The sequence below is a fragment of the Diospyros lotus genome, chromosome 10 (genome assembly GCF_014633365.1).
Source record: "Diospyros lotus cultivar Yz01 chromosome 10, ASM1463336v1, whole genome shotgun sequence".
NCBI classification, from domain to species: Eukaryota; Viridiplantae; Streptophyta; class Magnoliopsida; order Ericales; family Ebenaceae; genus Diospyros; species Diospyros lotus.
The window spans coordinates 11,543,853-11,615,941 of NC_068347.1; the positions used below are offsets into that span (position 1 = coordinate 11,543,853).

Sequence of the window (72,089 nt, forward strand, 5' to 3'; positions counted from 1 at the left end):
CACCATTGCACTCTCTTCCACTAAGGCTGAATATATACTAGTAAGAAGTTGTTGTGCACAAATTCTTTCGATGAAACATCAATTGGAAGATTTTGGCATAAAACTTAACAATATTCCAATCAAATGTGAAAATACAATTGCAATAGGTTTAACAAAAAATCCCATATTCCAGGCAAGAACAAAACATATTGAAGTAAAACACCATTTTTTTTAGAGATCATATCCAAAAAGGAGATATCAAACTTGAATTTATAGACATAATTCACCAAATAGCGAATATTTTCACAAAACCGTTAGATAAAAACAAATTTGAATTTTTTAAAAGTGAACTAGGAATGATTGAATCTTAATGTGTTAACCATGAGATGAATGTGATTGAAGTTTATTTGTGTGAAAAATTTTATGTGTTATCTATGTGATAAATGTGGTTAAAATTTTAATTGTGCAATATGTTTTAATTTCTTAAAAAGCAAAGTGGAAAATGTCAACCGGTAAAGCCTATATTGTTGACCATTTCTACCCAAATTGTCGATCAGTTGAAATAGACTATCGACCGTTTGGACTTTCTTATATTCATTTTGTGAACTAAGTGAAAACGGTCGACCAGTTGTACCCATACTATCAACCATTTCTGTTGAATATTTAAAGGGTCGAACGACCGATGGTTTACTCATTTTTCCCATAAACCTCTCCCTCTTTCTCTCGGTTGATTCCTATTTGTTCTCCCTCACCCCCTTCGACTGATCTCTCACTTTTTCAACTATTTTTCCTGTTGTTTTAGCTTTTAATCCATCCAATGGTGTGAACCAAACACCCGTTGGTTTCAAGATACCCTAGTTCCAATGAACCGCTGGACATTCAATGTCTCGTGGACGACCCACGCCACATTTTGGGTCTCAAGATGTCCTCCTTAGTAAGTTCCTTAACATTCCCTTTATCGAGTCCATTCAATTTCATTACATAGAAAATTTTAGAAATTTTGGTTGGATGGAGTTTATTTCATTGCATAGAAACATTTACGTTGATGCCGTTAGGCTATGTTATTCCAATACCTCAAATCTTTTCAACTGTCATGCTTCGGAGATTTAAAACTAAAGTTTGTGGAAAATCTTTTAAAGTCAATACCTCCCTCATCCATAATATTTTGGCATTCCCAAGGATGGTCTAAGTTTTCAGTCACGGTCATTTAATTTTGTTGAAGCCACTTAGGTTGTATTTGAAGATGAAACACTCACTCATTACATTGATTTCGTGTCTCAATTGTCTATGTGTAACTGTCTTCTCCATTTGATTTATGTTCACATCCTTATCCATAAGAAGGGTAATTTTGCCCAAGTTACTAAAGAAGATCTATGGCTCATGTACAATATTATTACTCGCCAACGTGTCGATATTTGTTCCATTATTCTAAACCAAATGATAGGCGCCTTCACTAACAAAAACTAGATGTCTTCCATATGACATGGCTTTGAGTACCATCTTAGACACTAAGGTAGAAAATATCGATAACGTTAAGCAAGTATCGATAAACAACTCCCAATACCTAAACTAAGCCTCCGTAGTACGTATGGGATACAAAGAAGATAGTAAGGGTAGATGGGTTAAATAAAAAAAAAGTAAGGAAGTCCATGTTTTTTAGGACGGGGAAGAGCATCCTTCGCCCTCTCCTCCTCCTTCATCCGAGCTGCCTTACTTGCCACTGCCTATTCCTTCACATCGGCTCGTGGGAAATTCATCGCAGCATCAAGATGATATCTAGTTCCTCCTGCACGGTATGGATGACCTCAAGTCTGAGGTCAACAGTCTTAGAGGAGAGATTCGAGACATTCGCAGTCACCAAGAGAAGATGGCACAGCTCATGGAGATCATTCTCTACCATTTTCCACCACCTACATCATCATCTTCTCCACAGCTACCGCTTGAGTCTTAGATTATTTACTTGTTTCTATGTTCACAAATTCTATGATATTGTATATTTTTGCTCTTTGATTGATGTATTTCTTATATGTTGTTTCTATGGCTTATGTATTGAACACTTGTTTCACATAATATGTTGAATGAATGTCATGTTCTATGAATTACATTAGCCTATTTCTCTTATAACTAATGTTTTCTTGTTTGTATGTTTAAGGACAAGTCATCTTAAAGGTGAGTGTTTTTGATAAAATTCATTTTTTTTTAAAAAAAAAATCTTTTTAAATCATAACAAAAAGGGGGAGAAATTGATATATTTTGATAAGTTTTGTCATCATCAAAAGGAAAAAATTGTTGTTTTGCTCTTTGATGTTAAAAAATGTTTTCTTAATTTCATGTGTTCATCTCTTAATGGTTATTTATTTGGTGCAACTAAATCTATGACACCCTTAACTTGCGTAAACATAAACATAGGCAAGCGGTCAAATTTCTTCATATTCTTTTTTCTTTTGATATATATATATATACATATACATATATATGGGTTAAATATAACTCTTATACTTTTTGAAGAATAAAAGGTATAGGTACATACATAGCTTTCTGATATCAGGAATACAAGAAGTTTAAAATTTTGTTAGAGAATCTTAGATGAAAATTCCAAAAACACCCTCATAATCTCATGACTTCAATTGATTACAAAATTAGGATTTAGTGTCAAACGAAGCAAGGTTTTTCATCCATAAATGGACGATAAGGATATCCGAATTTGTCAAGACAAAAAACGTAACATAAACCACAAAAAAATGTCTTTTAAACAAGCTTTCTCATAATATTTAAATTTTAACCTTGAAAACTTGTTTCGATAAAGGAAAGAAAGACTAATTTTAGATTTATGAAAATCCCTTTTTAAAGAAGCCACCACATTCCACGTCCGTCCTCCAATCTCCTCATTCGCTATCACCTGGGGGGAAAAATATGGAATGAGATTCATGCGAGTTTTAGTAAGTACAATAGAACCATCATATATATTTAAACAAGTCATGACAAAACATAACATATCATATGGAGACACGAGAGGTTCCACCAACTACGGGGGCATGAACCCTCGTGCATAGCGCTACCGAGCTCCGGTCTCGAAACTTACGTGAACATAAACATAACATGAGGGACCACATAACATAAATTCATGGGCATGCTTAAACTTCATAAATAGTTCATAATGTACTTACCTTAACTTGGTTGGTCAAGATTTTTCTAAGGTTTAAGGCATTCACACCTTAACGGGTTTGTTTCTCTGCAGAAAACATGGGTTTTCATAAGCTAAACATAAATTGTTCTTGTAACACCCCCACAGCTCATATATCACAAGAAGGCATACACATAACTGCCTAAGGGGTGTTAGGAAACCCTAAACAACGAAAGCTATGTATCGAACCTGCCAAGAAAATTGGAAGGGTTTCCCCAGACTAATATAAACACATCCAAGCCTTTCTTAGGGTGGTATTCAAGTTTGACATTAAGTAGTACAATTGCCAACTGATACAATGCTTTGTTTACAACTCAAACAAGACAATACATTAAGCCACAAGATAAAAGGGAAAAAACATTAAGCGTCAATAATTTCCTTTCCATTTTCCTCGCTTACCTCCTTAGATCTTGACACGTCGAACATACCTGAAATGTTCCAGGGGCATCAACCCAAGTTAGATACAAATATCTAAGTGAAGTTGTTTCATGAAAGAAGTAAAGCATGTATGTAATGCACATATGCAAAGTGTAATCCCCTTTTGTGGAAGCCATGCTAAGGTGTTGCAATCACCCCCACGCATGCTATGCTCACATTAAACACATATGTGACTCCACAGAGCCACCCATGACGGCCACTAGCTTGCCACAACACCTAATGCTATGTAGTGAAGTAATTAAGCAAAAAAACATGCTAAGCAAGGAAATCAAGTGAGTGGGTTCACATCCAACACAAATGATTAAATAGATGATCAACATGTAGCAAGAAAAATGCAAGAAACCATTCACCTCAGTTGCTGGCCTTGTCGGGTTACTGTTCACAGGAATTTCGGCCCGATTTGGCTGCAGTTTCACACAGTTTGAGTCACCAATCTAAGATATTTTTACATAGGATACTAGGAAATAATTTAAGGAATAAAGTTGGAAAATTTCAGAGGAAGAGGCCCTGTCATGTGCCATCACGCGCCACCAGGAGGGTGGCCATGCGCGGCAGCAGCTGGCGCGTGCGATGCACGTGTTGTCTCCTTCCTCGCGATGAAACCTGCAACTGAAAATTAAAAATGCTATAACTTGCTCATTTTAGCTCCGTTTCACCCTCCGTTTGAACCTAGGAACTCCCCTTTTCGTGCTCTATGATCCTATGGAAAGAAAATCAACTTGCCTCTTTGGTTTCCCCACTATTTTTGGCTGATTCCGGTGAGATGTCTCCACCCTTCTTCTTCCTTGCTTCCTTTGATTCTTTTCTTCTTTGTTTTACTTGATGTAATCACTACACTTGCCACATTTTACACTAACGCAAGCCTTCCCCCCTTTATATAACCTCCCAAGACATCTTTATCTCAAAATATCCCTTTCCTCTTAAGTTACATCCTTTTCTTCCCAAATCATCATTATTAAATCTTTCATTATCCCTTTGAATTATCTTTTAACTCTAATTTCCATTTTCTTCCAATCTCAAGCCTCCAAGTTGTGTCCCCATGTGTCCTTTAAGATAAGGACTCATCATTACAATCATTTCCTTTAGTTGGAAACAAACTAACCCTTTTACAAGTTGTGACATTTGCACTTAGGCCTGGTTTCCTCCTTTTTCTTATTACGTTAATGCCCTAAAACTACTTCTGTTTACATTTTAACCCTCAACCTTTATTGAAAACTCTTTTTCCCCTCTTAAACATAAAATCCTACCTTGTTAACTCTTTCCCTAGGTACTTCTGACCCCTTTTTACATTCGTAATTCAATAGAATTATAGATTTCTCTCATTTCCCCTGAATCAAAATACCATTCATTTTGCTACTACCATTTTTATTACAACATCTAAGCTTCATATCAAGCTTCGGGGTATTACAGTTCTTACATAAAGTTGTAGGGCATTTAAATAGGAGAAAAATTGGAAAATTTCGTGGGAAGAGAGGCATCCACACGCCCCAAGAAGAGGTGGCACCTATTTTCACGCGCTGGAGGCATATTTGACAGCCTTTTGTATTTTTGCCATATCTTCCTCATTTTAACTCTGAATCGACTTCCGTTTGAACCTACGGACTCCTATTTCAGTCGTATATATGATTATGGAAATAAATCAAACTTACCTCTCCAATTTTGTGACTGTCACAGCAGTTCTTTGGCGGTTGTCCGCTTTCCGTCAAGCCTTTGCCTTTTCTTCGCTTTCTCCCTTGTTTTTCACCAACTTTCTCTCCTTCTTTTTACAAAACTTCCCTCTCACAACCAAGATCTTATTTCTCTTTAAAAGTTCTCTCAAAGTGGCATGGATTTGGCTCACAAAATTTTGAAATGGATTGGGAACTTAGATTTCAAGCTTATTTATAGAATTACCCGACAAATCATAACATGCCATGTGTCACCATAATTATTTGGGACTCAACCATTACTTCCATGTGTTCCCATCCAAATGGTGTCATGTGTCCCAAACTTGGAGATTAAGTAAAGACTTGGAGAAGACTTTTCTATTCACGTGTTTCCATTCAAATGGTGTCATGTGTCCCATATAATCATGAGGCCTCATTATTCTCTTCCATGTGTAGCCAATAAAAGCTTGCCACATGTCCCAACCTTGGAGGTTAAGTAATCTTGGAGACTAAGCAATGATTCCAAAATTAGATTTGAAAATCCATTTTAAATCCAAAACTAGATTTGATTATATTTTGAAATCCAAAGCTTTTCAAAACTATATTGGACTATATTGGAATATAAGCTCACATTCATAACCTTTGTGTTATTATTCTTTGACTCGAGCCTTTCAAATATGGCATTCTTGCCCCAAAATTTTGATAATTGCACATTTATTGGAACTTAGTAATTACGATTTTGCCACTAGTTCAAAAACTAAGTTTTTGTCTTAGGATTTTCGTAACCCCTTGATAGTGTCTCATTCTGTCATATATCTAAACTTAAAGATCCCTGGTATATATCACAATTTAAAATTTTTGGATATTACATATTTGAACTGAGAAAGAAAATAAGTAAAAATCTCAGTGTTACAAAATCATTTTATTAAGCACCATAATAAAAATTGTTCAATGCCAAAATCTCATTCTCAAAATTCTTGATGGCATTAGAAAAAATAAGTTTTTATTGTCAAAAAGAGTCATTTTATTTTTGTTGTATCAAATTTGGTCGAAGCAATTGAAAAACAAAACCATGCTTTGAAAATGCAAGGCCGAGCTGTCGATCACCTATGTTATCTGGTCGATCATTTACGCTTGTGCTTATGCTGTCGATTGGTTTGTTGCATGCTCTAGTCAACCTTGGTCGACCACTACTACATCAAATTTGGTCAATCGTCTTCTAACCAGTCGACTATTTTTGCACTCCATGTCTGATAGATCTTAATTTTATACATATTTTTATCTAATTTTGAGCTTAACTTTATGTTATTTTTTCTACTTAAAGTGTGCGTGTTTATAAATTTTACATAATTTAAATATCTTTTTGTAGGAATCCAACAAAGGATATTAATTCGAAGATTTGGGAGTAAAAAAAAAAAAAGAAGAAGATTAAGATAATTTATAATGTTAATTTTAAATTTAATATTATAATATAATTAAAGAATTAATAATTAATAAAAGAGGCTGCGGCAATTGGAGGCCATTGATTTAGAGGAGAATTGCAATTGAAGGACAAGTTCAATTGGAAAATGATTGACTATGCTTTATATATAATAATAATAATAATAATAATAATAATATAAGACGAATTGGAGGAAAATGGGAGGCAGAGGGGAAGAACAGATTCTAGGAGAAAGAAGCCAAGGCACACGACAAAGCTGTAAGGCTAGGCCGGTGCTGCACAACAAGCAGCCAAGGCCTCACGCAACATCAGCAGAAGCACAAGCGAGCAACACCAAGGCGGGGACACGAACCAGATTTGTCTGACCTAGATCTATTCTAGATTTGGGCAGGGAGCTCCTCTTCTCCATTCAATTTTTAGTTTTTATTTTTTTTATTTTAATTATGTCTAGAAAATTGTTTTACCTAGGGTTTGGCTGAATTTTAATTTTGAGATTATGTTATTATTTGTTTAGTTCAATTCAAAATCCGGTTACTATTTATATGAGAAATTTATATTGTTGTGTTTAATGGTTTAAAAATTTGATTACCTTTTAATAATTTAATAATTTATACATGATTGACTAGATCCATAAGCAATATAAATCACATGTTAGACTATGACATTAAAAGATGATTAGTTCATGTGTAGAAATTGAAAAAACTTAGTGAGTCAAATTTCTTTCCGAGATTAGATGTTTACAAAGAACTTAATGCTTATTTGTTTTTTAGACATCCACTTAGAAATTTGATGGTAGAATTGAATTAATAAAGAATTAATATGACTTGAGAAAATTTATTAATTAATTGAAATAAATCCATTATCACATGCAAATAATTTTAAAATACTGCAAGGCTATTTTTTAGTTTTGAATTCAGGTGAATAGATAATTATATAACTTAAATGAAATCTAAACCCTATTTACATTCATTTATTAATTTTTCTCATAAAAGAATTTAGTTTTGCTTTAATTTCATCTTGTTAGTTTTTATTTTTATTTTTATTCATTCAATTAATTAATTAATTCGACTTAAGTTAATTTAAAATCAATTTATTATTGTGATCTAGTTTTTGTGAGATTGACATTTTTTTTATCACTGTATGTATATTTGACTAGGGTAAATTTTACTAAATTAATTGTGCATAAATTACACATCAATGTTGACCATTTCCTTAGGGTTTGCTCTATCCGGTCAACCTTTTTTAAGCATGCCAATTGTTTTTATTATAGATGGCTTTAACAGCTAATTTATAAATCATTTATTGTGATCAACGACTGCATCAACAATTAATAAATTTGAAGGCCATAAAAAACCTATAAATACCGAGTTGATGGTGCATTTAGAAGGTTAAAAAACCCATTACAAGCTTCAAGTTTACCATTTTATTAAAGTGCTCAAATGATTTTAAATTTTCTCTCAAAAACCTATATCATTTATATCATTTGCTCAAACCTCTAGTATTAATACTAGAGGGTTACTAACAGGCCTACTTTGTTAAGTAAAAGATTATAATCCTAGTCGTAATACTAGAGGATCTATTTAGGATCAAATAGGAAGTTTTAGTGATTAATTAAAATTTTCAGTGAGGAATTCAGATAATGGATTAGATTGTTTGAACTAAACCATTATAAATTTCTTGTGTCATTTTTGTATTTATCTTTCATTTCATTGATCTTTTAAGCATCACTCACAATCACCATGGTTTTGCACTAAAACCTCGTCAATAGACTAAAATTATTTAAGTTTAATTAAATTTTTTAAAAACACCCAATACATATGCATACATACATGAGGTAGAAGTAACAGTTAGTTGGCATTACGCAGTAGCTACAAACCCACCAGTATAAAGCAGACAGAGTTGATGGAATAGAGGAAGGTGATTAGAATCCCCTCCAATGTTTCGAGCTGGTGCCACTTGGCTGGCAATGAGGATTCTGAACAGGGGAGCAGCAAATGTCAGGCACAAAGACTTCTGTGCCAGCCAGTACTCTTTGATCAGTTTTTGGCCCGTAAAGCGCCAAAGCAGTAGGCGGGGAGGGAAACTGCGGTACCACCCATGATGCATCTGGGACCTGACCCAAGAACTCATCGTCGTCCAGCTCTTCTCCAGTTCCTAGAATTGGGGAGTGGTCAGAGTCTCCAAGCTTACCGCTGTTCAGCCTGGGAAGGATTCCTCGCAAAGAAGACAATATCAGAGGGTGCAGTTGCCATGGCTATATACCTGGAGAAAATAACAGTTACCTAAGCTCATTAACACCCAAAAACATTTTAAAGCTAAAGCTATGATGTCCCTTGATATCTCAATGTGTCAAACCTGAGTGTAAAGAAAACCGACGGTATAATCAAAAGTGTTAAGATATGCAAACTAGTAATTTACCAAAAAGACTCCATGGTTAATTAATGTCATGAATGGCTGAGCTTCCTGTTGCTGCTGGACTAGTAGCCATGGCTTCACACACCATTTTTGTCAGGCAAATAATCATCCCGTGGCTGCTTTTGATTTTTCATTAACAAGAAGCAGTTAACATGTTAACAATTAATCATTCCACACTCCTGAAAGGAAACTTAAAACGCAAGATACAAAGCATTTCTTTTTCCTAAAAGGTAGATAAATCTCTACATACATGTTTCCAAAGAACGGAAGCACTAGAATGGTGAGGCCTTGCTCCTGAGTTTTGCAATTCTTAGGCTTCTGGCTAATTTCGTCGCACAAGAAACTTTCAGAAGCAGGTTAAGCTCAACTCAAATGCCCCCTAGATGCTCCCCAATGATATACAATTGCAGCCTTAGGCAAGTTCATTAGCCAAGCCAAGAATGCCAAACTTGCAAATAGTTAATTCTAGTAATGCTTTGGAACAGATGCCAAACTCTTTGATTCCAAGGTCCTATTTTATTAAGTTTTCAATTCAGAAGTCTAAGCTCAAACAAGACAATCAACGTTACTCCAGCTCCAAATGGCTAAGAAGTAAAAGGCCTAGAACATGGTCAGTCAAAGTACACTAACAAATCTCATCATCTGTTCAAAGCATGACCCTCCATTTTGTTGCAATGCCAACTGAACATTGAAGCTAAAAGATAGCCTGTGTCAGAATGAAATAGAAGTATGGCAAGTTTTCTTGCCATAATTACTATGCTACCTAGATGAAAATATTCTCAGAGCCCTGGCAGCTTTCAGAACTTTATGTATATATAACATGCATTACTTGAAGCACAGATGACCCATCAACATAGCACACACAGTGTTCTAAGATGGAAGTACAACAGGGAAGCTTTGCACACATTCTATTTCAGAATCTTCAAGGCAAGCGGCATGGAAACAAAGAGGTGGCATGTCATGTTTGACATCAACACTCCTCGAACACTTCCAAGTGCAGAATAGACACTCATTCAAACATGTCCTAGTATTTCCTAATTTTCTTTTTAAATTGCATATTTAACAAACACTTGGAGGATACTTGTGTCTTATCATATGATCCTGTGTGTCCCTCACTTAACAAATTAAATGTGATTTATAAATTTAAAAAACTAAAAAATCAACTATAGAAGAATGACAATGTAGATATACACGTTAATCCTTTCTCCTCTAAACTTTTAATTTCAATAACTTTGAAGCCAGAACATCTAGCTAATTCGCTAAAAAATTTATTAAGACCTTTTAAGTTGCACTTATTTCCTACTATATAGAATACGAATAATTTTTTGCATGCATATGAAACATATAGTTTAATACTTGAGGTCTCCTTCACTGTCAATTTCTAGTACTTTCAAAAAGTACCATGACATGGTGTTTATATCATGTCATGTCCATATTATTCATTCTTCTTTTCTTCAAAATCAATTCCTCTCGTACTCTTACATTTAATGCATAAAAGATAGTACTTTATTTCAATTATAAGTCAAAAGAAATGGGGCAATGATTACTGATATTATCTCAAATCAACTTGACCAAGTGAATCCCTCACAAAATAGCTTCTTAATGTAGGACCACGATTCTTTGGTCTCTACTAGGCCTCTGACCCAGTCTAGATAAGAGTCCGTATTGTAACATGTAAATGTGACAATTTCTCTTTCATTGTCTCATACCTAACTCCACTTGTATTTCAATTCATAACAAAACTTAAAACAAAATAGATACCTGAAAACTTGAAGACTACTTTAGAATGCAAAGCTCTATACTCCAGAAAGAAAGGACACCATGCTTGAAAGGTGAGTATCAATGCATCCTAGTATCACACAACATCTAATTATCATGTTCTTAGATGTAAGGTTCCTCCCCCTTCAGGGTTGGGCAATTAATGTCTGTGTGGCATGCACATGGGTAGTAGAGGAGCAATCCCATGTGTGCGTCTATTTGTGGTTTAAGCTCTTCAGTTTTTCTCTCTACTACCATTAGTGAATGGAAAAGGGAAATATTATCTGATGGTATTTTGGTGGAAAAACTTACGCATTCTAAAGGGAACAAACTGACAAAATAAAGAAAACCACATGTCAAGGCAATGCATGCATATGGAATGAAATTGAAAACAAGAAGTTTACCTTGGAAGAGGGGTTATCCATGCAACCAAAAGTTTGACTGAATTCAGGTAGTCCAAGATATTCATCTAACTGCCATTCTGGAATGCTCACAGCTGCAGATCCTCCAGACATTGGCAACTTGGTTGGCGGAAAATCCCCCACTCCATCAAAATGGACAGGAGATACCTTGTTAGGCTGACCAGCCAAAAATATGGAGTTGCCATTTCTAGACACAGCATGAGATTCTCTTTCTGATATTTTCTCAGCTGTGTGTGATTTCACTGTGGATAAGGATGCACCTGGTTCAGTGGGTTCTAAACCTACTTTTGCTCCAGTAAGTAGAAATCTCTGATGTGACGATACATAGGCATTTGCTGTGTGTACGACAACATCACATTTCCGACAAAGTAATGCTCGATCCTCAAGACAAAAGAAATAGCCAACAGCCTCCTGTCAGAGATTGGTAATTATTCTGTCAAAACTTCAAAAGATTAAATAGAACTTCCTTACCTATAATTTTGAGAATAAGAAAGCAAACAAGTCCATGGTTCAAAATATATCCTCCAGGTGTGCACAGAAGAATTAAGCAATAACCATGAACCCGAGTCATTTGATTTCACGGTGCAAGATATTAGACAAGGATATGAATGTACTTATTTTCATTTCAAGAATTTGCATTCATTCTTTTATCTACAGAACCAACTAATGCAGTCTTATAGGTTATAATTGTTCTGCAAGCTTCATGCAATCAGGCAGTGGCTCCTTCACTTCTTTCTTTATCATTGTTCTCCATTTGCAATCTGCGAGTTCGGCAGACTGTATACATCTCTTGTCATGGCATCAACAAATTCACACCTTTATAAAATCCTGATGCTTGCTTCCAACTCAAATGTTGATAATAATGAGAGGGAGAGAGAGAGAGAGAGAGAGCACAATAAATACATATTTCCAGGTCAGAGGCAGCAAACATTCTTTTCTTTAAGAACTTACTCAAACACAAATTATTCAACCCCAGTAACCAGAGAAAGGGGAGAGTTTTAGAAAATACGGTATCTCCATAACTAAACAATGCTGTGACCATCATAGGATTACATGAATAGTCATGAATCCAATGCAAAGCCTAGAAAGTAACAATTACCACTAGCCAGTGAACAAAACAAACCTAAAACCCAGATGTTGCATAAAACAAAAGCATATAGTTTTAATTTTCAGCACAACAATTTTTAAATTAAGTCAACAGGGCCATTTTCATATCTCATTAATTAGGTTCTGAATCTTGGTTAATGAGGCTCCTAAAAGAGTTTTTACTTGCTCAAGAAGTTGAGACAAGTGGATCTCCCTTCCTTTCTATTGATCCTTGCAACCAAAAGCTCTAACTCTACGCTACAAAAGTAGGGGGTGAGTTTTCAACTTCCCAGTTGGCACAACAGTAGAGAGAGAGGTGGATTTCTTGTTTTCCAGTAGGTAAGGAAGAGGGTGAGGCTTTGTTTGTCCTGCATCTCCTTTTTGCAAATCACACCCATCTGTTTTGCAATGCTAGCATGAAAGAATTTAGATCTTGAGGTCTGTCCTCTTATGCTTCGAGGCTGTTTCAAGCCTTTATATTTATTTGGTCAACAGATTATTCTAGTGGGTTTGAGGTCAATGTGAAATTGTTGGCAACCTGTTTTTGTGGTAAAGTTGGGTCTTTACCCTCATCCTAACTGCAGTTTCCCATTAGTTAGTTATTCACAGCCAAGTCAGTGCCACCATTGTAGGAACAAGTGAGATGGGACCTGTCATCTGGAAGAGACAAATATTGCCCAAAGATGAGGCTCATTCCCACTAAGAGTACCTTCTCTTATCTGCCGCCTTAGTTTCATTGTTGTGAAAGAAGGCTTCCACTGGGGTGGCCTCAAGAATGAATCAAGTACCATCTTTTGAGTTGGGAGAAGGCTTGCTCCTTCATTAGATAACAAGTTGGTCATCAAGCATCTTAGGTTTCCTTGACACTCCCCCTCAAGCTGGAGCATATATATTAGGCATATCCAGCTTGGTACAAATATAATTTACATGAGAACCTCTAAGCAATTTGGTGAGTAAATCAGCAATTGATCAATGGAACCCACATATGATGTAACTATATCCCCAAAAAGCACATTTTCTCTAACAAAGTGGCAATCAATTTCAATATGCTTGGTTCTCTCATGAAACACAAGATTAAAAGCAATATGAATTGTAGCCTAGTTGTCACAAATCAATTGCATTGACTTAACCTGTAACTCCTAACTCCTCAATTCATTGTTTTAACCACACTAGCTCACATGTTACAGTCATTGCCCTATATTCAACTTCTACATGTTAGGTTTGTATAGCAACGACACCAATATCCAAGAGAGGGGTGAATTGAGTTATTTAAAAAATTTGATTGAACTTTGAAAATCTTTTCGATGAAAAAATGAGATTTTAGTGCAAGTGATGATTAATGAAATGTTTGGAACAATAAATGGAATAAAAAGTACAAGCAAAAGAAGGAACACAACGATATATAGTGGTAACCAAACCTAATCCACTACTTTAGCTCCTCACTAAGAATTTTTCAACCAATCCACTAAAAACCTCCAATCTCTCCGGATAGGCCCTCTAGCAACAAGTTAGAAATTTACAACCTCTAGCTTAACCAAGCAAGCCCTCTAACTACAAGTTAGGTAATACAACCTCCTACAATTAATGTAAGCCCTCTGGCAATCTTGCTAGGAATATCAAGAATAATAAAAGAGAGGATCTAAGAGTAGGCACTCTTAGTTACAAGTTCTCTCAATATAAATACAAGGCTTGAATAAGATAATACAAATGATAATCAAAGCCTTTAGAGAGAAAAATGAAGAACGAATGATATAATTAAGCTCTTGAAAGAATGAACACTTGAAAGCTTGAAATCAATCCTCTTGGTTATCTTGTTTCATCCTTTTGTCCTCTATTTATACTGCTTCATGAGCTCTTTGAAGAATATAGCCGTTGGCAACTTGAATAGTGGAGAAACTAGTCGTTGGAAGCTGTTTGTGACAGAAACAGTCGACAGATTAGCTTAAAATTCAAACTATTGACATGTTAGCCAAAACTGTCGATAGTTTTTAGGAACTATCGACATCCTTAATGCAGGGGCTGTCGACATCTTACAAGGAATTGTCGACAGTTTTTCTTAAAATAACAAAATTGTTGACAAATTGAAGAAAATTGTCGACATTTTACTAAAAATAATAGAAACTGTCGACAGTTTGCTAAGAAAATGTTTCGAAAATTTTACTATAGCAATTTATTGTAGCGACGATCAAGGTACTGTAGCGATGGTCAAAGTTACTGTAGCGACGATCAAGGTCACTGTAGTAACAGTCAACTGTCACTGTAGCAATTTATTGTAGCAACCGTAAAAAAATCAATTTGAAACTTTTGCTCCTCTACAAAATTGTTTTCAAAAGAATTTGATGTTTTTAATAAAAACATAATACTCCAAATGTCATCAAGAGATTTATCACACAATTTTTGACATTGGATTGCACGATGAAGTTAATTTTTATTTAGTGCTTAATAAAACATATAAAAGTAATTTAGAGCACTAAGTTAATAAAATAATTTCACTATCAAAATACAATTGATTATCATCATCAAAACCATATCAAAGACAAAACATCAATCTATCAAGAACATAAAGATGGTCCTTTTGCCTTTGAAAAATATTGCTTCATTTTAACCAACAGTTTCAAAACTAATTTTTGAAGATCATTTAGGGGATTTCATCATACTACATGTTTGAGCAAATCTCTATGTATGTATAAGAATATAATTCGTTTGGTTTTCATTTTAACAAAGTATTTGAAATTAATTTTTGTTGAAAACCATAAACTTGACTCATGACTTAGGGATCAAAACCAATTGTTGTTTTTCATCATCAAAACTAATCACAAGAGTAAAACATCACTACACTGGATCTGGCAATAATAGTTTGCTTCTTACTTTTCTAAAAGACTAGGTTTCCACCCACAAATACACAGTATCCAGATGTGGATCGCATGTCACTAGGTGATCCTGCTCAATCAGCATCCGTATATCCCACAATTTGACTGTGCCCATGATTTTGATATAATACACCCCGACTGGGGCAGCCTTAATATACCGAAGAATACGAATCACTGCGTCCCAGTGACTACCACAAGGTGAATTCAAGAACTGACTTACCACACATAGCAAATGAAATATCAGGATTGTGAGATAATTAAGTTTCCCAACTCACATCATTAATACGAGTGATGTCACTCGTATACAACTCACGAGCTCGACTCCACAGAGCACTACACTCAGGAAGAGATCGAAATATAGGCATCAAAGTTAGTGCAATAGTTTTCCATAGCAAACTGAGTAACTATACATCCACCCCACCTGTTGCCAAAGAGATTGATTTCCCGCAGAAATAGATGAGATGGTCATTGATAAATGAGCCTCAAGGCCATGTCCAAGAAATCAAATTTCAACCACAGATGACCAAGCCAAATAATTTTGGCCATTCAATTTCTCCGTAGTAATAACTGGTGTGTCTGAAAAATGGAGAATAGTCACAGTTGTGGACGTGGTGGAAAGGCTTGTGGATGTAGATGAAGACATGATACAGAGAGAACAACCTGTTGTTCAAGCTAACTAGGTCTGGATCTGGAGTGGTGGGTCAGATTTGAACTAAATAGATCTAAAACAGATTGGAACCATATCTATTGTCTAATCTGAAGCAGATTTGAACCAAAAAGAATACCAGAGGTAGCTCACAAAGCTGAGTCACCGGAATTGGAACAACGGCGGATCTAGGCACGCAAAGCTGGGAGTCGTCGGATCTGGAACAATGGCGGATAGCACGGCCAGATCTAGGTGCAAACAGTGGCCGGATCTGGGGTCAGCTAAGAAGAAGCAGCGATGATGGATCTGGGCGGCTGCAATCTGAGAGATGGCCGCAATCTAGGCGGGTGGATCTGGATGACCGCAATCTAGGTGGGCGAATCTGGACGGCAACAACAGCGGTGGTAGTGGCGTCAATCGGTGGCGGCGGCGGCCGCAGGGGGGTGTCTAGGGTTGGGTTAGGGTTTATGGCTCTAAAACCATGTTATATGAATAAAAATAATGTGTATATTCCACTAAAAATGTACAATACAAGAGTATATATATACATAGAAGTATTTAAAATTAACTATGCTAATATCCCTTATTTATCTTATTTAACAGTAAGTATAAGAGGTTGTAGTGACTGAACATCGAATGCCATCTCATCTCTCTAGGATGAAGTTGCAAGAAGGGTGTTCTATGAGTTTGGGGAGAGTTTTAGGAATATTCTCCTTGGAGTTGTAAGCAATTATAAATCTGGGGGTTGGTAAGACAGTTGATGCGGCCTAAACTTCCAAATGATGTCTATCCCAACATTTTTCTTGTAGCTGTTTCAACTAAATTGGCTTATCCTACATACTTCTAGAAGACTCTCCCTCTTTCGTGCATAGGTTGGAGTTCTCTAGAAGTGATTAGCTTAGGATAATCAAGCTTGATTAACCTAAGGGTAAATTAACAATACACCCCCCAAACTTTGGCCATTTGGCTTGGGCACCCTTGAACTTTAAAATTTGTGCAATCAATCTCTAAACTTTTCAAATTTAGTCACAACACCCTCTCTATTATTGATTGTACACCTCCTAAGCCTTGGATCTTTGACTCAAACAGCCCCTGAACTTTTATTTTTTACCAAATAGATCCTAAACTTTCCTGAAAAGGCCACCCCATAATCCCTAAACCCTATGTAAGAAACAATTTTAGTAAAACTAATTTAAGTTAAAATTATCCTTAATATCTGTGTAATTAAGTTAAATTAAGCCAAATTTGATACAAAATAAAAAATAAAAAACGAACCAATCATCATCTCCAACTGAGGGTTCCAACGAACCTAGAGAGAGAGAGAGAGAGAGACCAAAAATTGGTTGTGGATTCCAACAAACCATAGCTGATAATTTTGAATTTTATCTTTTATTTTTATTAAATTTGACTTAATTTCACTTAATTAAATAGATATTATGAATAATTTTAACTTAATTTAGTTTAATTAACATTGTTTCATTTGTAAGAGGTGTCCTGGCCATTTCAAGAGTGTTCAAGGACGAATTTGGCAAAAAATAAAGGACCAAAGTTCAAAAAATGTACAATCAATTTACTTAAACACTCTTAGTAATAGAGGGGGTGTTGTGGCTAATTTTGAAAAGTTTAGGGACTAATTGGGAAAATTCTAAAGTTTTGAGAGTGTTCGAGCCAAATGGCCAAATATTAGGGGATGTATGGTTAGTTTACCCCTCACCTAATCCCCAACAATCCAGCAGCATCAGGGCACTTCCTTGGTCCATTTATATCATTGGATGTTCAAGAACTCCATCTCAAAAGAATGTTTGGTCAAGCTTTGTGTAATAAATCATAACCTATTTGATTTTTTCTAGTCTTTCTCAAGTAGCCCAAAATCAAAGTGTGGCTATCAAGGCCACAACCAAACTTTCACACTATAGACCAAGATTACTCTTGATCCTAACTTTCACTGAGTAAAAGCCCTAGAATGTAGCCTATAGTTCTATTCATCACAAGGCTAGAAGCCTCGTGAGAGGTAGAACCATAGAAAAAGTGCAAGATAAAGGAATCCTCTCCCTTCTCAATCTCATCTTATGGTCTTTGCCTTGCTAGTCTTTTTTTGCATTTTTGCAGATGACCTAGCAATCCTCCAATGTCCTTCCTCTGAAGAAAAAAGTCTCATCAACATCCTATAGTTTCCTTATTCCAAGGATATGAACAAGAACACATGCCCTCGACATAATTGAAAGGCCACGATGATACTACCTATAGAAAAGAGTTGGACAAGCCAGTTTTCAATCGAAGTTGATAAGCTAACTGTAAAGACAATTGTTGATTTTGGGTGCTAATAGATTACTAAAGTTAAGAAATCCCACCAAGATGAAAAACTCATTTGAATAGTTTGGATCACCAACCAATCAACACCAAGTATGAATCAAGAACTCCTTAAAAGAGCCCTGAAAACTTAAATAAAATAAAAGTGCCAACAAAACACAGCAGATTGTATGCAGGTCAATAACTCCTGTAACACCCCATTTTTCTTATAGGACATAAACAGAGCCAAATGCTAAAGTGAATACGGGTGTTAAATGAATCCTGAGATGCGAAAGCGAGGATCAAAACCTGAGGTGGTTAGGATTCCTTAAGATATGGTGAAACACATACCTGGCGCCAAACGTCCAATACTCGAACCAAACATCCTTCGGCACCTCAAAGCATTACTTACACATGATTTGGAAAATAGGTGCAAGATGACGACTTGGTTTATAGTAAAGTACAAGAACTACAGCTATTTTAAATACACGAGCAGTTTACAACGGCAACAACTGAAAAACAAACTAAACTAAGCGTCTACCTCTTTGCTTTTGCTAACACCGAGTCTCGGGGCACCTGGCACGTTTGCATATGCCATTAGTTAGATATGAACGTCTAAGTGAGGCGGTTTGTGGAGTGAAAGAAATAAGTGCACGAAAATACAGAAAATGAGATGTTATGCCGTCCCCCCCCGGTGGAAGCCCATGCCAGGGTGTTGCTATCACCCTCGCACCGACATGTCCATCACACCAATTCCATTTCACGATCTACAACCATACATGTTGGTCCCCCGAGCTTGCCACAACCAAAGTGAAGTGAAGCAAGATGAAACATAAGAAAAGTATGCATTTTATGAAGGAAAAGTGAGATGCAATCACAAGCCTCGCACAAATGTAAGCAAACATGATCAATATGTACCAAAGACATGCATAAACTACACATCGTAGCTCCTCACCTCTCAGTTACACTGTTTAAGGGCCAAACGCCGCTCCAAGTGAACTGTTTCTGTAAAAACGAGACTTTTTGGTGAACAAATCTAGAATATTTTTTGATAGGTAGGTAGCCAATAAAAAGAGAAGGGGCCATGCAAAATTTCAGGCCTAGAGGGGCCCTCACGCGCAGCCACAAGAGGCGGCCACGCGCCTGGACTCACGACCCTTCTGGGCGCTGTGGTGCACGCGCCAACCACCGGATTTGCTACAAAAAATTAAAAACGGCATAACTCATTCATTTTAACTCCGATTCGACCTGCGTTTGAACCTACGGACTCCTCTTTCGACCCTCTACGCAACTATGAAAAGAAATCGAACTTACCTCGAGTTTACAGTGATTGTTATGCATGAACTTCAAAGCAGGCTTGCAACTTCCGGCGGACTGATTTCCCCTCATTCCAAGATTTCATACGATCCAATGTATCGAGGGTTTAGCTTTCCTCGTTTCATGCCTCGGTGCAGGACTTGGTAGGGAAAAATTTTCAGGTATACCTTGTCTTCGGGTTGAAATTCCAAATTTCTCCTTTGATTATCCGCATACAATTTTTGTCGATTTTGGGCTGTTTTTATTCATTTCTTGAATTATCTTGATTTTCTCATTTGTCTTTTGCACTAATTCCGGGCCCAAGAGTTGCCTTTCGCCTAGCTTTGTCCAGCACAAGAGCGTCCTACATCTTCGGCCATAGAGAACCTCGTAGGGTGCCATACCAATACTACTATGATGGTTGTTGTTGTATGTGAATTCAACTAGAGGTAGGTGTTCCTCCCATCCTTTGGAGAAATCGATTACGCAGGCCCGTAGCATATCTTCCAAAGTTTGGATCGTTTGCTCTGATTGTCCATTTGTTTGAGGGTGATATACTGTGCTCAGGCATAACTGTGTTCCCAGACATTTCTGTAGGCTTTCCCAAAATCGAGAGGTGAACCTTGGGTCCCTATCGGACACAATACTTACAGGAGCTCCATGCAATTTGATTATTTCTCTCACATACAATTGGGCCAACTTGCTGACTGGTTGTCCTAACCTCATGGGTAAAAAGTGAGCAGACTTCGTCAATCGGTCCACTAGCACCCATATTGCGTCGTTCCCCGTAGGTCCTCTTAGTAGTCCTGTAACGAAATCTATAGTAATATGCTCTCATTTCCACTTGGGAATCTCTAGAGGTTGGAGTCTCCCGGCATGTCTTTGATGCTTGATCTTTATCCTCTGACAGACATCGCATCGGGCTATATGCCAGGCTATGTCTTTCTTCATTCTTGGCCACCAATACAAATCCCTCAAATCACAGTACATCTTAGTGGCACCAGGGTGGATAGTGTATTTAGCCCGGTGTGCCTCATTCAGTATAGTTTGCCTTAATTCCCTGACTTTGGGTACGTAGATTCAATTTTCGAATCGCAGGATTCTGTCTACAAGACTGAAGTCTGGGCTTTTGACCTGCCCCTGGCCGTCAACCCACAACTTTACCCTTCGGTCTTCCATGGTGGCTTGCCAGATCTGTTCTACTAGACAAGACAAAACTGCCAAGCTAGCAACGTAAACAAATGTTTCTACAAGAATTGCATCCACTATCAATCGACTAAAAGCCTCCATCAGTTCTCATTCCCAAGCCATCACATTGGCTACCAACGCAAGCCCTTTCTTGCTTAGTGCATCAGCCACCACATTGGCTTTCCCGGGATGGTATTGAATCGAACAATCATAGTCCTTTAAAAACTCCATCCACCGTCGCTGCCTCATGTTCAAATCCTTCTGGGAAAACAGGTACCTCAAGCTCTTGTGATCCGTGAAGACCTCGAATCTTTCCCCATATAAGTAGTGCCGCCAAAGCTTCAAGGCAAACACAATCGCTGCCAGTTCTAAGTCGTGGGTAGGATAATGTAACTCGTGTCTTTTCAATTGCCGAGACCCATAAGCTATTACCCTGTCGTTTTGCATGAGAACACAGTCTAACCCGATTTTCGAAGCATCAGTACAAATAGAGAATCCCCCTGATCCTTGAGGCATTGCTAGAATAGGAGCAGATGTTAATTTGTCCTTTAGCTCATTAAAGCTACGTTTCCACGCCTCACTCCATTCAAACTTCTTTTCTTTTCTTGTCAATTGTGTAAGTGGTAAGGCAATTCTAGAAAATCCTTCCAGATACTTCCTGTAATATCCGGCTAATCCCAAAAAGCTACGTACCTCAGTTACTGTCTTTGGTTGCTTCCAGCTTCTTATCGCCTCGACCTTTGAGGGATCTATAGCTATTCTTCCTTCTTCAGATATAACGTGGCCTAAGAAAGCCACACTAGTCCACCAAAACTCACATTTTGAAAACTTGGCATATAGTTGATGTTCCCGTAATATCCCCAAAATAATCCGTAAATGCTCCTCATGCTCCTCTTTACTAACTGAATAAATTAGGATGTATCTATGAACACAATAACAAATTGATCCAAATATGGTTTGAACACCTTATTCATCAGGTCCATAAAAGCTGCTTGGGCATTAGTTAATCCAAACGGCATCACCAAATATTCATAATGTCCGTACCGAGATCTAAAGGCAGTTTTCAGTATATCCTCCTCCTTAATCCTCAGTTGATAATATCCTGACCTCAGGTCGATTTTTGAAAATACCTTTGCACCTTGCAATTGATCAAACAGTTCGTCAATCTTGGGGAGCGGGTACTTGTTTTTAATAGTCACTTTATTCAACTGGCGGTAATCTATGCACATTCTTAAGCTCCCATCATTTGTCTTTACAAACAAGACAGGTGCTCCCCATGACAACATACTAGGTTGAATGAACCCCTTATCCAAAAGATCTTGCAATTGGCCTTTCAACTCCTTTAATTCCGCAGAGGCCATTCTATAGGGAGGTATAGATATAGGGTCTGTCCCGGGCACTACGTTTATTGCAAACTCAATTTCCCGGTGAGGGGGTAATCCAAGTAAATCCTCAAGAAACACATCAGGAAATTCATTTACCACTGGTACTTCACCGAGTTCAATCTTTTTATTTTCTAGTTGTACACATGCCAGGTATCCATAGGCTCCCTTCTCTAACATTTTAACGGCCTTAAGGGCCAATACCCATTTAATCCCACTTCCCATGTTTTGTCCTCGAAATCTTTCCCGTTCCCCGTTGTCACCTCGTAAGTCCACTATTTTTGTTTGACAATCAATTCTAGCATCATATTTGGATAAAAAGTTCATCCCTAAAATCAGGTCAAAATCTTGAAATTCTAGGGATGTGAGTTCAACCCAAAATTCATTATCTCCCAACACAATTCATCCCTTCTCATACCTGGTGTAAGTTTCTATTTATTTCCCCAAAGGGGTAGCAACTATCATTGGGTAACCCCATTCCTTTAATTCCAACCCCAAGTGTCGTGCCAATGCAGGTGAGATGAATGAATGAGTGGACCCTGGGTCAGCTAACACGTGCACTGGAGTGTTCAGGAAAATCATCGTACCTTGTATAATTGTCGGGTTAGTGTTGGCGTCCTCCCGGGTCAGATTTTATACTTGTCCCCGGCGTGGCTCCATGCCTCCATTGGGTGCTCTAACTTGGTTGGCCTCCCTCTGCTGAGGGCAGTCACGCGAAAGATGGTCAGGTTTTTGGCATTTGAAACATATGAGTCCCCTTGGACAATCCCGAGCCACGTGATCGCTGCCTCCACACGAATGGCATCCTTAGGTCCCGACCTTACAAGGCTTGCCAGGATGAGATTTCCGGCATCTGGGACAAGCATGTTTGGGTTTGAAATTCTTTCCTCGGACGCCCGGGCCTTGCCTGTTCTCAAATTTCAGGTCTCCAGACTCTTGCGATTCTGCCTTCAGGGTATTTAGGCGGTGAAAGTTGCTTTCCACCGTGAGGGCTTGAAGAACCACTTCAGCATAGGTTCGCGCTCCTTGCGAACTTAATGCCAGCTGGATGTCCAATTTTAGCCCCCCAAGAAATTTTTGGGCTTTAGCTTCCTCATCAATATTATAAAAAGGCATATATTTGATCAACCAGGAAAAGTGATCCTCATATTGTGCAACGGTCATATTCCCTGTTTGCTTCAAGTTCATAAATTCCGTCCCTTCTCCATTTTCTTGCACAAAGGAAAGTACTTGGCATTAAAAAGCTCCTTAAATTGTTCCCATGAAACAGTGGGCATACCTTGCCCCCCCGGATCTTGTAGGGTCCTCTGCATCGTTTTCCATCACTAGTCCACCTCGTCTCGAAGCTGGAAAGTGGCGCAACTGACCTTGTCCCCTTCGTCACAGCCGATGAAGTCGAAGATCTTTTCGATCTATTCCACCCAATACTCGCTTTCACAAGGATCAGCTCCTGCCTTTCCTGGGAAAACAGGTGGGTTCAGACGTTCAAACCGATCACTAATATCTGGGCTTTGGGGAACAATCTGTCCCTCTAGCTGTGTGGGTCGCGTCCCTTGCATAATGGTAACCATATTTTCCAAAATTCGCTCAACTCAGCCCATCCGATCCCCATCTTCTTGATTCCTTTCTAGGGGCGGGTTCCCTTGAGGTATCTCCGTCCTTTCCTCTGGGGCCTCATTTCTTTGTTCGCGATTCCGAGTCCGTCGAGTGTTCACCATCTGAAAGCATTCACAGCAAGAAATCATAAGATTAGCATATCCATTTGGGTTTTGAGGATCCATCTGCAACTAACAAGTAAGTTAACCTACAACCGTATGCCTTGAAGGTTTCTAACATTAATTTTCTTAACTCAACTAGGTTCGATGTTCCTTCAAAATACTACACAACGGTCGCCTCACTTCCAAGATCATTTAGAATCTCGGATGCTATCTTGCACCCTCTTGCACACTCTTAATGATCTTGCTAACCCAAAATGTTCAAAGTCTCAATTCCTCAAAAGTCTCACAAACCCAAGGTTCCTTACTAACAAAAAACTTCACCAATACATCTGATAGTCAATTATTCAAGCTGACCAAAAACCACCAAGCGACAAACACACTTCCACATTCCCATCTCACTGGTACTATTTATCAAACTAATTACCAACCTTATGGGATCTTAGGATCGTTACACATCCATCCAACCATCACAAGACTCCCAAGACTAGTATTCTCATCACAACGACTTCACGCATCCTACCATAGCCTTTATTTAGGCGTGTACAATAGTCCTCGCTACCTTGACCTACTAATCTGCATACTTAGATCCATTCCGTTACTATCTTACATATTCATAACTTATACAACAAAGCTACCCTTCACGTCTCCTAGGAATTATTCCCTCGCTTGAGATCCAGAAGGGGGTGTCAGGATACGTTCCTCTAGCTCTTGTTCAGGTTCATCCTCATAACTCAGGTCCGTTACATCCTCAACGTCTGAGTGTGCCTCAATCTCTCATAGGTCGTTAGTGAAGGTCACCAAATTGACATAGGGTCCCATGACACGAAGCTCGTTTCCTGCATCCTGCCACTCCGGGGTCAACAGAGAGATTAGGTACAATATTTGAAGATCCACTAGATAAGGAACCATCATGTGGGTGGACACTACTATAGGATAGGGGTAGCTATGTCCAAAAAGTCTCCCAACGCATCCCATGGATGCATGTATCGCCCTTCTAGTTGTGTCGTCCACCAGCCCATGATAGCACGTTGGCGTTGGTTTTCTCTTACGTTTGGGTCCATTCTTGTCACCAAGAAGACTCCGCGATTAGTCACATTATAACTTTTAATACAATATCAACGTATCTCAGAAGTAGACCTTTCCGCCATGTCTTATTTATTTCCTTAAACCTATGCTCCTATTTTACACCTTAGTTTATATCTTTACAAGCCTTTTCGTTTCACTACTTAATTTCCTTTATACATGACAAAATTTCCTACAACTACGGATCTAGTATACTATTTACATAACCATTCCGCTATTTCCTTTGTACATATTTACAATACCAAAATTGTGTTTCCCTTTTGACCCTCAAGACCTACTCATCCTCAGAATCTGACACCAAGGGTGGGGTTAAGACTCATTCCTCTAGTTCTTGAACAAACCCTACAAGTCCTTGGGCAGGCTCTAGCTCCGATTTTGTCTCCCCCAGGGGCATGCCTTGCACATCCATGTGGGCCTCCACTTCTTGTAACAGGGTTGTATAGGCTATCAGGTCGTTATAGGATCCTTGGTTCATGAGGTTGTTGGCAGCTTCCCACCATTCGGGGGTCAGCAAAGAGACCAAGTAGACAATTTGAAGGGTAACAACGTAAGGCATTTCTATGTCAAGTTGTAGTTTCAGGATAACAGGGGTCACTATATCCAGGAAAACTCCTAGGGTGTCCCATGAAAGCATGTACCGGCCACCTAAAAGCGCGGTCCACCAACCCATGACTGCCCGTTGGTTCTAGTATTCCACTACGTTGGCATCCATACCTGTCACAACACCTCACGTCAGTCAAACTCTAACTAAGACCATAAATCAAGCTTTGATACCACCTGTAACATCACGCATCGAGCGATAGGAAGATCCGGATCAACTTATCCTGATGGGCCTACGCGAACTTCCCAGGGGTCACCCATCCTTGAACTATCATACCTCAAGCACGCTTAATCCGGGAGTTCTTTATCCACATTCAATCCAAAATGTATCCAACTGGTGTTGTTTCCTTTCTAACTATCCTCGATATATATACTAGCTTCTCTAGAGTCCCTTCTTGGGCTTGACCTTGGACTCTCGGGGTATTACAATAACATCCAGCATCAAGTGATAGGAAAGACCGAAACAACATACCCTGATGGGCCTACACGAACTTCCCAATGGGTCACCCATCCTTGAACTTTCCCAACTCAAGCACGCTTAACCCGGGAGTTCTTTGCCTACATTTAGCCCAAAAAATATCCAGCTGGTGTTATTTCCTTCCTTACTTATCCTCAATATATACTACCTTTCTTTGGCCTCTTGGAGATTACATCCCCCCCCCCCCCCCCTTAAGCACATAACGTCCTCGTCATGCGACCTTACAACTGGTCCCAAATCTTTTCCCCTTAGGAGGTTGTCATCCTAGAAGCCTGCCAGAAGCCGCTCCTTGTACAGGCCATTGAGCCCCGGCGCCACTCCCCGCCCTCATCGAACTGCCTTCACCAAGGGTCGGCTCTGATACCACCTGTAACATCCCGTATCGAGCGATAGGAACTGGAACAACTTACCCTGATGGGCCTACGCAAATTTTCCAGGGGGTCACCCATCCTTGAGCTTCCCCAGCTCAAGCACACTTAACCCGGGAGTTCTTTGCCTACATTCAGCCCAAAAGGTATCTAACTAGTGTTGTTTCCTTCCTTACTTATCCTCGATATATGCTACTTTTCTTTGGGTTCTTAGGGTATTGTCGTGACCCTAGGATTTAGCTAGGGTCTTAGGAGGAATTGGAAGGAATTTGGGGAAGAACAGAGAAGAAATGAAGGGGGAGATTGAACAGAATTAGGGAGAAAGTTAAGAGAAATAAGAGGGAGAATGGAGAGAAATTTAGAGAGAGAATAAGAGATTCAATTATCAATTTCAGCATATTCTTCTCCTCTTACATTGGCCTTTTTATAGGCATAGCTAGATGTTTAACTAATTTCTAACAATATCCTACCAGCACCCATGTACTTCTAACAACTTGTAAAATATCTCTAACTAACTATTATACCCTATTACAATAATGCCCATTTAGTCCTAAGGTCATGACAGGTATTACATCTTTTCCCCATATAAGTAGTGTCGCCAAAGCTTCAAGGCAAACACAACCGTTGCCAGCTCTAAGTCGTGGGTAGGATAATGTAACTTGTGTCTTTTCAATTGCCGACTCCAGAAGTGCGAAATCAATCCCTCACAAAGGATTCTCGAAGAAGCTTTGGAGCTACAAGAAGATCTAACGTACTTAGAAGAACTAGTAGAAATCTTGGATCGAAAGGAGCAAATTTTGAGGAATAAGACAATACCCTTGGTTAAGGTCCTGTGGAGACATCACAACCTGGAAGAAGTAACTTGGGAAAGAGAATAAGAAATGCGCCTGAAGTATCCATACCTCTTTGGAAACATCATGATGCAGGATTGAATTTCGGGGACGAAATTTTCTTTTAAGGAGGGGTGGATGTAATACCCGAAGATTTTGTAAGCTATTGTCGTTAAATAAATAAAATATCTTCTGGAATTTAAGAGTTTAGGAAAGTACGTGTAATTCTCGAGGAAAGTTCTGGAGAACAAAAACGAATTTTTCAAGTTTTTGGAAATGAATATGAGAGACTATGATCCAAGGGATGTTGAAAGAATACAAAATAAATTCAAGAGGGCCTAAGTGTTAAAGAACCAAAGTACCCCCAGGCCAAAACATAATTTTGGGAAAGCTTATAAACGAATTGTAACTATGGACTTAAAGTGACGAGATGGGACCAACGACAGTTACAAAAGTAATCATTGGGCCCAAATCTCTAGGGCCACTTGTCACAAGGGGGAGAATATCATGATTGGGGTGCAAATCTCAAGAATAAGTGGCACAATTCCATTGGGTCAAGTGACAAAACCTTACTTGTTTAAGAGTCCTATATATTAAAGCATTTGGGCTAAGCTTTGCACATGATCTCCGCGCGGGGGGGGGGGGGGGGGGGGGGGGAAGTAGCACACCAAAGAGGGGAAATTCTGCTCTAAAGAAGGGAAGAAAATCTGCCCAAATTGAAGGGGAAATCAGGCCGCCGAAAGTTGCAAGCCCGCCTCGAAGTTCGTGCATAACAGTCACTGTAAACCCGAGGTAAGTTCGATTTCTTTTCATAGTTGCATAGAGGGTCGAAAAATGAGTCTGTAGGTTCAAACGGGGGTCGAATTGGAGTTAAAATGAATGAGTTATGCCATTTTTAATTTTCTATAGCGAATCCGATGGCAGGCACGTGCGCCACACGCGCCCAGAAGGGCCACACGTGAGGGCCCCTCTAGGCCTAAAATTTTGCATGGCCCTTCCTCTTTTTATTGGCTACCTACCTATCAAAAAATATTCTAGGTTTGTTCACCAAAAAGTCTCGTTTTTACATAAACAACTCACTTGGGGCGGCGTTCGGCCCTTAAACAGCATAACTGAGAGGTGAGGAGCTACGATTAGTGGTTTATGCATGTCTTTGGTACATATTGATCATGTTTGCTTATATTTGTGCGAGACTTGTGGTTGCATCTCACTTTTCCTTCATGAAATGCATATTTTTCTTATGTTTCATCTTGTTTCACTTCACTTTGGTTGTGGCAAGCTTGGGGGACCGGCATGTACGGTCGTAGATCGTGAAATAGAATTGGTGTGATGGACATGTCAGTGCGGGGGTGATTGCAACACCCTGGCATGGGCTTCCACAGAGGGGGGGAGAGAGAACGACATAACATCTCATTTTCTGTATTTTCATGCACTTATTTCTTTCACTCCACAAACCACCTCACTTAGATGTTCATATCTAACTAACAGCATATTCAAATGTGTCAGGTGCCCCGAGACCCGGTGTTAGCAGAAGCAAGGAGGTAGAAGCTTAGTTTAGTTTGTTTTTCAGTTGTTGCCATTGTAAACCGCTCATGTATTTAAAATAGCAGTAGTTCTTGTACTTTACTATAAACCAAGTCGTCATGTTGCACTTATTTCCCAAATCATGTGTAAGTAATTCTTTGAGGCGCCGAAGGATGTTTGGTTCGAGTATTGGACGTTTGGCACCAGGTATGTGTTTCACCATACCCTAAGGAATCCTAACCACCTCAGGTTTCAATCCTCGCTTTTGCGTCTCAAGATTCCTTTAACACCCGTATTCACTTTAGCATTTGGCTATGTTTACGTTCTATTGCCTATAAGAAAAATGGGGTGTTACAAGTTGGTATCAGAGCTGACCCTTGGAGAAGGCGATCCAATGAGGGCGGGGAGTGGCGTCGAGACGCGAGGGCCTAAACAAGAAGCGGCTCCTGGCAGACTTCTAGGATGACAGCCCCCAAAGGGAAGAAGATCTGGGACTAGTTGTAAGGTCACATGACGAGAACGTTATGTGCTCAAGGGGGGGAGAATGTAATACCCCGAGAGCCCAAGATCAAGTCCAAGAAGAAACTCTAAAGAAGCTAGTATATATATCGAAGATAGTAAGGAATGAAACAACACCAGCTGGATACCTTTTGGACTGAATGTGGATAAAGAACTCCCAGATTAAGCGTGCTTGAGCTAGGATAGCTCAAGGATGGGTGACCCCTGAGAAGTTCGCGTAGGCCTATCAGGATAAGTTGATCCGAACCTTCCTATCGCTCGATGCGGGATGTTACAACTCCAACCAGCATATCCTAAGAAAATCATCTTGACATCACATTTCTTTAGAGATAAACAAATTCTTCATACACACAATCACTTTCTCTTTTGCTAATAACAGTGTCATTTTTCTACATCAAGTTGACAAAGCCAAATGTTGTAAGCCTCCTTGACCATCCTGCTACCAAATACCATCAAGAAGATGGGTGTAAAACTTCGACCTTTGGGGATCTAACCACAACCTTATATGATAAATCACAAAGTAACTGGACTTAATTTGCTTCTCGACTAATTTTCCCCCCTTTTTATTAACTTTATTATCTACTTATGTGCGGAATTCCCCCAGAAATTAATAGACCCATTAAGATGGACTCACTCGATTAGGTCACATCACACAACTAATCTTAAGTCAATTCATTTTGCCAATTTTCTTATTCATATCTTGAAACATTATTGTTGTGGCTAAATACTCATTTTCTTTAATCATCTCCTAGGTTTATCCAATTCAAATTTTAACCTCAATTGAACTCAAAATCCTTTCCTCTAGATTCTTGACCCAAACTGTTGACAGATTCCATCAATAGTCTCCATCTGTCAACAGTTTTATTTCATTGCAATTCTGTCTAGTAGATCATCAGATTGCATAATCCTAAGTCTGAGAGTAACTCCTGGATATTGTTTTTGTGGCATACCTTAGAACACTGGGGGTAACAGACCTCAGACTTTTAGTGATAAGACAGGAGAAAATTTCTAAACATCCACAGAACAATCAGCACATATAATTTCATATGCATTCCCAGGAAGATCTCATAATCCTCCCTTACAGTCATGATTTAGGGCATCTAGACTTCAGAGTCTTACAACATTTCTATAGTACAATAGAAAAACCATCACATGAAAAGCACCTCTCATACAAATTATCACTTGAATATTATGGATAATATTAACTATGACATGGGAGCATCACCAAATCAGAGTTTAAATCAGTTTCCAACAGTATCCCCATAAAGCATTTACAGACACTTCCACAGCAGAATAAGAAGGGTAGCACATCACTAGCTGGGTTATATATATTACATCTCAAACTCGCCCACCAGCATGCACTAGTCTGTGTGAAGGTAAGATTCACATGAACTATGAAAATACCTCATTACTCGTATGTTTTGTATCCTTTGTAATGTGTTAAATTCTCACAGATGAAATATTCAAGTTCTCAAGGGAAATCTGATGTTTTGGGTTAATTGTCTATATCCTAGAGACTTGTGAAATTGTGAATAATTGTTTTGAATGAGGTTTCAGATCAAGAAGAACATGTAAATTCAAGTCTGGAAGCACTCAGCCAACTGAGAAGATCAAACCATAGTTACACGGATCATGTTTCAATTCATGGTACATATTCGGGGATGAGGTACACTACCTAGCTAGGTATGCATTGGTGGGGAGTAGGATTAGTTGGTACATCAGTTTAGATCGTGGTCTGCGTTGAATAATGTAAATTCAATATTGGTAGGCTTATTAAAATTCAAAGGAAAATTTTGTTATATTCATAAGATATTGCAATGAAATAAAGTTCAATTTAACTAAGAGAAGTTTGTAATAACATAAAACCATAACAGTAGGACCAGAAACAGGGGAAAAAACTGAATTTAACATAACAATTTTAAAGCTAACAGTCATCTTGAAAGCTTAATGATAAGGTGCACTTATTTCATCTCCTAACAATTTCTGAGTTTAGACTTTTGAATTTGGGCTATCAAGTCATTTTAACATTTCATTTTTGGGATCGCCATTTTTGGCGAATGGCGATCCAAATCTCATCCCTCCCATTCCAATACACATTTGTACCATGATCAAGTACATGCAATTGGTAATGCAGTTTTTTTTTTTTTTTTTTTGTGGGGAGGGGGGGGGGTGGTCATGAATTGTGTAACTGTGGATCAAACCGGTCAACTGAGACGAAAAGACCTGAAGTGACATTGCTCACTGGACAGATTTGGGAACTGAATGGCTCAACCCAACTGACCAAGAAGTAGGGTTTTAAATGATGTTGAACCCAGGCAATTTGATCAGATGAGAGTCTCAATCCAGTCAATTGAGTTGATTGCATCGTGCAATAAAAGGGACGATTTTGTGGAAAATTGTGTAGATGGCTGATGCGCCAGGTCAGATAGACATGGGGAATGTTTTCTGTGGAAATTGGAGCATGGGCAGGTGCCTTCTGGGCTTCCATGCAAAAACCAAAAAGAAGATATTATATTGGCAAACTTAAATAAATCATAAGTTTGGTATCCGAAGTTTTAAGGAAGTACAAACTTAAACACGCTTGGTATAGTAAATCTTGAATGAAATATAGCTGAAGATTAACTATAAAATGACTATTTTACCCATTTAATAGAGAGAGAGAGAGTAGAGATGAGGGGTAATTTTGTCCCACGGGTTAAGAACTTTAATCCCACAGAAATGGATAAAATTATACCTGGGAGACTTGGGATTAATTGATCCCATCTCTTTTGAGATTCCAAACATTGTTATACCCCTATTAGAAGGCATAGCAACCCTCTTATCTGTGTACCAAACGTGTCTTATGGAGATTATCTAAACCTAAGGGGAATTGTAATTGTAAATAACCGACAGTAGAGATGGTTGTGAGTAAATTCAATAGAGGAAGTTCCATTTCATGATTCAATCTTTAAACTCTAGGCAGGGACTAATTATTTATTCATATATGTCAATAAAAATGCAAAAGTTTTTGTACATCTATTACATTCAAGTGTCAAACAATCATCCTAGCTCAGTTCTACCACACACAAACGCTACAATCCATCGCTAAGAAGGTTACACCCCAGCAATTTACTCTTCATTTCTGATTCACGAGATAAGATCCAACTATTTTTATGCTAATTGCCCACTACTTAACGCAACTCTCCTCTTTTTTCGGAGCTCGGGTCTAATTGTGGAAATAAAGAATACCTTCAACACTAGAATTAAGGAGATTATTCAACCCAAAGGGGAGTTGTACTTGTATATAAAAACCAAAGATAAAAACAATAAACAATAAATAAATTAAAAGCTAGAACCCAATGTTCAGTGGCACTCCTACTAACATACCATGACAATCACAAGGCACAACTAAGCTTAAAAAAAAAAATTCGTTTCCCGATTTTGTTTTTCTTTTCAGCTTAGATATTAGTCAAAGAAACCATTTTCTTAACTTGAAGAGTTATGAAAAATGAATTTCGCTTGACAATTCCAGTGCTAACTTCCAACACAGCAGCAGTCATTGGAATGGGGAAATAAGCAAACATCATAAGCCCAGGACTTGATAGGCCATAAAATACATCAAAATTCGAAAGGAAACCTAATTAAGAATCACCTCACCTGGCAGATGTCGCATTTGGGCATGGGAGAAGAAGAGGTAGCGAAAGGAAGACGCTGGTGCTTGCTGGCGAGCTTGTTGGCAGCATGAACCTTCTCGTCGCAGGCCCAGCACAACGCCGCCTCGTCGGCGCAGCAAAGTACGTTCGCTTCCGCAACCTCGCAAACGTTGCACTGAATCTTCATCACCTCTCTCTCAATGTCTCAAAGTCAAGTGCAACAACCAGTCAAAGGAAGACGGCGGCACTGATTCTTGCGTGTTTCTGGACGCACTTTCTTTTTATTATATCTTTAGCTACCCCCTCACCGTCTACATAAAAATATCTTAAATCAAGCACGCATGGGCAGCCTAGTTAATTAAGAAAGGGGACAAAGTGCCTTCTATGGTGAATTTTGGATCAAGATCGAGAATTGAATCTCACAAGCAGTAGTGTAGGGTACCTCTCTCTAAAGTGAGGGGGGCTCCTTGTGTGCGGTGAGTTCGGGTCTAGCCACTACGTCCAGCTAGGTCACTATGATTAACCTCCTCCCACGTCCTGTTGGGTCAGGTGTGGGGGCGCCCGAGGTGAGCGATTTCACCTTTTGGACCAAAAATATCTTAAATCAATATCTTAAACACGTGTCATAAACTTATTTATATATATATATATTCGTATCACCTACGTATATAATATTATATAATTAGTTCGAGATATGTACTGCTGACATTATATTATGAGCACAAAATACATTCTACATTCTAGATGGGGATAGATAAATGGTCCAACTTTTTACTATTTTATTTATCTTTTAAATATATATATATATAATTTATTATTTATTATTATCAAAATATAATAATAAATTTATTTGACTAGAAATATCATCATCAAGCCGCTTGAACTTGTAATAGAAGAAATGCGTAGAGAAGTTCTTCCCCAAACACTTAATACTTAACTCAAACACTGAAAATGTTAAAAACTTGAAAATTATATTCACACTAGTATCAGATATGTATTTTTTCTTAAATGAAAGCTTACTTATTTATAGAAGGATATGAACTAATTCTAAGTCTTCTAAAATTATGATTATTTCAAATGATGTTATCCCTCACAAATGATATTTATAATTTTAGATGAATTTTTAAATGTCAAAATTATCTAATTTACACATTGCGTGGGACCCCCCATCCTCGAGGAAAACATTCTTACGTCAAGCTCACCTCTGGGGGGCGAGCTGGCTTGTGGTAGCCCTGAATTGCAGCTAGGTGCAGCGCCCATTTTGGTGGCCAGAGACTGCCCTTTACAGGAGCCGTCTCCCATGATAGTCTCCCATGGTCGGCTTGCAGGGGTTCATTTTCGACTAGAAACCCCTGTGGCTACTGTTGCCAGCCCTCGAGGGACAACTTTTGTTGGAGACCCTTTGGTTGTTGTGGTTGACCCACTAGGGTCGATTTTCTTGGGAGACCCCCGCGATTGTTATCCACTGTGGGAGACTTGATCTCTTGCGACCTTTTAATGATGGGTTGACATGGTTAATCCAAGTTGATCGTTTATTATTATTTTCTAAATTAATTATTTTTGGCCTTTTTATCATGACATATCAATTGCTCTTACTTTTTTATTCAAGTTTCTCGAATGGAAGAATAGACTATGTTATGACTTACCTTTATTTCTTTTTCATTTCTCCTCAGTGTCATTCCATTCTTGTGTTGGGGTTTGCTCCTCAATTATTTTGTGATGTCTTTGCTTTTGTCAAAGGGTTCTTTGTAATTTGTGTGTTTGGAGTTTATTCATTGTCGCTTTAAGTCTTTGAACCTTTCGAAAGGTATTTTTCTCAAGTTTTCTTCAAGTAGCCTTTCTTCTTTAATGGACAATCTGGAGAATATGACGGGTCCTTGGGAGCCATATGAAGGAGGGTTGGGAGCTTCGAAGCAAATTACTGCCCGTTTGGGTTTAGATATTGATATGACTGGTGACCTAACTCCTTTTTTTTTTTATAGCTCTGGCTCTTTCTCCTCTCCTAGTTGCAAATTCTTATGTTGTTATGATTGACCCTTGAGCCATCCTTATTCTTTTTTGGTTTTGTATTGTGTTGTACGAACACTTTTTCTTTTGGTGTATTGATCTCTTCTTTGTAAACTTTCTTTTGTACTTTGTTTGATAACATTGCTATCTTTTTGTCTTGCTCACTTCATTTTTCTTATGATGTTGACGTTGTATGTACGTTTATGTAAATTGTTCCCCAATTCTTTGGGAGAACTAGTTTTGTCAAAGGATTTTATTAATGTTGTTAATACGTTTAGAAGGATTCCTTCATTGGTTCCCAGTCCTTCAAATAGATTGGTTTTGTCATGAGACTTTATTGATGTTGTTCATTCATTTAGGAAAATTCCTTTGTCGCTCCCCAGTCCTTCGGGTGGACTAGTTTATGGTAGGACTTGTCATTGAGGAAGATTGTGTTGGCGTTCCCCAGTCCTTTGGTGTTGGCGAGGTGATCTTTCTGCATATGAGTGTTACCAAATTTTTTAATCATTCATATTTGGGCGAGTCATCTAATGAATATGACGCAAGTAATAGATCACATGACTGAGAGGATTAATGATCTGTTATTGTCTTCGATCATGTTACTAGTACTCATATTGGAGGCGACACAATTGTTTTGTATGTTGGTGTCAAAGATTTGCCGTAGCGCAGAACCACCTGAGTATAAGGTGGGAATGTTCTCTATGTGGTCTCTGTTCAATGGCGTATGGAGGTAAGTGATTGCTAATAGGATCCATTAACCTCTAGCGTAACGCAAACATCCAGTGTGATCAATTTTGATTTGTGATTGCTTAAACCCCTAGCTAGGGTGCACGTGATTGAAAATAAGTTTTTGATGTTGGAAAAAGTTCTAGTCAATCATCTCAATCTTTCCCAATTGACTCCCCCTGCAACTCCATAGCTGAATGGGGTTTTTGAGAGAAGAAACCACACACTGTTAGACATGGTACAATTAATAATAGCTTACACTAATCTATCCATTTCTTTGTGGGGTTATGTTCTTTCCACACCAATTTATCTCCTTAATAAGGTATCAAACAAATCTGTTGATATGACGCTATATGAGATGTTACTTAGCAGACAACCCAATCTTAAACATCTTAGGGCCTGTTCTCTTTAGTGTTTTCAACCCGTTTTTAGTTTTTAGTTTTTTAAAACATTGAAAACATGTTCTATTTTCTATTTTCAAAAACGCATTTTCCAAAATAAGGAAAAAATTTGTAAAGAAAACCCAAAACAACATTTTGTTGTTTTGGGTGTTTTCTGTGAAAACACACACAAAAGTTGAAAATACGGAAAAAAACACAGAGGCTCCCCCCACCCCCCCCCCCCCCCCCAAATTCTCACAGATCTCTCTTTTCTCTCTCTCTCAAGCATCGACCGTCGACTGCACCTTCTATCTCTGTTGCTGCCATGAGCCATTGTCGACGTTGCTTGCCATTGCCGAAAGCCATCGTCGACCGCCCCCTTGGCCATTCAATCTTGCTGGTTCGTCCTCTAGCCATGACTAATGTTCATCCTCAGCCACCGCTGTCATTTGTCTTCCAGCCACTGCCACTGATTCGCCTCCTCCAGTCGGATCCACCTTCTCCTCCAACAACTCAGATCGAGAAAAAAATAATTTCAAAATGTATTTAATAGTATATATTAAATATACTATATTAGTATAATAGTACATATTAAATACTATATTTGTATTCAATAGTATATATTAAATATACTATACTTGGATCGAGGAAAGCCAGGCAACTTGTTTGTATTTTTTTTGTAATGGGAAAAAAATATTGCAACATTCCACTAATTTCAAAATGTATTTAATACTATATTAGCATTAAACTATTCCAATTTAAATAATAATCAAATTTTTTAAATAAAATATCATAAAATATTTTTTTTCAAAATTCCAAAGTAAACAGGTTTCCAATTTTCAGTTTTGAAAAACAGTTTCTTAGAATAACAAAAAGAATGCGTTTTTAGAAATCTCAAAACACAAAACTCAAAATGAATTCAAAACTCAAAACTCAAAATGAATTCAAAACTCAAAACTCAAAAATAAAACACAAAAAGAACATCACCTTAGGTATAACGCCCCTCTTTTCCAAGGCGTTAGATAACGAAAGATTTCGGAAATATATTTTTTTCCAACATAAACTCAACACATAAATCGTTCCCCGACAATCTTGTTATACCTTCTCAGTATATCAAACTTAATAATGAATAAACTAAGACATGTAACTCATCATAAATGTGGAAGTTAGATCGAAACCTCAAATGATACATAATCCTGATTCATTTATTCATAATATTGAAATCATATCATCACTTAACACGACATCATCAAAATGTAATACATAGGTACACATCTCTTAACCATAACAACGAAAATATGCTAAAGATCACCTACGTAAATAATAGCTACATCTTGATAACCTCTTTCCCCTTGGCACCGCTGCTTTCACCTGGAACGTTCAAATATTCCAGGGACATAGTCCAAATTAGATGTTAAATCATCTAAGTGAGAGTTCAAAACATGCGTTTCATGAATGTATGCAAGACATGAAGCAAAATGATATAACCCGACAAGTCCCACCTTAAGAGAATCTCACACATCGCTTAACCCAACCACGAGGAAAGAACAATCTCTCTAAAGGCAACATCACCACATCGACACATTGGCACAACACAGTTCTAGCTTAAGAGGGGCAAAGTCAATGCATCTCCTCGACATCTCGGGAACAATCGTTACCACTCCCGACTCAGAAGGGTCAACATCAACGCAGGAACCTGACTCACCACAATCACGTCAAGGATTACGTTCCCACTCAAAAGCATTTTGAAAACATTACCCATTCCCAGCCCATATCTCACATGGACAACCAGTCGCCTTAGTGTAACTTTCCTGGCCACCTAGCTTGGCACGGAACCCTAGGTGGCCATCCCGACAAGCACACCCGACATGGGATATTCCTGTACGGTATTCTGACAACACCCTTGGGGAATTACGACTACACTATCCGGACAACATCCTAGACTGACATCCCATATGAACAATACAAACACATGCCAATGTTACATATCACAACTCGATGCATCATTTAAAATAACATTTCATGCACATAATTTAATTCACAAAATTCAATGCATATGTATAAACATTTTGGGACGAACTCCCACATGAAAACAAGCTTCACAGGTCAAATTGTTTGTATGCAACAAATTCAAGTATAGGGTCAAACCACCCACAAAAAAGTGCTGTTGAAATAAAAGTGCTCACAATAAACCATATTTTGGGGGCAAACACTCACCTTGAACGAAACTCAGAACACCTCAAATCTTGTGTCCAACCTCAATTTTTGTGTAACTCCTCAAGTTTTTTGACCAAACCACTTCCTTACGTGCCCTCACGCGCTGCCAAAGTGTTTTGTGCATGTGATGCCTCGTGTTTGCTTTAAAATCCCTCTATCCACTAAACCCGAAGTAGTCTTATCTAGCACAAATTTATCACAACTTTGAATGAGAAAACCCTTGGCCATGAACACATTATTTATAGGCTTTGAAAACTTGGCCACCAAGTAAGTCACATTATATTACAATATTTCTTAATCATTTCAAATCTTCTAAAATCTTCTCCAATCATTTCAAATCTTCTAAGATTCTCTATAACATTCTTATCCGAATAAAATCTTATTCAAATCTAATCTTATCAAACCTTATCCAAATCAAATCATATCCAATCAAATCTTATCCTTAAAGTCATCATAAGGCTTCATCCTTATCTCTAAAATCATCATGAGGGTTTACCCTTATCTCTAAAGTACTCATGTAGCATTATCTTTATCTCTAAAGTCATCATCCAACTTTATCCTTATCTCTAAAGTCATCATGCAGCTTCATCCTTATCTCTAAAATCATCATGAGGCTTTATCCTTATCTCTAAAGTCATCATGAGGCTTCATCTTATCTCTAACGTCATCATGAATCTTTATCTTATCTCCAAAGTCATCATTGTTGTTTTACTTTTGTATACTTAGTTTTGATGATGAAAAATAATATTTTATTTAATCCCTAAGTCATGAATCAAGGTTGTGGTTTTCAACATAAATCAATTTCAATATCAAGTATTACTTTGTGAGAATGAAAACCAAATGAATTTCAAGTATCAAGATTTCAAAGTCATATTTTTCTAAGTCTGGAATGTTATCACCTTATAAGGAGACATGTATGAAAATGTTTTCTTTTTAGAAAACTAACTCCCGATATTTCAATAGCTAACATTTATTAGTGATAAAATAATTTTTAACGAATTTTTCAAGAAATAGAAAGTGTATATTTTGGAGGTGGTAAAATTGCAAAATCTTAAGTTTGTACTAAAACCCAAATTCTACTTTCTTATTCTTATGGATTTTGATTTTTTAGATATTTTTATTGAATCCAAATGAGGGATACTTTCTTAATTACATTTATGTATTAAAGTAACTGTACATTTACTTAAACTAAAGAAATGTAAATATCTTGTGATGTTTGGTATCAATCAAGTGTGCTTCTTCATGATTATCAGTTAAGTGTTCAGATTTTCCAAATAAATAGTCAACTATATGCCTAAGTGCTGTCGATTATGCCTAAGGATAGTCAACTATGTGCCTAAAGATAGTCGACTATGCTTGTATAATCTGTCGACTATATATGGCTTCTGTCAACTATCATGTAAGGATAGTCGACTATGCTTGTATAATCTGTTGACTATATATGGTTTCTGTCGACTATCATGTAAGGATAGTCGACTATGATTTTTCTTTTGTCGACTATGTTTGTATATGATTTTCAAAATCTTTTTCATATTTTTGCATCTGTCTACTATGTGAATGTGTTTGTCGACTATGGATAATTTGTGTTAGAAGATAGTTGACTATGCTTTCTTGTTTGTCGACTATGCCTAGTTTTATTTGAAGAAATAGTCGACTAACCTATTTTGTCTGTCGACTATTTGTTTCTCAGAAGTCAATAATGGCTAGTTTTTCAATCTCCAACAGCTAGTTTCTCATTCTCCAATGACTCAATAACGGCTAGTTTTAGGTAAGGCTCTTGGGATGCTAATATATACATATCAAGGAGATTAAGAGAAGGCTAATGGACGGGAACAGATTGAATTGAGCTTACATTTTATACTCGTTTCTATTTATATTCACTGTGCTTCTATTTTCTCTCTTTAAGGCTGTGATCTTAATCTGTGTACATTCATTTAAGCCTTATATCATTTTTAAGAGACATTGTAACTAAGAGATTCATCTCTTACATTCTCTCCAATTATACATTTCTTATATTTCCTAGCTTGTATAGCTAGAGGGCCCATTTGATTGGGAGGTTTGTAAATTTCCTAGTCGAGGACTAAATGACCTACTCGGGTTGAGTAGGGGGTTGATAGTAGATTATTTTGAAAATCCTTAGTGAGGAGCTAAGGTGGTGGATTAGGTTTGAGTTAAGCCGAACCACTATAAATTCTTCTGTTTATCTCTTGCTTGTGCTTTTATTTCATTTATTATTTCAAGCATTTCAATAATCCTCACTTGCATTAAATTTTTCATTGAAAGGATTTCAAAGTTTTATCAAGTTTTTAAAATAACCGATTCACCCCCTTCTTGGTGTGTGCCATAGCACTTCTCGGTCTAACAATCATGAACCTTCATCTTATCTCTAATGTCATCATAAGCCTTTATCTTTAAAGTCATCATGTCTTTATCTTATCTTCAAACTCATCATGAGCCTTCATCTTATCTCTAATATTATCATGAGCCTTTATCTTATCTCTAACATCATCATGAGCCTTTATCCTTAATCTCCCAAATGCCCCTAGGAAAAAAGAGTCTTTATCCTTAATCTCCCAAATGCCCCTAGGAAAAAAGAGTCTTTATCGTTAATCTCCCAAATGCCCCTAGGAAAAAGGTTTCAAGAATTACACTTTAGCTCGAACTTTTTGGGTAATTGCACTTAGACCCCTTTTAACTTAGTCCTCGAGCCATTTTTTAATTGCATTTATGCCCTTGAAGAAAGGATTTATTACGCTAATACCCTAAGATTTTAGGTAACTTACATTTTTACCTGAATTTTAATATTTATGATTTTACCCCTGACTCAAAAACTGAACTTTTATCTCCAGATTTTTCATAATCCTTTGAAATGTCTTATTTCCTTAAATATTTGAATCTAAAAATCTTAGGTATTACATCCTTTATGATCATTCGATTTTTCAGACTCAAAATTAGCTATATCGAAAACTGTCTCTGTTCTAATTGCTTTCAGTGTCATAAATCTCATCTCAAGACACTCATCAATGACATACCTCTTTACTTAGATATTTACATTTCGGGGTACTCCCTTCCATCGATTTAACAATTTACTTAACTAAATTCTCAAATTGATTTTTAGTTCCTTGAACTTACTTAACACTATGCAATATGGGGTATTACATTAGGGTTTGGGGTTGTCTTACTTTTGTTAAGAAACTCAAGACAGATAAGTTAGAGTTCTGATCTAACAAAGGGATATTTGTAGGATATAGGGGTGTCCATTCGATTATAATTGAATCGAACAGACAGAATTTAGCTAACTGAACCGAATTGAACCTAAGCCTATAACTGAACCGAATAAACTGCTACACTAACCAAAATAACTAAAATCGAAATAACCGAATTTGGATTATCTATAACTGAACCGAAATCTTTACCAAAAAACTAAACCAAACCAAACCGCTTAACACAATAACCGACCTAACCGAAATCGATAACCTAAAACTGACTATAATCGATATGTCGAACAGAAGAAACCGAACTAACTGAATTCAAATACAAGTTGTTGGCTATTGTGCTGCTAGCCTATTTCTATCTATCTCTAACTTTAAACCCATTAATTAATAATGAAACCTAGTACTGTTATCTTCCTATAAAAATATGGCATAAAAATCATACAAAAACAAAACCTGCTGAACATATCCTCACATAGTCAAAAAAATGGCATAAAAATCATACATATAAGCATTATCAAAATCCATAAACAACATTGTTGAACATATGTTACATATTCGCTCACATATAGAAAACAAAACCTGTTGCTATCTTTAGAGTTTGACATCCGTTGAACATATCCTTACATAGTTACATTCAAATACAAAGGATGAAAACATACATTAACATCACTTAGAAATCCTCACATAGTCACATTTCGGTTCAAAATGTTGAATATATCCAACAAAATACATACATTAACATATATCAAAGCTAACTAAAGTTTCCACAATTGTTCACTAAGGCATACCTTGGAAGGTGAAGTGATTTCAGGTGAAGTTGATAGAAGAAATGTAGCAACCTGCTGCTGCTATCTCTAAGAAACCAAGGAGGATTGTCTATTGATTCAAAGTATTCAAGTAAGGTTTGTTTACGACAATCACCTTGTCCCTATGGAATCAGAAAATTTAGCAGTTACACCACTTATGGTTCCAGAAATAACAAAATTTGGAGTTCTTATTGGAATATGAAAACATGTCCAATTTGAGTTATGAGAGAATTGACTTGCCTTAAGTTCACAATTTTGCTGCATTTTTGAGCTTGTGCCAATGTTGTCTTGAAGCTTTGGCTTTTGCTCCCTTGCCCACTTCATAAGATGTTGTAACTGTCTTGAAGCTTTGATTTTGACATGTTATTACAAACAACAAAATGCTGGAAATAGTGGAGAAAATCATAATATTAGTAATTCATTCTGAAAAATGAAGCAGAATGTAGCAAGCATGATTGATTCTAAAAAAAAAAAGTTTAAATTACACGAAGACAAAGGGGAAAAAGTACAAACTTGAATCTATTCAGAACATATTCCAATTTGGGCTATCCGAATTCCTTTCATCTTTCAAAGATCAATCTATTCATGAATCAATGGCAGACATGGTTAGTTACAGTGTGATAGTATGCCATGATTCAAAAGCACTTGTTGACTGATGCATCTTAGAGCTACACTCTACAAATTCCGTTGCTTCAATTTGCTTTTTTAGTTCTTCACCGTCACCAAAAGTTCAACAAGGCAATATTTGATGTTTCACACTTGTGTTTAGTTTTGATGATGAAAAACAACATTTGGTTTAGATCCCTAAGTCATGAGTCAAGTTTATGGTTTTCAATATATATCAATTTCAATATTAAGTATTATCTTATTCAAATGAAAACCAAATTAATTTCATTCGTATACATATGGAGGTTTGCAAAAACAAGTATTAAGATTTAAAAGAATCTCCTAAATTATTTTTCAAAATTAGCCTTGAAATCGTTGATCAAAATAAATCTAAGACAAAAGACCAACTAGAACATATTTTTGAAAATGTTTTTATTTTGAAAAACTATCTTCCGATATTTCTATAGCTAATATCCATTAGTGGTAAAATCGCAAAATTTTGAGTTTATTTTAAAACCAAAATTCTACTTTCTAATTGTTATGGATTTTGATTTTTTTGATATTTTTATTGAATCCAAATAGGGGGTACTTTCTTATTTATATTTATATATTAAAGTAAATGGATAAAAGTATATGTTGACATTTACTTAAACTAAAAAAATGTAAATATGTTGTAATGTACACATGCTATGGATTGTATCATCAAGCTAATCAATTTTTTTCTCAAGCTATCAACCGATGCTTATGCATCTGTCAACCGACAGAATGGTTGTCTTTGAAATGACATCCATCTGTCAACCAGTAGAATGCAAGTTTTGCATCTGTCGGCCATTTTCTTCATCTGTCGACTGAATTTTAAATTTTTACTCATCTGTCGACCAATGCCGTGCAACTGTCGACCGTTTGTGTCGCAGAAACCCCTAACGACTAGTTTTTCCACTCACCCAAAGTGGCTTTTCCATTACCAACGGCAAGATTCGTAAATGGGCTCTCAAGGCATTATAAATACAAGTCAAATGGGTGATTCAAATTAACCAAGAGAATTGATTACAAGCTTTGAAGTGTTCCATCTTTCAAATACTCTTTTGTTCTTCATTTTTGTCTCCAAGCCTTTGCTTTCATCTTTGTAAATTTACTTTCAAGCCTTGTTTATTTATTAAGAGATCTTGTAACTGAGAATCTCTACTCTTAGATCCTCTCTTTTGTATTATTCTTGGCTTTCCTAGCAAGATTACTATAGGGCTTTCTTGTTTAGGCAAGAGGTTGTATTTCCTAGCAAGATAGCTAGAGGGCTTGCTTGGTTAAGCAAGAGGTTGTATTTCCTAGCTTGTTGCTAGAGGGCCTATCTGGAGAGATATGAGGTATTTAGTGGATTGGTTGAAAAATCCTTAGTGAGGAGCTAAGGTAGTGGATTAGGTTTAGTTTGGTTTAAGCCGAACCACTATATATCGTTGTCTCTTCTTTTCTTGTGCTTTTCCATTCATTTATTGTTCCAAGCATTTCAACAATCGTCACTTGCACTAAAATCTTGTTTTCATATAAAGGATTTTCAAGGTCAATCAATTTTTTAAAACAACCCAATTCACCCCCTCTTGGGTATTAGTGCCATTGCTATACAAACCTAATAATTGGTATCAAAGCCTAACTCCTTGTTTTTAGGTCTAACAACTTATGGAGAGATCCATGGCTCTTAAGGAAGGTCATCCTACTAATGTGGCACCTTATTTTCATGGCTCATACTATGAACATTGAAAAATAAGAATTTGTGTATTCATGACATCCATTGATTGCTATTTGTGGAATATTGTGAAAAATGGTTTTGTTTCAAAACCAAAGTTGGAGTGGGATGATCATGACAAAAATAATTTTTCTTTAAATATTAGAGCTATGCATATTTTACAATATGCCTAAAGTGACGGTGTTTATGCAAAAATTTCTAAGTGCTTTAACGCTAAAGATAAATTGAATCTAGGGATATATTGAATACCCTTGATTCAATCTATCTTTCTAACAAATGTGGTGAGCATGATGATCAAAATGTGCAGGGTGAAAATATTTTGAATCATCAACAAATAGAGGAGAAAGAAAGCTCTCATGCCTCTAGTGAAGAAAACCCAACATCAAATATGTGCTTCATCGTCAAGGGAGAAGATGATGTAACATCTACTTCTACTTATGATAGTGATAGTAATGATGATTGTGATGTTAATTTTTCAAAAGAAGAGTTATTACATGCTTTTGATGAATTGTGTGTTAATTTTGAAAAACAATGTTTGAAAAACAAAACTCTTCAAAAACAATTGGATTTGCTATCTAATGAGTTGGAAGCTTTAAAATCAAAGAATGAATTTTTGCTTGCTTCAAATAAAGAATTTTCAATGGAAAATGATTTGAAAGAAACTAAATTGAAATCTCCAAATGATGCTTTAAATGAGAAACCTATTTTAAATAGAGAGATTTCAAATTCATGTGATTATGGAAAATATGTTGAAAATTCTTATAGTCAAAGAGCTAATATCAAGAGCTTATCTTTACACACCTCTCATGACATTAGATGTTTTCAATGTTGCAAGTTAGGCCACTTTGCATTTTGTTATCCTCTTAAAAACAAATCATTTAGTGGTCCAAAAATAAAATGGATTCCTAAGGCAACTAAAGTATTTAATATTTCTCATACTAAACTCGAAGGATCCAAGTATGTTTTGCTACCTAAAAATTCTCATTTTCGTAGGAATGTGGATAAGGATAAAAAACAAATGATTTTCATAAAAAGGAAACAAAAATCCTTTGCTTCACATCCTAGCTAGTGGTATCATTTTGAACATAAAGGTTTTGTAAGAAACAATTCACATAGGTTTAAACATATTTGGGTTCCTAAGGAGGAGCTCTATGCTAACATTAGTGAACCCAAAGTGGTTTGGGCACCAAAAGCTTGTGGATGATTTATTTTTGTAGATTTTCTTGACATCCAAATGAATCCCAAAGAGAAAGGTGAAGAAGATTATCACCCCTCATGTTACCATCCAAGCGTAAGAAAGATTTTAGTAAATAAAATCTTGGTGGTATGTTTCTATCCCTAGACTCTCTATGCTTATGAGTTTTTTATGTTAATGAATTATAAGTATGCCTTTATGCTTTTGTTGGAAATTTTTATTAATTAAGGGAGAGTTATAGTGTTTAAATATATGCATTGAGTAAGGAGGAGAATAAAATTTGTTGATATGTGCTCAGAAATGTTGTCTTAATAGATGATCTTAAGCATAACCTAACTAGCATATGTCAATTGTGTGGTAAAAGATATAAAGTGTGCTTTAATGCTAATTCATGTGAAGTATCTTGTCACGAAACAAATGAAATAAACAGAATAGATAATGAGATAGAAAATGTGTAACACCCCACTTTCTCGGGCATGTTATAACTTGGGACAATTCTAGGATAATAAAATTTTTTTCTATTTAAAACTATGACTAAACCATATAATTGCTCTTATCCATCCCAAAATTTTCATATATCTATCTCAAAAGAGAATCATTATATACATCAAATGCAGAAGCTAGAATTGAACCTAACATTTTAACATTAATCATAAATCAGCTCTTACATCATCATTAACCATAAGGTTATACATCATCTATAATACCCGAAGTTTTTCTAGGCATTGTTGTTTAAGAAGTAAAGCGTTTCCTTGGAAGTCGAAGGATACGGTTGATACATGTGAAGTTCCTGGGTAATCGCCGAGGAAAAAATGAAGGATTTTCTGAAAGATCATGAAGACTACCACGAGGGGGCATCATCTTAAGGGATTTTGGAAAGGTTTAAGGGGTTCTAGGGCTCAAGTGATATAAGTGCAAAGAAGTTTTGGGCTAAGGAGTTATTTGAGAGAAGCTTAAAATATTTTGTAACTAAACACTTAAGGAAACCAAGTGAGCTAACTTATAGTTAAGGAAGTAATCATGAGCAATGATGAGAAATGTAGAAAATGTAATTTACCATGTGGGATGTAATGATTGGGAATCTTGAAAATTAAATTAAACATGTGATGGCACACATCTCAAGGGACACTTGTCGCAAGGGCATGAAAGGGCACAAATCTCTAGGGACACATGGCACGATCCTACGAAAATAATGATTTCTTAACTTATCCAACTGACACATGGCACACCCAGATTGGCCAAGGATGCCTATAAATATTAATTCTTTAGAAGGGACATTCTCACCATTAAAAAAGAGGAAAAATGAGGTGAGTTTGAGAGGAGAAACTTTGCCAAAGAAAGAGATGGAAAAACACTTCATTGAAAAATTTGGACCACCATTGTAAAAAGACTGAAACAGCATCAAAACAGAAAGGTAATTCCAATTTCTTTCTGTAGTTTTATAGATAATTGAATAAGGGTCATGTGGGTTCAAACAGGGGTCAAATCAGAGTCCGGACGAGGGAGAACGGGCTTAAAAACATAAAGAGGTCACAACGGAGAGGTGGAGCGTGCAACTCACGCGCCACTTGCCTGCTGCAAGTGCAGCGAGTGGGGGTCCTTCCCCCAGGGTGTTTGGGCGCGTGTCAGGCCCCCTGGCCCAAAAGTTTGTAGTATTCGTCCTCTATTTTATCCCTAGGACCTTATATAAAAATATTTTAGGTTTAAGTTACGAAAGTATGTTATTTTTGCAGAAAAATATTCTCGAACCCTATGAACAGTGCCTTAACGCTTCCAAACCAACAAGGTGAGTGCTTCTTGCATCTTTATGCTACATACCAAACATTTTGTCTTCACACGAGTAAGGGTGATTATTTGCATAAGCATGATTTTCCTTTAAACCAAGTATTTTCTCTTCCTTTATCATGCATGCACTTAGTGTGTGTGGCTAGTTGAAGTTAGGATCTCATGTTAGATTGGTGAAAAGTCATGGAGGTGTGAGAACATGATGGATCAGCGGGAGTGATTGCAACACCTCGGCATCACTTCCACACAGGCGGTTTCATGTCATTTTGCATAACTCATTTACATGCATGCTTTCTCTTCTTGTTGCACTCACTTAGATATAAATGTCTAACTTGGGTGTTTCATACCCCTGGAACATTCAATGTTCCAGGTGGGTTAGTTGTGACAGGTGCCCTAGAATCAAGCCAAAGGAAAGGAAAGGAAGTGGTTCTCGGATAGCTAGCTTCTTAAATTTTGACTGTAAAAGCATTGTACTGTAGCTTTAGTGTGAGTTTTAATTGTTGTAAAAAGGGAGTCTAAATGATCCCTAGATCCCCAAGTTATATTATGGCTTGTCAAGTGGTATTTGTGTAAACGCATATAGTGGAAGCCTTAAATGTCTAGCTTATGGTTTTTAAAAGCTTTTAGGTTCGATCCTTTGCTTCCGTCGGCAAAGGCTTCCATAAATGCCCATTTGATTTTCATATGGTTGCTAGCGTCATCATGCATCATTATGTGTGCTTCGGAGGAAAGAAAAGCGGGGCATTACATCATCATTCCTCAAAACGTTCAGAATTCAAAGTAGCAAAATTTAAATACATGGACTACATAACATACATTCAATTCATTATATAATTCATAATGCATTTTGTTAAGTGCCATTGCATGCCTCATTCATCCTCATTTCTGCTACAATCTCCATCTGAAACATTTGAATGTTCCAAGAGAAAAACCCAAGTTAGATGATGAATCATCTAAGTAAGGGAACAAAAACATATTTCGTGCATGGATGCAAAAAGTCCTTTTCCATTTCATTTCTGTTTGTGCCGACCGTAGCTTATTGCTACTCCCCAATTTTACAGCCTCCTTTCCAAGCCGAGATGTATGGGTGCACCCTTGGAAGAGCAACAGTCCCGGCCTGTACTCTCAAACCCTTATGCGAATGCATGATCAACAATATTATCGTGTACATATGCATATTTCATCATCAATACATATAAATGCAATCTATATGACATACTCACATCAAGGCATGACAACATGATAAACTTATTTACATAAAATCGGGTTTTGAGTAGAACCACTTACCTTCTCGAGCTACCTTGATATTCGCATATTATCTCGAAATACGTGCATCATCCCGATTTGCATGCCAACCTTAAAATTCACAAAAGTCACTTCAACTTAAGCCTCAAAGTATCCTAATCATTATATTTATTTAAATAAGCATTAAAGCCTATTTTTCCATAATTTTTTACATTTTGTTTATTTTTTCTCCCTATTTCTTCATATTTTTTCTCAATAAATCTAAACTAAATATTTCTCAAATATTTTACTATGAAAATTCATAAAATAATATTCTTGAATTTTTGAAATTTTCTAAAAAATTTTACTCACCTTAACTTAGCCTCTTAGGCTTCCTCGGTATGTGTGCCTGACCTCGAAATGTGTGCAATCCTCGATTCTTGTGCGATTTTTGCAATTCTTGTGCACCGCCTCAATTTTTTTGCACCACCTCGAAATGCATGCCCAAATAGTTTTTCTCTCCAAAATCTCTAGAATATTAATAAATCTTCATTAACTATTTTCTTAGAATTTTCTAGGATTTTTCTCTATTTTTTTCTTCCATTTTCTCTTTTTTCTTTTCTTTTCTTTTCTTTTATTTCTTCCTTCTCCTTGTTCACCTTCTTCTTCCCCCTGCCCTTGCAACCCCTGCGCACGACCTCACGGCTCAACCACCGACCGCCACTTGGGCCTTCACCGGCCCTGTTGTCGCCCTCGCTGGCCTCTGAGGGCCACCACGCAACCACCGGCCTTTGGCCTCGCCCGCCCGCATGTATAACACCGCCGCCCCCTACTCGCTTGTTACCGCACCGCCATGGCCATCTCCAGCTTGCGGTTGCGGCCCATTTTGGTAGCCTCTGGCCTCCTTGCTCCGCTTGCGCACCTCAGAACCTCATTGTTGCTGCTTTGCTTGTTGACCGGCCCGCTTCCATCTTCCTCTAGAGTCGCAACCATGGTCGACTTCAGCCCAAGCTCTCACGAGCTCTCTCTCTCTTTCTCTCATTCAATCTCTCCCTATCTCACGCGAACTCTCTTCCATCTCTCTCATCTCTCGGTCTGATCTCTGCTCCCAGCTCTCAATCTCTCGGCCATTCTTCCATTTCTTTCTCTGCTTCTTTTATTATTTCCTTCTTCATTTTGTTTTCTTTTTTTATAGGCAATGCATTGAATTTACAGCTGGCCATTGCACCATTTATAGCTAGTCGTCACCCCCTTCTTTCGGTGCCTCTCTCAGCCAAAAACAATTTTGTCCCTCAATGATGCTAATCTTTCCCCCGTGTCTCACGACCACGCATATACATATATATGTAAAATATTATATATTACATCAATATATATAAAAATTATACATTTAATATATTACATCAATATATTATATATTATTCATCTTTATTTCACTTATGAAATTCTCTAATTGCATTTATATCCTCAAACGTCACATTAATTTACGTTACGATACAATAAATCTAAAATTAATAATTCCAAACTTACTTAATAAGGACAATTTCGTCCATGCGCCATCACCAGACCTTTGTTTCATCCTAAAACCACTTCAGGGTTGATCCCTACGAAAAATCGAAGCTCCCTTAGGGTTCCGTTGATTTTTCAAAAGTTCCCTACGATGATTCAATTTTTCAACCTGAATCGAAATTGTATTTTAGATGTACTGAAAACCGTCTCAAATTCTAATTTTTTTTAATACCATAAATCTTATCTCGGAACGCTCATCAAGACCATATCATTTTCCTTAGACATTTACACTCGGGGACATTCCCCACAGTCGATTCGGTATTGATAACTATAAGAAATTATACTTAAGCCCCTAATCTTTTGATAATTTTACCTATAGCTCAAGTTAAAATTACTCTTGAGCCCTTTAGAAAATTTGGGATATTACAAAATGTGTATAGACTTATCCTTATCTAGTATAAAGAAATGCTTAGCATCAACTATCTCTCAAAATATTTGTCTATGGCATAATGGACTAAATCATGCAAGGATAAATGTTTTATCCAAACATGACCTTGTTAAGGAAGTGCCTAAGCTAAAATAAGAAAAATATCACATTTGTGAAGCCATGTATGAAAGGCGAATAAATAAGTATATCATTTAAGCTTACAAATGAAGTTTCAACCTCTAGGCCTCTAACCTTACCTCATTTAGATCTTTTTGGACCTATGAGAACCCAAAAACCTAAAATGGAAAACATTATACTCGTGTCATTGTAGATGACTATTCTAGGTTCACTTAGGTAATGTTTCTTGCATCTAAAAGTGACATTTAAGTCATTTGAAATATCTTGTGAAAGAATTCAAAAAGACAAAGGAATAAGCATTTTCAAAAATTAGAAGTGATCATGGAAGCATTTTTGAAATGAACAATTCAAGCACTATTGTGAGAAAAATAATATTGATCATAATTTTTCTAGTGCTAACAAAATGAGGTAGTTGAAAAGAAAAATAGAACTTTATAAGAAATGACTAGAATTTTATTACGTAAATCCTTTGGTCTAAACCATTAACACCTCATGCTATATGTTAAATAGGGATTCCATCGAGTATATCTTAAAGAAAACCCTATGAGTTATTCAAAGAAAATGAGTCAAACCTATCAAATGTTAATATGCTTAAATGTTTAATGAAGAAAACATAGTCCGTGAAGAGAAAGAACAATCATTTTCAGAAAGAAAAATATGTAGAGAAATGATATTATTGGAGATCCTTCCAAAGATATTAGGACAAGAGCATCCATTAGAAATGGATGTCAATTTGCAACTTCTTATCTCAAATAGAAACATCATAAACAAAAAATATATTTTAAAACCTCATTGTCTATATTTTGAAACTTGTCTCTCTACATTTCAAATCTAGGTTTATCACTTGCAAAAATTGATTATCTTTACACGGTTGATACCTCATCATGCCATTTTAAGGTCTTGAGATTTAACAAAGCCGTGGCCTTCACCGATGACATCCTTTCATTCTTGTGTGCAAATCAGACTTTCAACCACTTTAAAAGATAGAGAACTCCTAAATGGATCAGGTACTCGACCCTTGTGTTGAAGGCAGACTCGGACGCAACAGTAGAAACTAGAATTACCAACACATCCCGATCTATAGAAGATAGAATAGGAAACCAATAACAATTAGCTTTCCACCCATTCAAAATGTCAAAGTCACCAGTTTCCTCATCGCACACTTCACTTAAATACTTATCCCATTCTGAAGGCACAGTTGAAGACCCATTACCACTGGTATTATACTTTTTGAAAAAAGAACTAAGCAAGTTTGGTCTGTCAAATTTTTCCTTCTCAACATTTGCCACAATAGGTAAAGCAGACACTTGAGATGGCTTTCCTGCTTCACCTCGAGGCACCAGTTTTTTCTTATATTCTTCATACAAAGCATATATGACATTTTTAAGGACAAAACTGCAACAACCTCTTTCTTACCCAGATACATCTTCTGAAGTGCATACTCCATAAACTCTAACTTGTGCTTAGGATCAAGCACCACAGCAATGTAAAGTAGGTGATTTATTTTTTCTGGATCCCCTTAATAGTTATCAAACTTTTCTTTCATTTTTCGGCCATATCACTCAACTCAAGATCGTCACCCTCCTGCCACTCATGTAAGAGATAGTGAACGATACTAATCTCATGAAAAAATGTTTTGGAGATGACATATGAAGCACTCGAAACTTGCAAAGTAAGGTTATAAAATTGTTGCATCACTCTAACAAACATTCTGACCCTCATCTAATCCTCTGACTTGGGTCTCCCATCAATAGTAATAACCTATTGCAACTCATTATTCCAATTAGCTATACCAAGATCAAGCATAAAATAAGACTCTTCCTCATTAAATCTCTCAAAAACCCTCTAAAACTTTTGAGCGGTCTCTAATATCAAGTATGTGGAGTTCCATCTAGTTTCAACATCCAACGACAATAAGCCCTTAGATTCGATTTTTTTCATTTCCACACATTCTTAGAATTTTCTTAGTCTTTATGGGGATTGTCTAATATCTCTGACTGCATCCCTAACTCTTGTTATTGATTCATCTTGTAACACCCCCTATCTTGGACAACCCAACACTCAGGGAGCCCCGAAGAGAGAGAGTTAGATAGGAGGATAGGAACCTAACGTTCATCTTATTACAAGCATGAAGAGATATACTAAGACAAACATTAAACCATACATGCCATCCATTCATTTACCACTTAAAACAAGCAATGAGGCTTTTAACATTTTTACAAAACATACATCCTACGGGTATATTACATTCATTGTAAAGGGATAACAATGATGCGCTAGCCTCTCAAAACACTCCTAAGATCTTTCAATTAAGGGTGCCCCGGCACACATAGCTAACTGATCGACTTACTCGAACCCCTATCAACTACATCTTTGCCCTTACTTGGAATGGTGAAGAATACAAATGTGAGCCACAAGGCTTAACAAGCATAGAATATAAGAAGAACACTATAGTTGAATTCGAGCATAGCAGATACATGGTGGGTGATACTCAAACCACAAAGAGGCATTATATTTAAGATGTTCACTCACCCACCCAATGCAATATCATGCTATACAACATGCATATATAAGTCGATAACACATACATGGCCATCTGGCCCCACATAATAAATAATAATACATACCGGCTTGTGGCTGAACACCTACAACCAAAGAAACAGTGATATCTCTAGGGACCAATGGTCTTATCTTAATTGTTGGCTATAGCCAAATAAATATATACTCTCACCCATGGTCATCACCAATGGATGCGCCTCCCAGTCATCACCAAAGGAGCGTAAAACACCAGTTAGGCATAATATAAGCCTACCGGTTGTTGGGGGATATATCCTGCGGAATCATCCGCTTCGCGCGCATTGACTTACCATGAAATACAACACTTTAGTGCCCACACACATATGCACGTGCAACAATTATAATTCATGTTCCATGCTCACTCATGTATCATGTATCATGTTATCATATGCTTACACAAAGTCATGCTCATGATGCACAAATACCATACTTTCCAAGTCATGTTATGCCAAGATTTAACATTCTAAAAAATTAGAGACATTTACATCACGCTATCATGGCCAATTACTTCTTTAAATTTCATTAGGGACCTTGGGAGACATCAAAGTATGAAGATATTTTCCTCAGAATTGATTTGGAATATTTTTTTTTTGCATTTTTTTATCAAACAAGTAGACTTAAGGTACAGACGAGTCGATTCGAGGGGAAATTCAATCGACTTAGTTGAGAGATGGATTATACAGGGTTTCGGGCTTCATGAAATGAGTCAACTAGGCCGAGGCTAAGATTTTGGGGAATCGACTTGAGCTAAGTCGACTTGAGGGTTCTTGAGTTGACTCGATGGAATGAGTCGACTTAACTCAGATTGAGTCGACTCAAGAGGACGAGGAGTCAACTCAGAGGAATATTAAGTGGACTCAGCTGCAAATAAGTCGACTCAAAATGAAATGATTCGACTTAAACTCTTACAAGATGCGAAAAAGAAGCAGAAATCAAGGCTAGGAAAGGACAAATCCTTGCTAGTTTCTAAACCTAATAAAAAACCACCATTCCTTAGAAATGGTGGGGGAATACAAACCCCACCTTGGCTCACAACAAGCATGCACAAGTGATTAAAACCCTCAAATTCAAGATTTAACCAAAATAAAGCCAAAATCATCTTTTTTCAAAACTTGTTTTTCTTCCCAAAACCATCACCAATACTAAAACTCCATAGTTTGTAACTCTCACAAGCCCCCAATTTTTTACTTCAAGATCTCAAATTGGAAGATTTAACAACAACCCAATATTCCCCAAACTCATCCCCAAAAGAGGATTAAATGCTCAATAAATGGAAAAATGAGGGGGAACTTGCTTTGGATGCCTCTTGGATTATTGCTTGATGGACTCGAATCCTTTAGGAAGATGGAATCAAGCTTGGTGATTGAAGGGAAAAGGTTGAATTTGAGAGAGAGAAAACCCACAATAGCTTCCTTCCAAATGGCTTCCTTCTTCTCAAATTTTTAGATTTTTACACCTTTATATTTTCTACTAATTTCCCCTTTAAGTTTACTAATTTCCACCCCCCACACAATTTTCCCCCTCTAATCCTTATTATTAATTCTAAATTTTGTCATTTATCACTAACTTCATGTTTTTAGAAGGTCTCTCCCTTCATCCTTAAGTCTTGAGTCTTGACTTTGCCTTCATCAACTTCATGCTTCTAGAAGCTCTCTTCAATAGCCTTCATGTGCCATCCGAGAATTCACTTCTTCAATCTCCCAATTTTCATTTTGACTTTTCAACACCCATTTGGACTCTTGACTTTCATTCTTCCACTTCACCATTTAACTTAGAATTTTTAACATCTCAACAATACACAATATTTGAATTTTCTACAATAACCAAACTAACTCAAATTTCACTAACACCCATATTACTTAAATAATCTACATAATTTATTGGAAATAACTAGACAAGAAATCTTCATACTCGGCCTTTCTAATACTGCGATGTCGGCTCTCCGGGCGTACCGTCACATACTCTCGGTCCCTGGCAATAAATAACTTAAACTATTTTGGCTAAATAATCCCATAATTATAATACCCAAAACAGGGCATCACACATCCAGCCTTTTCAACCTATGTTGTACAACCAAATTTATTATATGAGCCACACACCTCATATACAAATAATGACCACACATAATGCTAGCATCCTATTTCACCATTTTTTTTCCTAAAGTTACCCACAACAACATCATTTGAACTAGCATTATCTACTATCAAAGTAAAAACTCTATTGAGTTTCCATCCCATTAGACACTTCTCAATTTCCATTGCAATGACATCACCCTTGTGATTAGATATTAGACAAAAAATTATTTTTTTTCTTCAATGTCCAATTATTGTCAATATAGTGTGTCGTCAAGCACATATAATTAATCCTTTGAATAGAGGTCCACGTGTCAGTGATTAAGCAAACTCTTTGACAAGAATTTTGTAACTCATTCATCAATTTCAATCTATCTTCATTGAATAATTCAAAACAATCACGGGAAATTATCCAACGTGAAGGAATCCAAAATTTTGGATAAATAACATTAATGAAGTGCCTAAACCCCTCACGCTCAACAAATTTGAAAGGCAACTCATCTTCCATCACCATGCGAGCTAAAGCCTTTCTAACAAGCACTTGATCAAATTTTCAATTCACCAATCCCATACTCTCTCCTTCTCTCTCACCCCTTATTGAAGTTTGTTGTAAGTTTAATTGCATTTGGTGGGTTTACAAAGCATGAGAGTGTTTTTTACATGTTCCCATATGATTCCTTAAGATTGTAGTCCTATTTTTTAACAATAGTTGCATCTCTCTTTAATTTTGTAAAGATCTGGAATAATAATAATAATAATAATAATAATAATAATAATAATAATAATAATAATAAAATAATAAAATAAATAAACAAAAAAAAAGAGAAAAGAGAAAAAACATATAAAAGGGGAAAGGGGGGCGCGGGCAACCCCATAATCTCTCTCTCTCTCTCTCTCTTAGGTTTTTGGTGGTTCTCGCAATCTAATCGTTCGATCTTGCATCCGACTTCATTTTTACCATTTAAGTGCCCCCGATCTACAACGAGGTAAGTGTTTTAGTTTGATCTACGATGGTTTTTATGTTGGTTCGTGAGATGTATGTATACAGGCGCGATTTAGGTCTTGGTCGGATGTTTAAACTCAGATCTACGGAGATCTAACTATTGAATTTTGTGGGTTTTGGGATATGTTCATTGGAATGGATGAGGGTGTCGGATGGTGGTCTCAGATCATCGGAAACCGCAGGCCTCGGTGGTCGGCAGCGAGTCCTCTATTTTAGCCAAAAATTAAATCCTAGATCTACTAAAATCTAGCCGTCAAATCTTAGCTATTTTTGGATATGTTGGTCCCCTTAGTGTAGCGCACCTCGTGGTAGCCCCCAATCGTCGAAAAAGTTGTTGGCGGCCAACAACCGACAATGAATAGTATGCGCCCCTATGTTGGCTAAAAATTAATTTTTAGATCTGCTAAAATCTAATCGTCTGATGGCTCTCATTTTGAGATATGTTGATGTTCATGGAGAGGGTTTCAAAATGGTATGCTGGTCGGCCATATCATTGCTGGACGGAGACAAACTGTGGGGAAGAAAAAAAAAAAGCTTTTGGGTTTGGGCAGGTCGAGTAAGGTTTTGACCTAGGATGGCGGGGCCCAATTGGGTTATAGAATAGCCCAATGTGTTGGGCAAGGTTTGACCCAGTTGTGGCAACACTTGGGTTAGCCCACTTGACTTGTTTTCCCTTCTTGTTGCTTGTCCTTGAACCTAGAATAACTTGGTTAGGTTGGTCCTACTCAAGACATCGACGTCAGTTTAATTTGGGTTCTCTTTAAGTCTCTTGGAATTGGTGATGTGACTGGTGAGTCATTTTGTTGATCGGAGTTCTAAGGACGAAGCCCTATTAGATGATTCGAGACCAAGCAAGACTAACCCCGAGTGTGTTCTAGGCTAACCTATGACAATGACTTGGGTTTACCCTGAATCTTGATTTATGATGGATTCATTTTATTTGGAGGCTAGCACATTACAATTTTTTTTAAGCCATCTATTAAATCACTAATTAATTAATTATTATTCTTTTAAAAATTTACCAATTAAGTCATAAATATTTTTTTCTTGGAAAAACTTTAAAATATTATCTATATATTAAAAGAAATCTAGTTATGGGTGAATGTAGAAATATATATATATATATATTATTCTTATTGTAGCCTATAAGTGTGTGTATAGCTTCACTATACACTTACGCGTTGCATGCATGGCGAGGCATGATGACGTAGTCGATGGCTAAGCTCGACGAATTCCATGGCTCCAAATTCAAATATTGTGCGATCAAGGTATATAATAACTAATTCGGAGTGTTAGGCAATGGTTAAGATCTTCGTTAATTTTCATTACATCTCGCTATTTTTATTACCCAAAGGTGACCACCCTGTTCTATTCATTATAGGCTTGGATTCTCAGGATTTTGCTCGATCTTCTCCCCATGCTCGGACTTGAGTCATTCATTCCCAGGCGAGTAGACATGATATATTATGTTTACCTTATATTGTGCACGTATGTATTGTTCCATGTATAACTTGTACATGATTTTTATATGTGGATCATAGAAAAATACTTTTAAATATTACTAAAATGCATAAAATATTTTCATCCTACTGGGAGAGACATAAGCATAAAGATTATAAGTGATACCCTAACTGATTTCTTGTCTTTGAGTATGTGAAATATTGAATGATATGGTGCATTTTAGGCACCACGTGAAATGATAAATTGTTATGACTTGTGCATTAAATAGGGTATCATTTGCATTATTAGAGGACTAACTGGTAGATTCCCTAGTGACTCACAGTAGGAAAAAATCATGGTACTGTGAGGCTTGGCATGCCAAGGCCATGAGAGACATGGATAGTATGTTTCAACACTATTATCGTGTGGGCTATTATGGTATTATAGTGTGATGATGATGTATGTGCCAGTATATGTACTTGTGTGCATGTATGTATAGGCGCTAAGCCAATTTTTACTAGTGGGTCCTCAGATTCGGTATATGCATTGCATACAAAAAGTATAGGAGACTTAGGTGGTTAGGTGAGCAACTTATGGGGGTTGTTTTTAGGCACCTACTTTTCCTGCACTATATTTTTCTTTTGAACCTCAAATTATGTAAACCCATGATACATATACTTGTTGTTCATCTTACTATTATGTTATTGTATCCATGATGTTCTTCCTAGCATTTTTATTACATACTCTCCTAGTGGGCATGACATACGTTATACTCGCGAGTCCACAGGACTCACCATTTTTTTTTTATAAAAATATTTTCAGGAGATTTTTCTTTTGAATAGTGGTATAACAGATCTTCTGGTATGATGTCAGACCTCTTTTGATTCCTGATTTGATATAGGATGCTCTGTGGAGATGCACACTTATTGTTGAGTCTATTATTTTTTACTTTATTTTTGTGGTATACATTTGTACCAAAAACCCATGATATGGGACTGTATATGTATTTATGATAGTAGGATGATGGATATTTATTTTGTAGCTGTTGTATATGAGGTATTGAGGTCTTTTGTTGGGAGGTGGATATTTCTTGTCAGTATTATTAATGCTTATAGCTAATCAAGCTAAGGAAGAGGCTTACTAATCCACGGTGGGGCCGCTGGGCCTAGGGATTAGTGCAAGTCAGGACCTATTAGAAATTGGGTCGTGACAAATCTAATCCTTTAGATTTGTAAACTTGGAAAAACGATCTTAGACATCTGACCTAGCTCTTATTTTTTTCTCTTTGCCTTTCTTAGTGATGTTGCACCTCTATCATCTTGAGATTGGATACCTTGGCTTGGTGCCATTGGTGCAAGCCTTGAACTATCATCCATACTAGGGATGTTTATGGTGTGACTCATATCTTCTTCTCTTGCCATCTAAAATTAATACAATTGTAATTTATATGTATTGTATTTTAAAGAGTGAATTTAAATGTCTTCTTGTGATTAAGTTACACTCTTTTGATTAAAAAGAAAAATTAAGGGGATGTAATCAAAATTCTATCCCTGTCCTAGTACTAGCACTGGAACATGAGAAAATGACCATTTCCTATAGAACCAAAACAAAAAGGATAGAGAAACACACACCAAAGATATTGTGACCATATAATAACATAACAAAAAGAAAAAAGGACCAAACCAAAATCTGAAAACAAGGAATGCATAATTAAGGAATTAATAGCAAATTCCATAAGGCATAATCAATAGCAAACGATCACATAACAAATCAATAGGTCCCATGCCTCTAAGACTAAGACAACATTTCAAGTGAAAAATATCTCATGCAAGTTTACACTTCTATATACACATCCATAACTTCAATGTCAAACAGATGAAAGCAGTAGCAAACTACCCCATAATCATAGTCATAACGAGTCTTAAATTGATAAATTGAACCAAAACTGGTGGCACAAAATAAACTCCATTTCCTTCCATGAAGAAGACCATTAATCATAGTCGTAAAGGGTTTTAAAATTAAGGAGCTGTAATTAAAATTCAATAGAAGATAAAGTCAAAGAAGAGGTAATATATAGACTATAATAAAGAACAAAGTATGACATAAACCATAAAACATGACAAAATAATCAAAGCATTAAGCCACTCAATCCAACCCACATACAGCTCTAAAAATATATAGACTAAAAAAATGTACCAACCTGGACAACAACACGAAACAGATTTGAACAAAAAAATAAAACCTAAACAAACAAGTTAGCAACATCAATCAAGAAGAATGGCAACAACAAGAAACGAGAAAGAGAACGAGAGGCCCCCTTAAGACAATAATGTTTTTGTAACTAAAAAGTCCCTAAATTTGAGAAACCCTAAACCCTAACATAAAAATAAAATTCAAAACTAACCTCTGTTGATCATTAGTGTGGGTCGATTGTCAAAGCACACAAGACTGTCGGTCCAATCGTCGGTGTGGTGTGGGTCAATATCATTGAAAGAATCGAAACTAATCAACGATAACCGATTAGGATTTAGGATTAGGGTTTTGGTTAGCAGTAAGACAGAAGGAGGCAAAAAGCTTACCAACGATGACAAATCGACGATAGGATTTCTCTTAGTTAGGATTAGGGTTTCTCCCTCTCTCTCTCTCTCTCTTTCCCTCTCTCGGCTCATCGAATACTCAGAATCTTGGATAAGTGTGAAGTGTGATTGTGAAGCCTCTCCTGCTCGCTCGATTTTTGGGAATACATGGGTAATTAGGGTTTATTCATGAAACAATTAAAACCAATTTTAAACTCAAAACAGGGGTCGAATTATAATAATTTTTTTACAAAATTAACCACTAATCAACAGTAGGACTTCTATCTTTCCTCATGGGTCGATCAATTCTTCTGGGCAATTTTAGAAGATCCGATCTTTCAATAACTGCCAGGATGTGGGATTAGGGTATAGAAAACTGAGTGTAATTCTTGCATTGCAGTTTAGGGGACCATCATTCTTCCTAGATTTGTCTTCTTTCTTATATATCTTCATGGTCATTAGAGTCTCTTTCTTTCATCTTCTTATTTTTTTCTTCACTACCAATAACCACTTTCATTACTTCAGCTTGCAATATGTATTCATTAGCGTGCACAAACAGATCACCTAATGATGTTGGTTGGTTGCTTTAGGGCCAACGACTATTGCAATGGTATGTACTTAGTGCCTTGAAGCATTGTTTCGACTTCCCTCCCAACATGTAAGTCTTGAATTTCCATGGTGGTGTTTTTGAATCGATCCATATATTGCCTTAGAGGTTCTTTACTTCCTTGTCAGATATTGAGAAAGTATGTAGTCTTTCTTACGTTGATAGTTTATGATAAAGGCTTTTATGAACTCTTTTTGTAATTGTTTGAAGGAAGATATAAACCCCTCACTGAGGTTGTTGAACCAAATTTTAGCATGGTCAATTGAGGTTAATGAGAAGGCTCAACACATAATGGCGTCTTTCCAACCATGGAGCATCATGACAAACCCATAGTTTTGTACATAATCGTGAGGATCTATCTTGCCATAGTAGGAATTAACTTGGGACATTCTGAAATTTGGAGGAAGCTGTTTTTCCATGATTTCTATGGTGAAGGGTGTTTTCATTCTGTCTAAGTCTTCTTTCGCCACCACTAACTTCTTTTTCTCTAAGACTTGCACCACTATCTTTTTCATATATTTAGCGTCACAGGCAATGAGATTGGATTGATTTGGCTAATGCTTAAAGGCTATGCCTAGTGCTATGCTTTTGACTACTTCATGGTACTTTTCACCAGGGTGAGGGAGAGTTCTTTGATTTTGGACTGGTCACCCCCAAGGTTAGCCCAGACCATTTCAGGGGCCTTCTGTTAGTGTATGCTCTACAGATTAAGTTTTAAGTTGTACTTGATAAACTAAAATCTAATATTGTTAGTGTATGGCCTATAGTTTAAGTGTTAATTTCTACATGATACATTAAGGTTTGATATATTATGAACAATATATCTATTTGTTTCATGTTCATGATATTCAATTGGCATATCTTTGTCTTTTATATTTAATTATATAGGATGTCTAAACACAAAAACCCTAGGGATACTCTATGTAGAAAAGAATTAAAGTGTGACTTTAATTGTGAGGTCTTTAATACACATAAGAGTATACCTTAAAACATCCCTGGTCAAAAGTGTTATTGAGATGGGATTATCAAAATTGTTTATGGTTTAAGCCCTAATAGATGTACTTGAAGTATTGACTTCATGGCTATTAGGATTGTCCTAATATTATGCTAGGCGTCACTCAAGACCTTTCGGGGTGCTTTGAGAAAATGAAAAGTTTCTCATAGTAGACTGAAGTGTTCATTCAGAGTCAAGAGTTTGACGTGTCTTGATTGCTATGTAGCGGTGAACCTAGAAAGTCACATATTAACTACGTAATGCATTGGATTAGTGATTCCTTACTATCGTGTGTTCTCAATCATCATTAAGAGTTAATGATAATGATGAATGCATTATTAAGAGTTAACAGATGGATCAACAAACTATTAAGAGTTAACAGAGGGAGAATGTTCAGAGTTAATGGGTATGCATAAGAGTTAATGAGAGGTCTTGGTTCCATTAAGAGTTAATGGAAAGACTATTAAGAGTTAATAGTGGGCCTTGATGCAATTTGGTGAAACTTAGAAAGAAAGGCATTGAACGGTCGATAGTGTTCCTCAACAGTTGACATTTTTGTTGTAGAATTGTCTACTGGAACGATTGATAGTTTCACTTAGTGAGATTAGATCCCACATGCTTTTCTTTTTTCATTTCAATTGGTTGAGCATTTAATGATTTTCCATATGGATAGGCATGCGTCTTAGACACATTAAATGAGAGAGAGAAGAGGGAAATTAAAAAAAGAAAAAAAGAAGGCAGCTTGTGAAGCACATCCCAATTTCTTCACCCAATTTTTGAAGAAAAGCAGAGGCTTGCCTATCTCATTCTTCTGTTCATCTTGTTCTTACTCCATCACATTTTCTTCTCTCATTGCTCCCTATTATCTGTTGATTCTAAGGTCATGAGATTACCAATTAATTTCATCTGAGGATAACCAAGTACCGCATGGAGTCAGATTCATTCTCGCTTGTCTAGCATGTGGGTGAGGCGAAGGGTTCTATTGCTGCCTAGGTGTGGATTGACTTGGTCCCTATGGTTGTAGGGGTTGGCTTGGTCAGCTAGAGAAAAAGGTGCAGAACATTTTGGCAGAAGCTATTGGAGGGAGATTGCTCATGATCGAAGGAGTTTGGGTCCAAGTGCATCACAAGCGCAATCGGCAACAACTCAAAGAGGTAATGGTTACTTCGATTCTTTGCTTTAATGCTTTCTTTATGCATATGGTTGTTTATACCAAGTCTTGCAAGGGTTATTTTGTATCATTTCCGTTGTGTGTGTGTGTTTTGAAAAGTTTTGAAAACCATAGTGACTCCCTTGCATGATACACTAAGTGTTGGGGTGCATACCTTTCAAGACATTCTATAATTTCTTTCTTAATCCCTTCTAGGAATTAGGTTCCCACATAAACAACCTTTTCTAGATCTTTTTCTTTAAGTTGGATATTATCTAACCTTTCCACAGGTTGAGGCTTATGTATAGCCTATTCATTGATGGTTAACGTCTCTTTTTTCTTCTTCCCTTTAGTAAAGGAAATATAATAATTTATTACTTTCTTTTGATCCCCACAAACTTGTCCTACTCTATATGGTGTGGAGAACTTTACCAAAAGATAACATGAAGAAAAAACCACCTTCATGTCATTTAAGAGTAGTCAGACTATTATACCGTTATAGGCGATTGAAGAACTTTTCACTACCATGAAGTTAGCTTGGCAAGTCCTGCTTTGGGGATTTGTCCCCAAAGTAACATGCAACTTTATTACTCCAGCCACTAGTATTGCCTCCTCGATGAAATGTATAATGGAAAGGATACTTTGTTCAGTTTTTCATAGAAGATATTCATTTGTTCAAAACAATTTCAATATATGAGGTTAACTAAACTACCACTATCCACTAGAATTCACCCTATCAAATGTTTAGCAATTACCGCTAAGATTACCATAGGGTCATCATGTGGGGTGATAACATCTCCCTTATCTTCAGGAGTGAAGATGATAAGCTCATCATTTTCTTGAATGTCCTTTACTAATTCACTGATATTTATTTATTTAATTATTTAATTTTGAGGGTGCAACATGAAAACTTCCCGGGGGGTCACCCATCCTATCATTACTCCCACATGAGCACGCTTAACTTTGGAGTTCTTGAATATTGGTTGCCAAATGGGATGTAGAACATGGGAATTTGGGTGTGAGTGGCTTGCACACTAGTGCCATTCGAATGTCTCCAAAATTTATTCGAATGAATTTGAAAGAACTTAAGCATTTGAACGTAATTTTGCAAGGCCATTCGAATGCAATAGTAATCCATTCGAATGAGATGAATGGACTATACAAGAGGTCATTCGAATGACATAAATTTTCATTCAAATGCTAGATGATACAATGTAAAGGCCATTTGAATACTTCAAAGACTCATTCGAATAACACAAAACTCATTCGAATATTTGAAACTTCATAAGGATAAAACTTACGATAACAATGACTGCATTTTGAATCAAACTTATTATTACTATACCATTCCGAAAGAAATCTTAGGAGAACGAAACCCAATTGACAAGGAACAATATCAAGGATGATTCAAGGATTATACTTCATTGAATCGCTACTAGATCATGCATAACTTGCCAAGAATTTACTGTATACACATATATATTTATATATATAAACATGCACTGTCTGTAAAAACTGAAACTCAATCCAAGACTTATTGAAAATTGAGATTTAATACTGAATCATGATCCCGACAGAATGGTTTACAGGGATAGATACTTGCTCAAGAAAGCCTTTGATACGCTGATCTAAACATGCATATAGACATATATAAATTGGCTGATAAACTGAGAATCAAAACGAGACTCTTGAAAATCTGAAAACTAACTATCATGATCCTGTAATGGAAGGGATTACAGGGAGAATACTTGCCTTATGATTGATCGGATCAAACTGAGAATCAAAACGAGAGTCTTGAAAATCTGAAAACTAACTATCATGATCCTGTAATGGAAGGGATTATAGGGAGAATACTTGCCTTATGATTGATCGGATCAAACGCTTCTGATGAGAATCAAAAACTATTGCAACTTGAGCTCTCTGATGTTGCTTCTTGGCTTCTGTTCTCCACGGGGTGAAGAACATAAGCACCTTATTGCTATATATATAAATGAAAGACAACCCTAAAGCCATCTCAATATCCTACTATAACTTGGAGACTCTCAAACTTCTTCTCACGAATGGATTCTCTCAATCCCTGAATATCACAAAATAACTCTTAATTAAATAATTAATTTCTAAAGACAGATTTCTTAAATGACCATCATGTCCTTGCTTTAATTTCTCAAATAATTAAATGCCATTAAATGCTATAATTCTCCTTTAAAAATCTCTAAATTGCCACATGAAATATTTAATTGACAAAAATGCTTTTAAATAATTCTTAATAAATTCTAGACTCTCTAACGGGTCATTACAGCTAGTCTTCCTATACAGGTATCAATTGTTTCTACTATAGAATCATTTCTATCATCATTTTCATATCAGTTGTTTCTCTTGCGCTAAATCCAGAGAAATTATCAATTTCGTGTACCCTCCTCGGTGGGATTCTTGGATGGACGTGACCTCCCTTTATAGTTGTATTTTCAATAATTTTAAGATATTTTTCCTTCTGGAACTATTCTTTGTTAGTTGGGAGTCTGCGACTAGGTTCATTTATCTCCCAAGGGGGAATTGTCTCAGGAAAGTCTCTCGTGGGTGTGCCGGTTAAGAAAGAGTCTCCCAATGTTCATTTGACTATTGCAAGTGAATCATTCGTGGGCACAAAAGAGTCTCGCAATGTTCTTTTGAATGTGGTACCTCTGAGATGAGTGTTTCCTCCTTTATCCCTTGGAGAGCTATGGGGGATAAGACGAAGTTCTTCAAAGTTTAAGGAAAAGAGGCTTAAGGTATGATAGTTTGCAATAGTCCAGGCATCTCCCAGAAAGCTTGTAGGCTCTCCTTGTGTTGTCTATGTAAGGCCTCATAATTAGTGAGAGGCACAGTTGAAGGTGTCACCTTGGAGGTCCCTAGGAGAATAGTTGTGAGGGTCTCCCGTAGCCTTTGAGAGGGCCCGAGACACTGTCCTAGGAGACCAGTTGTGAAGGTCTCCTAGGGTCTCAATTGATTCATGAGGGATTGGTCTTCAAGTCCCTCCTGACTCTATCGACTACTGATATTCCTTGTTTGAGACATTATTTATTTGTTTTGACTTTTTGATCTCTTCTCATAGACAATGCTAATTGTTATTGTCTAGATGTAACACCAATTTAATAATTATTGGAGAGTACTAGTTTTGAGCTTCTAGTTTCTAAGAGACTTATAAAACAAAAAATAATTAGGGGCACGGGGTGTCTCCTATACAGGCCTTCCGATGCTTAAATTAGTCTCATGGAGTAAAAATGCAAGAATAGTAGATGTGTAGATTGAATAGAGTTCTAATCATATCTCAACCATTAGATTACTTGTTATTTATAGAAGGTGAAATTGATAGATGGAGGAGTACCCACATCTCTTAGGGTCATCTTTTTTGGATTTTCAAGTGAAGACATCAGTTGTAAACTTGACACATTCTCGTTGTTTCATGACTTGGATAGTCCTTTGAAAACCATGTCTAAGGGACTTGAGGGGGCTCCCGAAAGAGTTTCTTGATCTTGAAAAAGGCTTTCTGGACAATGTGACCCAAGAGAAGCTCCCAAAAAGGTCTCCCGATGGTTTTGGGAGAGACTTTTAAGAAAGGTTCACCTGATAGACACTTAGAAGGTCTCCTGAAGACTTCTTCCTTTGGGCTTACTCATTTGAGCTTGAACTTATTTTCTTAGATAAACACTTTTAACATTTTCCCCCATTTCTCAAATAAAAGAAAGCCAAGAAAAAGAACTGCGAGTGATATGCGAAGGATTTGAACCGAATAAACCTAAAAAGACGCAGCAACATACGGGGGGAGAGAGAGAATGACGAGGAAACGACTGCTATTGCTGTTAAAGCCTTTCGACGTGTTCCCAAAAGCCAAAGCTGGTCTATCCCGCGTAACCAATCCCAAGGTACCCAATTTCAAACCCATGAAATTTGAGAAACTCATAGCTTCCTTAGACACATCACTTGTAACGGCGATGAAATTTCGGATTCTGGCTCTTACCCAATTTCTATTACCGTAATTTTATTGCTTCAAATGTAATTATGGAGTTCTATAGTGATTGCCCTAGTGAGCGCATGTATGTGCGGATTACCTGTTTGATAAAATGCCACAGTGGTAGCTTAAGCTTCCAGTGCGGGCGGTCATGATATTGTCAAACTTCATGTGTTTTTCTTTATCTTGATTAAGATTGCTTAATGCTTCCTTAGCTGCTTTTAGGCAGATTATTCTTTGATTTTTTTGTGCTTCGATCTATATAGCCTGTACCATCTTGTGATCTTTGGCTATTTGTCATTTGTTATCCTTCGTCCCACAGTTCATTTCTTAGCAAGGCATTCATTTCAGGAACTGAGATGTGATTATAGGACCTTTGTTGCTCTTGTGTGGTGTACAGCTTTCACAATATAATGGAACAGATATGTAACCTCTTATAAAAAATATATAACCTAAATAAACAATTTAACTCAACGTAGTAAAATGATAAAGTGACAATACTTCAAATCCATATAAGACATTAAATCAAACCGGACTTACCTGGTTGCACAGCGGAGATAGGATCAAACGGTTGAGTTATTGGTGTAAACAAAAGCACAGTGAATTTTGTTTGTATCCACGGCCCAAGAGTCACACACGTAGAGTTTTGGTTTGTTCTATTTCTTGAGAGTTTTTCTCTTCTCTGAAATCGGTATCCGAGAGACTTTCAGTTGAAGAAAATAATCTGCCTAAGAGGGTTCAACTACTATTGGCAGTTTCTTCTGCAACCGCTGTGTGCGGTTGTAGATCAAGATTTGGGTTTTTGAATCTAGATCTGATACTAGATCCGAACCCATTATGGACGGATCTACCCGAGTACACAACCTGGATTTCCTTCACAAGTAAACAACATCCAAAATTTCTACAAAAAAAAAAAATGCATAACATAAGCATAAAACTTCCTCCTATTTGAAAGAATACATACACATAAACAACATTTAAAATTTTATATATATTTTTATTATTTATTTTTTTAATTTAATTGACTTCCAAAAGCAGTCTTGTCCAGTACGACACCTCAATACACCAGAATGTTACCAGCTCATTTCCATTCTATTTTCTCACCAGAATGATACGTACGAGTCGGTACCATTGCGGTATGAATCTAACAACTACTCTGCATTCAAATGTTAAAAGTATAGGAAAATAGCGTTTTCAATCTAGAAAATTGTAACATATTTTCAGAAAAGGAAGTCAGAGATTTCTCTTTTCTATAACTTGTGTTAAACAATGGCAGAGACATGGTGGAGGCACTGGGGGAACGTCTCCTCACTGTGATCCTAGAAATTTCAATATAATGTATAGGATCACAAGCTCCATCAGCCATCACTGCCCAAATTGTAGGCACATGCCCCAATAGAGGGGTAAATGTGTTATTGCAAAAATATAAAAAAATTACTTAAAAAGGAAACACATCCACAGTTTAGCGGGAATATAGCAATTAGCACCTCACCACATTGGAAATAGCATTACTGTCATAATCTCCCATCTTCAAACAGATTTTTTCTTCATTCTCCACAGTCCACACATATTTCTTCTTCAATCTTCGCAAATTTTTTCTTACCATGAGCAATAGAGAAGCCGCAAGGTAAGTAAAGTAAGAACTCTTGATGCTCTTCTTTCTTTCAAATATGAATTGAGTTTTGGAATAAAATATTTGAGTTTTAGGATAATAATAGAGATAAACTGTGATAGAGAGAACCAAAGAGGAGATGATTGTCTCTGCGATTACTAACTTATGCATTCTCAGTTGCTTTATTTCTGGTTTTCTAGCTGTCGTTGGTGGTTGCGTTGTTCAGTGAGAGTACCTTCTGCTTTAGATTTGTTGTATTTTTTGTATGTTTAGTGGATTGGATGTTCTGGTTAGGTGCTGGGACTGTGGAGGCCTTTTAGATTGGTTTCTATCTTGGGTGTATTTTATCCTGAATTGATTATTATTCTTGGGGGTTCTATTTACTTAATAAAAAACTATCCACTTAGCTTCAGGGAAAAAAAAAAAAATTGAGGAGGAAGAAAAAGTGGGTGGAGATGGCGGAGAACACACGACCACAGAGAGTGAATATAAAATAACTCTTTTTTGTCTTTTTTTCTTCCTCTTGCTGCAAACTGGTTGCATAAAGACTTGAAAATATAAACTAGACATAAAATTAACCATTAAGTTGTAAAAGTAGTGAAATCCATAGCATAGTTATTATAAATTACTAATGCCATGAACTAGATTTAAAAATAGGAACAATAAAATCTCGACATGAAAAAACATGAGAAAGATTTTTTCACAGTTTTTCTTGTTTTAGTTTTTGGGCTAATGGGTATATTTAGTTCATATGCCATTAAATGATATTTATTTTTAGGGTAAATTACATTCGGCACCCATGAGGTCTGATAAAAAGAAGTAAGCACTTTGAGATTTGAGAAATGATAGAGACATTCCCTAACTTTACAACTTTAACTACACATTCTCTGCTATCGTTTCTTGACATATGTTAAAAATTTTAATACGAAGAAAATACCCTCACATTTTCTCTTCTCTTCCCTTCCCTCTCTTTTCCTCATACCAAAAACTCGCTGGGATTTGGTTGTCTATTGGTCTCTCTCTCTCTCTTCAACTCGACGATGGCTAAAGAAGGAGAAAAAGATCAACAAACTACCAAATTCTAGCCAGCTCACTAGATAGATAAGGAGGATTTTTTTTTTTTGGGGGGGGGGGGGGGGATTGAAAATGTGGCTGTGTTTTTGATATATTAACAATTTAACAATGGTAAGGGGGAAAGTGTGCTAAAGTTATTGTTATGGGAATAAAATAATTTGTGTATTATACCAAGTGTACAATACAAGAGTATATATATACATACAAGTATTTAAAGTTAATTACACTAATATCCCTTATTTATCTTATTTAACACTCCTCCTCAAGCTGGAGCATATATATTGAGCATGTCTAGTTTGGTATAAATATAATTCACACGAGAACCTCTAAGCAATTTGATAAGTGAATCGGCCAATTGATCGTTGGAACCCACATATGTTGTAACTATATCCCTAGAGAGCACATTTTCTCTAACAAAATGGGAATCAATTTCAATATGCTTGGTTCTCTCGTGAAACACAGAATTAGAAGCAATATGCATTGCAGCTTGGTTATCACAAACCAATTGCATAGACTTAACCTGTATAACTTCTAACTGCTCAATTAATTGTTTCAACCACACTAGCTCACATGTTGTTACGGCCATTGCCCTATATTCAACTTCTGCACTGGATCTAGCGACAACAGTTTGCTTCTGACTTTTCCAATAGACTAAGTTTCTACCCACAAATACACAATATCCAAATGTGGATCGCCTGTCACTAGGTGATCCTACCCAATCAGTATCTGTATATCCCACAATCTGACTGTGCCCATAATTTTGATACAATACACCCCGACCAGGAGCATCTGAATTGGTGTGTCCGAAAAATGAGGAATGGTTATAGGTGTGGATATGGTGAAACAGCTTGTGGATGAAGAGAGTGTTGGAGATGAAGACATAATGCGGAAAGAACAACATATCTGGAGCAGGTCGGGTAAGAACAAATCTGGAACAACAGTGGCTGGATTTAGGCAGGAGTGGCCTGAGACGATTCAGAGCTGGGGTTGACCGGATTTGGACCTGCGAGGCGACGGCGACTGGAGATCAAAGATATTGCCGCGAGAGCTGGGGGCGGTCGGCTGAAAGAAGAAGAGGCCGCGAGATCTAGGTCGTGCACTGCAGATCTAGGCGCGATCTGGGTTGTGTGATCTGTGCGATGGGGGATCTGGGCAGGGCGAGGCCGTGCGAGTTGGGCGATGGCGGATCTGGGCAGCGCGATTTGGGTGCGCGAGATTTTGCCACGTGATCTGAGAAACAGTCGTGTGATCGGCGGCGGAGGCAGCGACGTCGGTTGGCGACGGCAACAGCGTCGGTCTGCGGCTGGGTCTAGGGTTTGTGGCTCTAATACCATGTTTTGGGAATAAAATAATTTGTGTATTATACCAAGTGTATAATGCAAGAGTATATATATACATACAAGTATTTAAAGTTAATTACCCTAATACCCCTTACTTATCTTATTTAACTAAAGTTAAAGGACATTCCTGTCATTTCTCAAATATCAGGGATGTGACTGCAATTTACCCTTATTTTATGTGAAGTGAAGTTCTAAAATTTATGAATTTCATGAATGATCATTTTAAATTTTAAATTCTGCCTCCACTATGTAAAATTTCTAGATCTACCCCTGGTGTTAGAGAAGGAGATTGATAGGATTTTAGCACTAATAAGCTAGTGCTCAGCTTGGTTTAGCTGAGAAATGGATGAATCAAGAAGAAACAGAACCTGCAGAGCACAGAGATTACTGAGAAGAAGCAACTGAATTTTCTTATTTTCCATTCCTCTGAATTCTCTTCTTTTTATACAACACAATTCAACAGATTCTGTCTTAACCAACTAACTACTGGACTGGCTACTGTTACAACAAACTAACTTCTAACTATCAGTTGTAACTACATTTACATGTCAGCATTCCAACTCAGCTAATAATCCAGCTCTTGCTCCAGCTCATCTATGCATTTGCGTGCCAATTCTTCATCTCAGCTCAAGAATCTGCAGGGATTTATTTCTTCCTCACTGGTAATTTCCTGAGGAGGATTTTCAGATTGCTCTTCCGCTTGAAGCTCTTGAGGCTGCTGTTGCTTCCAGTAATTTGGCCCAAATTCTGTTCAGAGATGGCGATGATTTAGGAAAATTTTTGTGGAGAACCACATTTTCCAAATCTTTGAATTGCTAAGGAAAATTTGGAAAACTTATTTTAGGAGTTGTCTAAGTTTAGTTCAATTTTAGAGAACCATGTTTCCCGAAT

At 37.0% G+C, this 72,089-nt stretch overlaps 2 protein-coding genes across 6 annotated transcripts in view; one reads left to right on the top strand and one right to left on the bottom strand.

Moving 5' to 3' along the window:
- Window positions 1-8,453: 8,453 nt before the first annotated feature.
- LOC127811614 (B-box zinc finger protein 22-like) lies at window positions 8,454-33,057 on the bottom strand. 5 transcript variants are annotated; one of them, XR_008025753.1, is made up of 4 exons: window positions 32,797-33,057; window positions 11,266-11,694; window positions 9,107-9,219; window positions 8,454-8,889 (listed from the first exon to the last, which is right to left on the bottom strand). XR_008025753.1 is itself a non-coding variant. In XM_052351626.1 (3 exons), the coding sequence occupies exons 1-3, from the start codon at window positions 32,977-32,979 to the stop codon at window positions 8,875-8,877; spliced, it is 627 nt and encodes a 208-aa protein (XP_052207586.1). In that variant the 5' UTR covers window positions 32,980-33,057; the 3' UTR covers window positions 8,454-8,874. The 5 variants fall into 5 exon arrangements, 3 of the variants coding, with proteins under 3 accessions (XP_052207586.1, XP_052207585.1, XP_052207584.1); XR_008025752.1 differs by having other exon boundaries at window positions 8,454-8,950; XM_052351626.1 differs by lacking the exon at window positions 9,107-9,219.
- Window positions 33,058-66,587: 33,530 nt separating this feature from the next.
- The window catches only part of LOC127810793 (NADH kinase-like), a 7,512-nt gene continuing 2,010 nt past the window's right edge, over window positions 66,588-72,089 (top strand). Inside the window, exon 1 of the mRNA XM_052350344.1 lies at window positions 66,588-67,086. Coding sequence (XP_052206304.1) covers window positions 66,997-67,086 — 90 coding nt within the window. The 5' untranslated portion in view covers window positions 66,588-66,996. The remainder of the gene's footprint in view (window positions 67,087-72,089) is intronic.

What these genes read in the sequence shown, in the direction of transcription:
- LOC127811614 (XM_052351624.1), bottom strand. Translation starts at nt 32,979, where the DNA reads ATGAAGATTCAGTGCAACGTTTGCGAGGTTGCGGAAGCGAACGTACTT. An exon ending in CCAAATGCGACATCTGCCAG is followed by an intron (nt 11,695 to 32,796) that starts GTGAGGTGATTC and finishes AATCTCTGACAG; the next exon opens with GAGGCTGTTGGCTATTTCTT. An exon ending in TGGATAACCCCTCTTCCAAG is followed by an intron (nt 9,220 to 11,265) that starts GTAAACTTCTTG and finishes AATCAAAAGCAG; the next exon opens with CCACGGGATGATTATTTGCC.